The sequence below is a fragment of the Martes martes genome, assembly GCF_963455335.1.
Source record: "Martes martes genome assembly, chromosome: 12".
NCBI lineage: Eukaryota > Metazoa > Chordata > Mammalia > Carnivora > Mustelidae > Martes > Martes martes.
In genome coordinates, this window is record NC_137900.1 from 63,448,033 (window position 1) to 63,517,966 (window position 69,934).

At 41.8% G+C, this 69,934-nt stretch overlaps 2 protein-coding genes and 1 pseudogene across 6 annotated transcripts; 1 reads left to right on the forward strand and 2 right to left on the reverse strand.

Annotated features, from left to right (window-relative positions):
- Window positions 1–2,019: 2,019 nt before the first annotated feature.
- Window positions 2,020–18,209, reverse strand: TRMO (tRNA methyltransferase O). Of its 4 annotated transcripts, none has more exons than XM_080820662.1 (5): window positions 18,077–18,209; window positions 12,462–12,636; window positions 9,487–9,644; window positions 5,307–5,972; window positions 2,020–2,876 (listed from the first exon to the last, which is right to left on the reverse strand). In XM_080820662.1, exons 1-5 carry the CDS (start codon window positions 18,150–18,152, stop codon window positions 2,617–2,619), a joined length of 1,335 nt encoding a protein of 444 aa, XP_080676788.1. In that variant the 5' UTR covers window positions 18,153–18,209; the 3' UTR covers window positions 2,020–2,616. The 4 variants fall into 4 exon arrangements, with proteins under 4 accessions (XP_080676788.1, XP_080676789.1, XP_080676791.1 ...); XM_080820663.1 differs by having other exon boundaries at window positions 5,316–5,972; window positions 18,077–18,206; XM_080820665.1 differs by lacking the exon at window positions 18,077–18,209 and adding an exon at window positions 17,623–17,688.
- Window positions 18,210–23,732: 5,523 nt separating this feature from the next.
- Window positions 23,733–44,053, reverse strand: HEMGN (hemogen; the record flags this gene model as incomplete). The annotated part of the gene is made up of 5 exons (XM_080820688.1): window positions 43,920–44,053; window positions 34,939–35,064; window positions 33,121–33,214; window positions 27,033–28,258; window positions 23,733–23,839 (listed from the first exon to the last, which is right to left on the reverse strand). The coding sequence occupies exons 2-5, from the start codon at window positions 35,015–35,017 to the stop codon at window positions 23,733–23,735; spliced, it is 1,506 nt and encodes a 501-aa protein (XP_080676814.1). The 5' UTR covers window positions 35,018–35,064; window positions 43,920–44,053.
- LOC308353122 (heterogeneous nuclear ribonucleoprotein A1-like) lies at window positions 40,661–41,655 on the forward strand (annotated as a pseudogene). Its single transcript has one exon. The product of its transcript is annotated as a heterogeneous nuclear ribonucleoprotein A1-like (transcript).
- Window positions 44,054–69,934: the final 25,881 nt, after the last annotated feature.

Below are 69,934 nucleotides of genomic sequence, written 5' to 3' on the forward strand. Positions count from 1 at the left end.
ATAACATTTATGCAGGGTACAGAGTATTGTGTCTCTTTCTTCTTCTGGACAAGTTCCCACAACAAAAAGGAATATAAGACTTACTTCAAACTATTTCTCTTTCTGAAGGATGGAAGTTCATGACTTAAAGATCCAAATTTCCTCATAACTAAAAATACATGCATAGAGAGAAAAGCTCACACAGGGGATTCAAAAACTGGGGATGGGAGAGACTTAACATCATGCTGAATGGGAAAGAGCTGAAGGAAATAGGGGTGGCTCAGTGGAGAGACAGGACCGAAGGGTACGGAGCAGGAATGATATCTGACAGGCTAGCATGGAAGCATGATCAGCCTTGCTATGCAGCCCCACTAGAGGGCGGAGTCATCAGAGAACAGATTTTACCTTATAGAAAGGAAGAACAATTAATAATGAGCACTATCATACATAAGGAACTACAAAGGGCAGGCGTGAAGGATCATCACTGACTGGTGAGTGGGCAGAGAACTAAACTGGATTATACTTAGGATTTTAGTCTAAAATCCTAAGAATGTATGTTAAAATTCCAAACAACTGAACAGTCCTGTTAAGGCTGGTTGGTGTCATCCTCAGACTTTTTTTCAATATTAAGTTGAAATTGAAATTTTTCAATATTAAATTGAAACATACTGTGCTTCAAGCCCTGATTTAGTCTCAAAATAATTTTAAGAGAAAAGACGTCAAAATCAAAATAAAGGGTAGATCATGCCAATGTCAACTTCCTAGTTTTAACGTTATACTAGTTTATTTAAGTTACCACAGGAAGAAGCTAGGTGAAGTGTACCCATGGCCTTTACATTATTTTTGCAACTTCCTGTGAATCTATAATTACCTCAAAATAAAGAGCTTCTAAAAATCAAATTAAAGATATTTCCCTACGGAGCACCTGGGTGGCTCAGTTGGTTAAGTGTCTGCCTTCGGCTCAGGTCATGGTCCTGGGGTTCTGGGATCCAGCCCCACATTGGGCTCCCTGCTCAGTGGGGAGCCTACTTCTCCCTCTTCCTCTGCCTCTGCCACTCCCGCTGTGTGTGCTTTCTCGCTCTCTCTGTCAAATAAATAAATGAATCTTAAAAAAAAAAAAGATATTTCCCCAAGAGGTTCTTAGTAACCTCAAAGACAATCCAGTTCGGTTCAAGAGTGCAGTGTCATCAGCCACAAATGACTCTGTGCAAGTATTTACAGGCAGCAGGGCTCATTTCAAAACCATGATCAATCAGCTATTAAGATTTACAGTTGTGATTAGGAAAGCCTGTCATGCTGACAGGTGTCTAATTTGGTTACGCTGATCATAAATCTTCAGTTATCTCAGATCACATCATCAAAATCACCTATAGGCAATACATTCTTACAACTGCTGCCTACATTGTACTACAAAGGAACCACATACAGACTTAATTACTATATTTATCTAACTGTAACACAGTAACATGCTCATATCTTCCTCCTCCCCTAACTATGACTTACAACAAGAACTACAAACTGTTTTTATCTGACTTTCCCCAAAACCTAACCCATTAATAGTTTTTTAGTAAATATTCATAAAACAAGTAAGAAATAAACCAGTAATTAAGTTATTTTCTTCGACTTCTGGGACTTTCATTTTTTTTAAATATTTTATTTATTTATTTATTTGACAGGCAGAGATCACAAGTAGGCAGAGAGAGAGGGAAGCAGGCTCCCCGCTGAGCAGAGAACCCGATGCGGGACTCGATCCCAGGACCCTGAGATCATGACCTGAGCCGAAGGCAGCGGCTTAACCCACTAAGCCACCCAGGCGCCCTTTCTTTGACTTTCTTTTCTGATACAAAGACATCCAAAGAAACATCAGAGTCCCTACTTTGGAATCAGGATTAAGTATATGTATACATAAACATACAAATGTGTTTATGACAAAGTCTACAAAACACAGGTGTTTAATTTCTAAAGATCTTTATAACCACTTGTTTTTGATCTGCTAGTTTCCTAAGACATTGTTAACTCACCTTGATTTTTTTTTTTTTTAAGATTTTATTTATTTGACAGAGAGAGAGAGAGAGCCCAAGCAGGGGGACTGGCAGGCGGAGGAAGAGAGAGAGCAGGTTCCCTGCTGAGCAGGGAGCCCGAAATGGGGCTCAATCCCAGAACCCTGGGATCATAACCTGAGCTGAAAGCAGATATTTAACCTTCTGAGCCACCCAGGTGCCCCAGTTCAGTATGATTTATAATGAAAGAGAGAGGTCAAGCTTTTCCAGATAGGAAAACCAATATGAACTGTTGAACAGATCCCCTGAGCTTTTAAGTTTCTGCTAGAATGATCTCTGCCCAGTTTTACCAAGTGCCAAAAACATTCAGCTTCTTTCAGAAATTACTGCGATATCATCACCTTTGGATTCTCCAATATTAACCAAATGAAAAGCATATGGAAATTTCTCTAACTTTTATCCGTTTATTAAAAATGTTTTTCAAATAAATACTTTGAACAACCATTAACAATCAAAGCAGTGAGATCACTAAGTGTTGCTTCTTTCTGCAAAGAAGGCACACCATTAGCTTGTATAGTTAATGCAACAGCCACATCCAAAGTCAATTAGGCTGTTTTAAACACATGACGGAGGCTACTTACGATCCCAGAGATACCAAGGACTCCTTGGGGTCAGTCATCTGAAGAGGCTCTGAAGCTGGCTTGATCCTTAGAACCTCTGCAAAGCCATCACCAAACCAGCAAGTGATATGTGCTATGTCTACAGTAAAGTAGAAAAGGCGGTCCTGGCAGAGCTTCCGTCGATACACAGACCGAGGGTCGGCTGACAGCACAGCCTCAATGGCATGCCTTGCTTCCTCTGCTGATTGAAAATACTTAAATGAAGGCTGACTGCCATCTGCAATGAGAAGAATACAACTTAATGCTGGTCAAATTTCAGTACAGGGAACTTCAATGTGGAGTATCACACTGAATATACTATCACTTGAAATGAACTGGGTTTGGCAATCTACTCAGTTGTTACAGAGAATGTTGCTTTCAAGTGATTACATTAGATTAAACTTACATGTGCCCCAAATTTTCATTCACTGAACAAAACCTTCTATGTTCAATGTCGACTTTGATTTGATTCCTTGTCATTCCATTTATTCTCAGAATGGAGGCATGGTCAGGGAAATGCATGACAGTCCCAGCATTCTCAGAAAGCCACAAGAAAGAAGACTAAACCCACCTATACCCAGAGCACCAGCCATAAGCAAGGGATGGTGCCTCAGAGAGCTGGTGTCACAGCCCTTGTTAAAGTAACACCACATTCCCTAAGGAACGAGGACATGGGAGTGTCCTGAAAAAAGTAGTATAGATACTCTGAGAAAGCTGAATACCATCACTAGGGAACAAGCCACCCCAAACCACCAAGGTGAGGAGGTACAGGTAAACAGATGTACACCCTATTAAGTGGCAAAACTTCCTACATCTGTGTCATCATGGATGTATCTTAATTTTTAAAAATACAGTATGAACAAAACTTAAATAAAAAATTAACTTGACTTTATTTTTAATAGCTACAATATAACATAAATCCAAATAAAGGCCAGGCCCTTCCAGGAAGGCATGCGCTTTAAACAATGTTGTTCCTGTTCAAAATACCATCTGGAGTGGTGGTGGATCTTTATTCGTCTGAAAGTAAATTCAGTTTTTAGAAAACAGCCAAAATCACTTGGGTAGTAAGTTCATAAATAAAGTCATGAAGTTCAATCTTTGGTCAAAAACCAAGGACCAATTCAGCTGTTGATCATGAGGAATCCTTTAAAAAAAAAAAAAAAAAATCCCACCAAGAACCAATTATGCAGTGCTAAGATTCCTTTACTGCATGGCTCACGAAATGACTCCAAGGCCACTCAAAAAAGAGGAATTCCAGAAATATCACACTCTTCAGTAACAGTGTACCTGGTAAGAGCTCCAGGACTTTGCACAGTTGTTCATCTGGCACAGGTGCCGTTCCATCACTTCTCTGCCTACTTATTCTTCCAGGCTCAGCTCAAATACTTTTTACTCCAGGAAGTACTCCCAAATTTTCTCCCTGCTCCCCAAGTCATAATCCTTCTCCCCGTCATGTGCCCATAAGCACTCCATTCCAGCGCCAATCCCCCTACTCCTACCACCAACACATGGCCACCATTTCAGTATCTTTTATCTTTTCTAGACTCTAAAGCTTCTGACAGGGTCATTTCTTATTTCTGTATTAACTCCAAATTCTGCTGGTCCAAATCAGTCCCTGTTTCATAGTTATATTTCATAATTTCTCTTTTCAGCGCTTTTTCAAATCAACAAGGCACATTATAACCTCTCAGACACCCAGCACTATAGTTTGAAAAAGATAAAACTTTCCAAAGTAAGAAGCAATCACGGATAACTGCAGGAGAAAGAGTAAGTAGAAATATAAAGTATCTTCTGGGCAACACTGCTTTCTTTGTTCTTTCCCAAAATCCCTTTAAAACTGACCTTCATCAACTGTATACAATGAGGAAACAACTTTCATAAACAAAACTTTTTAAATAAAGAGCTCAATTTAAAAATCAGACGCTTTGTTTAAACATAAAGCCTTTGGAAAGAATAAGAAACACACCGTGGAATGGCACATGAAATCAGACATGTCCTTGGCAACTAACTGGCTGTTCTTACAGGGCTCGCTGCAGCCACCTTCCTTCATTCTAGACTGCTGCCTCACATCTGCTACGGGCTGGGGAACCAGGGGACGGCATCTGTTACAAACTGTGTGTTAAAGTAAACGAGTCCAAGTAAAAGCCCTGTGGCTTCTCTTCTACAGTGAAGGGCTCTTCTACAGTGAAGGGCACGTCTCCAGTGCTGGGACTTTTTATAGGGACAATTACTGTGCTAAGAGACTTCCCTTCTACCCCTAGGCTCCGTGCCACAGGGAGAGCTATCAGCCGCCTGACAGAATAAGGTGGGATACTTCTCTAGTCAGATAGTAAAACATGAAAAAACTTTATCCAAGTATTGAACAAGCACAATTTAGCTTCTGAACGCTGTTTGAAAACTCCAGGAACTACTGTAACAGACTGACAAGAGGCCCTAAATCATGCGCCACCTCGTGAGGCAGGAGCCATTCTCAGCAAACACTTCACTGAGTGTCTGGGACTCACTGTGCTGAACAAGGCTCGTCATCAGATGGTGCTGTTGCCCAAACAGAATTTTGCACTCCTAAAATTTGTATAACCAGTCATACTGACAAATCCTTTACATAACTGCCCTCAGAAATACCAAATTTGGCTAAAGCTCTCATTCCAAACTAAGAGACAGGGGGTACCTGGTTCACCTTCTGAACTGAGGCACTCGAGATCCATCTCTGCGTGAGGAGTGAAGCGGACTTCCAAGGGGGCCACAGGGGCCTCTCTAACCCAGTCAGGGACCACGCTGTGGTGGGCTGCACCAGCCATCCTGGAAGGACAGTGAGGGGCCACCGGCTGCAACTCCGCACCATTTCCTTGTGCGACCACTGCTTCCTTCCCTCTCTTTAGCCTCTTTTCTGTACCTTCCTCTGAAAAGCTCTTCCCCAGGCAATTTGAGCCAATTTGTTCTTCTGCCACACTCAGACTCTGATCACTTCTTGATTCTATACCCAAATCTGCTGCTATCTCCCTGTGCTGAGGGGAGTTTTGCTGGACTTTTGTTGAGTTATCACGTTTCATGTAGTTTGCTCCTGAAGTTCCATCTTCATGACATTTAGGTTTCTCCTTAGTGTGACTACAGGCTTGTGGTTTATCACACCTTGAGAGCTGTCGCTGGTCACAGTGGTCAGTCTTGCCATTAGACTGGGATGTGTTTTGGGATTTATATTGGTTATTCTGTAAATTAAAGTCCTGTAGAGGCTCAATCAAATTTTGTGGCGAGTCATACTCAGCTATGTAGGGCTTTATGTCTAGGACAGGTGTGCCATGAATCATGTCAATTCCAGAAAGGTATATAGCTCCACCTATAATGTGAAAAACACATCCTCTTAGAAATCGTAACAATGAAGAACAGTGCAAACAATTAAGAACCAACACCATCTGCTTATGCCTCACCAAGCTTACTCACAATTCTCTAACATACCAGGTTCTCTTATACCTGGTGCCAACACACCCTTTTCATTCTGCCTGGAAACCCATCCTCTTCTTCACCTGTCAAACTCCTACATGCTCTTTAGGGCTCCTCTATGAAACCTCACCTACAGAGCCTTTCTGACTCTTCCACACATAAGCACTCTTTCCTCTGTGTTCCACAGAGAAATCCATGTAGAAACCTCTACTACACCCTTTTTCATATGATCTGGCAATGACCTAGTCAGTCTCTCTCCCTAGACAGTATGGGTAGGCCCTTGAGCACTGACTCATTCTTGCATCACTGGGGCTTCTAACTCTGTTCAGTATATCAGTATATCTTCAGTATATCTCTGTGGGCTCAATGAGGATTTCCACTGTGGCAAACAGACACGAAAGTGGCCCCCAGAATGCCCACCTCCTGGTGTTCGCACCCTTGGATAATCCCCATCTTTTGAGTGTGACTTGATATCACTCCAATGACTATGTTACATTATCTAAGACTCCTGCGCCTGCAGGCAGATTCACTCGAGATATTCTCCTGGTGGGCTTGATGAAGTAAGCAACCACCCTGAGAAAGCCCATGTGGCAAGGCACTGCAGAAGCTTTTAGGAGCTGAGGGCAAACACCAGCCAACAACCAGCAAGCAACTGTGGCTCTCAGTCCCACAACTACAAGTGAATTCTGCCAACAACGTGAGTGAGCCTGGAAGCAAATTCTTCCCCAGTTGAGCCTCCACATAAGAACTCACCTAGATCACACCTTATTTGCAGCCTGGTAAGATCCTAAGCAGAGGACTGGCTTAGCTGTTCCCATATTTCTAAACTAATTATTATGAAATATAGTAATATTTCAAAGAGATAATAAATGTGTGTTGTTTAAACTAAGTAGGGGTGTCTGGGTGGCTCAGTCAGGTAAGTGTCTGCCTTTGGGCTCAGGTCATGATCCCAAGGTCCTGGGATCAAGCCCAGTATCAGGCTCCCTGCTCAGTGGGGAGTCTGCTTCTCCCACTCCTTTTGCCCCTCCCCTCCACTCGTGCTCTCTTTTTCTCTCTCTCTCAAATAAATAAAATCTCTAAAGAAATAAAAAAATAAAAATAAACCAATTAAGCGTATGGTAATTTGTTACATAGCAATGGAAATCAACACATCCATCAAGATTCAAACACTTAAACAGAACATAGGTCACCACTGCCAAATAATAACAGGTCTTTGTCTCACTTAGACAGCTGCATGTCCAGTGCCTGCTACTGGTGCAGATTCTACTAACTTGATTCTTGGGAAATTGGCCAAATGAGAATCAAAAAATTGCATGTGATCACATTCCATTCTGTCTCCATTTAAGAAAAACAAGACTAACAGAGGACTAATTTCTAAAACATGCTCAATACGAATGAGCCTGGAACTTTGGAATAATGACTTTGGACTTCCTAACTAACGGATATGCCCAACAATGTCTGCAGAAGGAAGAAAGCATTGTAGTATACATAAAAGTTCATGGGATTTAGACTTACGCAACCACCTGGCTGGATGCTATTAGGCATATTATCAAACATCAAAGAGCCTCAGCTTCCTCATCCATAGAAGATTGCTACCCTATCAAACCCAAACAGCCACAGAGAGATAACGCACACAAACACGCTTTATAAACTGTAAAGTACCACGCAAACACTAGTAGTCACCATAACACTTACTTGTAAGAATGTCTACAGTGTTACTGCATTTGCCTTTTACATTTCTAATTTGATCTTCCCCGTTAGAATTTTAAGTTCTTCTTCAATGCAGGGATTTCGTGTGTTTGTGTATGTGTAAATTTTTATTTTTATCTATTTTTTTGGTGACACACAGTATTTTAATGAGAACTTCAAGTGATGACATCATAACAGGATATATTAAAACCTGAAAAAATACAGAGTGCTTCATGAATTTGTGTGTCATCCTTGTGCAGGGGCCATGCTAATCGTCTCTGTATGGTTCCAATTTTAGCATATGCGCTGCTGAAGCGAGCACAATGCATGGATTTTTGTCTAATTTGTTTACCACCATACCCTCAGCCTGGCATATATACAGTGCTCAGAAAATATGTGTGAGATGCACAAATGATAATAAAATCTTTAGTACTATTACTCAAGCTGGTTGGCTATCACAAATTGACAAAGCTCAAGTTGGACTGGCTTCAGAATTTTCTTGGAAAACCTATCCAAGGCTGGGCTGAATACAACCCAGGGGACGGAGTTCAAGTTCTGGCAAAAAACAAGCAAAATAAAAAAAAATATATATATACTATGTAGTCCCAGAGAGGGCAGGTCCTACTCCTTCGCCCACTTTACAAACCAGGAAGCTAAAGCCTAGAATGGTCTCCTGACCTTCAGTCTTCTATCTCTACAACAAATGTGCTTATTGTTAGTCAGAGTGATTCAAGAACAGGATGCTTTACTAACAAACAAAACAAACAAACCAAAACTCAAAGATACAGAGAACAGATCAGTGGCGGCCAGGGGGAACAGAGTAGGGAGATAAATGAAATGGGTCAAAGGGATCAAGAGGTACAAACTCCCAACGATACAATAAGTAAGTCTTGGGGATGTCATGTACAGCACAGTCAATAATATTGTATTGTATTGTATATTTGAAAGTTGTTGAGAGTAGATCTTCAAAGTTCACACCGTAAGAAAAAATATTTTTAACTATATGGTGACAAATAATATCTAGACTTACTGCAGTGATGATTTCACAATGTATATAAATATTGAAACATATTGTACACTTGAAACTAATATGTCAATTATACTTCAAAAAAAAACACAGGATGCTTCCAAAAAATGTATGGCCCAGTAACTAGGCTATATCTGAATACACAGTTAAAACGAACCTGGTATTCTACACAGGTACTTCCACAATCTGACAGGTGTTTAAATGTTATTATACTGCAATTCATAGCAGACCTTCTGCCACACGTCAGAGTTAACAGGTGTACTACAACCACAGCGCATGTTCATCTCCTCAAAGTGCAAGGAAGAAATAATACACCACCACCTTACAGGTTTACCGTATCTACACATACAAGCAGTTACTCTCTGTTAATTCTGAAAGTGTCCAATTATTGTTGAATAATTTTGTATTTACTGTATTCCAAGTCAGAGAAAATTTGGTTACTAATTTAATTATTTTTTAATAATGTAATAGTTTCTAATATATGGGATCATATAATTAAACTCTGAGCATCCTATGAGAGCTGATTTCAAAGGGTGACATTCTTTTTTAGTCATTTCTTCTTCCATGCCTGGTAATCCTCAGGGGTTAACACCACTGGTACTCCTCCGAACAACAGCCAGTTAATAGTATGTTTGTTTTATAAGACTTCTTTTAGATAAGGAAAAAAGATAAAAGTAGAAATGAAATTTGTTACCTTCTACCTTTTCCAGCTTGGCCAGGGTCAGTCCTATTGCATTGGGACGATGTGGGCTCCTTGTGGAGAAAACTCCAGTCTTTATGCCATTCAGCCTAGGAGGCTGCACTTTTGCCTTACAGCTCAAATGACCATTCTTGTGAAAAACAAACAAAATCCTATTGAAAATAAACCAAACCACCAAATAAGAAAAGGATACATCTTAATTTATCATAATAATTTGATGGGGGAAAAAAACCTTTAATCTTTAATCCCACAGGTTAAAGCTGAAAGAATGCTTTTTAACGGTACTAAAATGTAATCAGTGGGGAAAAAAGTAATGCCATTCTCATTCCTTGAAGGAAGGGCGCGTCTTATCTCTTTATCCTAACACAATTACTGGCATGTTGCAGGAACTTTTACAAATATTTGTCAAGAGCCTGAATAAGCAATATTTACGAAGTAAGAGCCTGCTATCTGCCAGGCAGTCTGCTACACATTTTTATACTTAGTTAACTCTCTCAACGAGCCCAGGACTTGTAATTTACCCTCCATTTTAAGAATGAGGCAATCCGGGCTCAGAAATATTAAATAACTTCACTGGGTCTTCCTAAATAAGAAAAGCAGAAAGCCATAAAGAGAAACAATAACAGATTCGAACTCATTAAATCATTAAATTTTTGACTATAAAATGTAATCCCAGGAGAAAATGTTTGCTACATGTACAATAGATAATGGGTTAATATCTATGGTATATAAACTGTTCCTACAAATCACAAAGGGGAACTCGTTATAAGAAATTAAGCAAAGACCGGGCACCTGGGTGGCTCAGTTGTTGGGCGTCTACCTTCGGTTCAGGTTATGATCCCAGAGTTCTGGGATTGAGCCCCACACTGGGCTCCCTGCTCAATGGAGAGCCTACTTCTCCTTTTCCCATTCCCCCTGCTTGTTGTGTTCCTTCTCTCGCTATGTCACTCTCTGTCAAATAAATAAATAAATTCTTAAAAAAAAAAAAAAAGAAAGAAAGAAAGAGGGGTGCCTGGGTGGCTCAGTGGGTTAAGCCTCTGTCTTTGGCTCAGGTCATGATCTCAGGGTGCTGGGATCGAGCCCCACATCGGGCTCTCTGCTCAGCAGGGAGCCTGCTTCCCCCCACCTCTCTCTGCCTACTTGTGATCTCTGTCTGTCAAATAAATAAATAAAATATTTAAAAAAGAAAAAAAAAGAAATTAAGCAAAGAACTTAATTGACAAAAGAGTAAGAAATAACAGCAGTCAAATGGAAAGATGTTGAACCTCACTAATAATTAAGAAATTTAACTGAAAAATAAAATATTGTTTTTCTCAGGTCACCTGGATGGCTCAGTCGGTTGAACATCTGACTCTTGATTTCAGCTCAGGTCATGATCTCAGGGTGGTGAGATCAATTCCCGCTTAGGATTCTCTCCCTCTGCCCCTCTACCCATGCATGTGCATGCTCACTCTCTCTCTCAAATAATAAACAAAATCTTTAAAAAACATCTTGTTTTTCCCTGTCTGACAAAACGCAGGAAAAACTGGAACATACAGTGTTAGCAGGAATGTAAGGAAAAGGTCATTTTCATACACTTACGATACACAAACTAAGCTTTTTAGAGCAGTTTGGCAGTAGCCCTCAAAATTATAAATATGCACACCCTCTAGCTCAATATAACCATTTCTGATACTTATGTGTGAAAATGTACATGTGCCAAGAACTGTCTAAGAAGGTTTGCTACAGTATTACTATAATAGCAAAATAACTATCCATTAACAAAAGCGTGGTCAAATCACGTCATATCTATATTTTACAATAAGAGACAGCCATTAAAGCAAAAAGAAGAAATCTGTATGCATTGTCATGATATACACTGTTAAATGAAGAAAACATATTCCATTGTTTAAAACAAACACCTACCCCGGTGTGTATGTTTATTCTTCTATATATATTAAAAAAGAAAAAGAAAAAGAAAAGGCCTGGTAGCATGTAACCAAGATATTAACAATAAAAATCTCTGAAGAGTGCTGGAGGCTAAGGATGAGAGAGAAGACAAATAGGAGGGATACAAAAAATCTCTTTATATAGATCTGGACCCATTTTTTTTAATATCAGCAATGTTCTTAATTTAATTAATTTAACCGAGATCATACAAACTAGGTCAGACACATGTTGCTTTTACTCTACCCACATCTCCAAATTCACAAAAACATAAGCTATCTCAGAATAAATACTTCATTTTAGGTCTTCACCAGTAAAATTAGACCAAGTCATACTGGTGATGCTGGAGTAGGTAAGAATGGATAGAGACAGAATTCCAAGTGACAGTTACACTAGTATAACACAGGTGCTAATATAAGTAACACTTCATTTAGAGTATCCAGACTTCTGAAGTCTCTTTTGTCTCTTAGGAAGAACAAACTTAATTGTTAATGGTCTAGAGCAAAGTCTGCAAACTTTTTCTGTAAAGGGTCATACGCTAAGTATTTGAGTTTGCATGCCAACAAGTCTCTGTTGTAACCATTCAACTCTGCCACTGTACCACAAAAGCAGCCACACACAATACATAAACAAATGGGAGTGGCTGTGTTCCTATAAACTTATTTACAAAGATGGGGAAAAAACAAAGATGGGGGGGTAGATGGATTTGGTCCACGGCCTTTAGCTTGCTGACCCCTGGTCCAGAGGATAGAATAATGACTCACAGGCAGAATCACGAAGGTCTATAGAGTACAAGTCAACAGAAGGCATTCATCACAATCAGGACCAACTGCAAATGGAATGAGTCCCCTCAGTGGATCCCAAGCTTCCGTGAGAGTGCCCAAGTTATGCCTACAGTCACGTGTGTGAATATGCAACAGGAATTCCATGCAACAGCTAAGTGTGGTCTGGAGGGCAGTCTCCAAGGTTGCCTTCGACAGGAGTACTTTACTCAAGAGCAGGTTCTGACCCAAAGACCCACTTCTAACCATAAAACAACTTACCAAACATGAGAAAACTGTTCTAAGCCCATCAAGGAATGTTCAGGATTATTAAAGATGCTCTTTCTAATTCTCAAACAAGCCCGTGAATGGCTACAAATAGACGGCTGCCTTGGAGTACCATTCTTGGCTGAGAAACAGGATTCCAAGTAGCCAATTGGCTCAGTTAAAAGATTCCCTACAGAAGAAAAGTAGGTAAGAAATCTTTAGTCAAAATGTCAAATAAAGATGTAGGAAAACATGTTTTCTTTAATGCACTGATTTCATAATTTTAACATCTACCAAGTCTTATGCAACTATTAAAAATGATTCATATGTCATGAATACATATAAATAAATATATCATTACCACACATATATTATTATATCCCTTTTGATAGCCAGGAAGAGCAGAGGTCTAAGAAAGACAGGGGGCCCGAGGCACCTGGGTGGCTCAGTGGACTAAGCCTCTGCCTTCGGCTCAGGTCATGATCTCAGGGTCTTGGGATGGAGCCCCACATCAGGCTCTCTGCTCAGCGGGGAGCCTGCTTCCCTCTCTCTCTCTCTCTGCCTGCCTCTCTTCCTACTTGTCATCTCTGTCAAGTAAATAAATAAAATCTTAAAAAAAAAAAAAAAAAGACAGACAGACATGAGGCATTCTCAGAAGTTCTACTATGACCATAATTCAAATTCAATGTTACCATTACTATGGTATGTGACTTTGGTCAGAACTAAAAGAGTATTTAGGGGCGCCTGGGTGGCTCAGTGGGTTGGCCTCTGCCTTCAGCTCAGGTCATGGTCTCAGGGTCCCGGGATCGAGTCCCGCATTGGGCTCTATGCTCGGCGGGCAGCCTGCTTCCCCCTCTCTCTCTGCCTCCTCTCTGCCCACTTGTGACCTCTCTCTGTGTGTCAAATAAATAAATAAAAATAAAAAGAGCATTTAAAATAGAGGGAATTGGGGCACCTGGGTGACTCAGTCAGTTAAGCGTCTCAACTCTTGCTTTCTGCTCAGGTCATGATCTCAGGGTTGTGAGATCGAGCGGCAAGTTGGGCTCTGTGCCAAGCATGGAGTCGTCTCCAGATTCTCTCCCTCCCCCCTCCCCCGCCCCTTCCTCTGTACACGCTTGTGTGCACACTCTCTCTCTCTAAAGAATAAATGAATTCTTATTTTGTTTTTAAAGGTTTTATTTATTTGACAGAGAGAAACACAGCAAGAAAGGGATCACAAGCAGGGGGAGTTGGAGAGGGAGAAGCAGGCTTCCCGCTGAGCAAAGAGCCCGATGTGGGGCTTGATCCCAGCACCCTGGGATCACAACCTGAGCCGAAGGCAGACCCTTAACGACTGAGCCACTCACGCACCCCAAGAATAAATGAATTCTTTAAAAAAAAAATTTTTTAATAAAATAGAGGGAATAACATGCACAAAGTTAAATGACAAGTGTTACAGCACATGCAGAGAACAAGTTATTTTGATTAGCTGGAGTGTGAAAGATAAGGCAAAGAATAACGAAAGATAAGGAGACAGAGATTGTATACAGACATCCTTGTGCTTTTCACCCAAGCTTGCATGTAAGCCACTGTGTGTTTGTGAAAGACCTACCTCAGTACCTGTTTTTGCTAATCAAAAGAAATCCAAAGAGAATGTTTGATTTTACCAAAAAAAAAAAAAAAAAAAAAAGACTAAAGTGGAAAGTGCTCAGCATTTGTTTTGCAGCAAACTGTTATAGATGCAGGATGCACCCCAAGCAGTGAGATGGCCCCACCCAGGTCCTTCCCCAGGAACTACACTCAGCATCTGAGCATCAAGCCACCAGAGCTTTGAACTGTGTGAGCATCTGTGCTTTATCTTGATTTATTTTGTGCATCAACTAACAATATGTGTCCTGAAGTAACAGAAAAGCCTGAGAGAGGTAATTTTTTGGGCCTGGGAACATTCAACAATTTTTCCACATAAATTAATGGTAATTGCTTCTTCGCATTACGCCATTTCAGGTTACGAAAAATTTTATAGGAATGATCTACTTTCAGAGAGTGGGGGAAACATGTCCAAATAAGCATACATTCAACTAAAAAGAACAGAACAGGGGTGCCTGGGTGGTTCAGTCAGTTAAGCATTTGCCTTCAGCTCAGGTCAGGATCCCTGGGATCAAGCCCCGCTTCGGGCCTCCTGCTTAACGGGAAGCTTGCTTCTTTTCCCTCTGCCTGCTGCTCCCCCTGCTTATACTCTCTCTCTGTCAAGTAAATAAATAAAAATCTTAAAAAAAAAAAAAAAAGAACAGAATATATGAAACAAAGTAGTTTAAGCAATAAAGAGAGTGCATGGGATCATAATCATACTACTAAAATATCTAGAGACAGAACAGATTTCAGGTTAGGCTTGGTCTAGTAGCTCTCTGCCCCTAGAATGTAGGCTCCATGTGGGCAGGAGTTTTTCCACCTTGTTCAATGCTACGTTCACGGCCTAGTACATTGCATGCAAGGGGGTAGGTACTCCAAAAATTCATGTTATGTGGGAAAAAAAGGATTGTTTAAGTCTAAACTGGTTAAAATGGAAAGTGAGGAGCACCTGGGTGGCTCAGTGGGTTGGGCCTTTGCCTTCAGCTCAGGTCATGATCTCGGGGTCCTGGGATCGAGCCCCACGTCGGGCTCTCTGCTCGGCGGGAAGCCTGCTTCCCCCCCCCCTCTGCCTCTCTGCCTACTTATGAACTCTTTGTCAAATAAATAAATAAAATCTTAAAAAAAAAAAAAAGTGGGCGCCTAGGTGGCTCAGTTGGTTAAGTGGCTGCCTTCAGCTCAGGTCATGATCCTGGAGTCCAGGGATCGAGTCCCACAGGCATCGAGTCCCACACTGGGCTCCCTGCTCAGCAGGGAGTCTGCTTCTCCCTCTGACCCTCTCCCCTCTCATGCTCTCCTTCTCAAGTAAAAAATAAAATCTTTAAGAAAAAAAAAAAAAGGAAAGTGAAAAATTGAAAGACTATAATCTCATTTAAGAACGTTTGTTTATACATTTACCTATTTAAATACATACTTGTATATGTTTAGAAAACTATCTGAAAAGATATTTCACCAAAATGTTAACATTTTGGTAAAATGGATATGGTAATATGGTAAAAATGGATAGTGAGATTTCTGGATTATTTTCATACTTTGTAATTTGTATAATATTCAAAATTTTTTAAATCATCAAAAATCCTCTTCTTTTCTCTTCCTAAGTAGTAACTCCTTTCAAAAGACAAAAACTTGGCAAAGCAGCACCAATATAGGTTTAAAGTCCAAGGTATCCACAACTAGCATTTTGAATTTACAAATAACTTTTTTTCCACATTTCATGAAAAATTTACTAACTTCTTTTAAGAGATGACATACAGACACTCTAGACCATCATTTTATTTTCAGCTTCCATTAATTAAATCTATCTACCAGCACAACTGGTAAGATTATAGGCCTGGTGTTGTCCCTCACAGTACCTTTCATTACTTTTCACTTATAAAAACTGTATTATTGGCTACATATAAAATATTACATGTAATAAATGTGTAACAGAGCATAATACTATGAAATCCTGTGTACCCACCACCCATTCCAAGAACTAGAGCTTTACCAACAAAATGTATCTTTTTATGTTGCTTCTCTCCTATGGCAACCCATCCTTTCTCCCTGAAATAAACAGGTGCCTGAATGGGATCTTTATCACTCACTACCTTTAATATAATTTTATCACATGCATATACATGCTTAGATAATATTTATTTTGTTTTGAATTCCATAAAAACTGGGATTGAACTGCATGTTATCTTCTCAGACTTGCTTTTTCTCTCTCAGTATTACAATTCTAGACCCTTCCATATTGTGTATGCTTTTGATGACTTTAAAATATTTTTCCAATATGTTTACAGGCATTCTTTTGTTTATCTTCATCCATGTTTCTGTGGAATAAAGACAGTAAACAACTTAAGAGATGAAGAAACTGAGGCCAAACAATTCTCTGGTCTTCATTAAAATGCCATAAAGAAAAATGGCCAAAAAAAGACCCCTCACCTAGTAAGATGGGATCCCTGTGTCTTGTTTTCATTTGTTTAGCAAACATTCCAATATTCTACAATTGCCAGACATTGAGCTAAGCTTCGGTAAAAGAAACAAGAATTCTTATCACAGCAGAATTAACAGTTGGTTGGGGAGAATCTCACAATGTTTCAACATCATGGGAAAAATATGGAAAGCACCTAGTGCCATGCAAAGTGCTCAGCAAAACGTGGTTTTCCAAGCTCTTACTTAGGCATTTCTCTCATTTTAACAATACTGCAATTGTACTAACTGTATAATACGAGAAAAACCAACAAGTTATTAATGCAGAGTTTTTGTATACAAAGTTTATCTGTATGTCTTAGTGCTGACAGAAAGTTCAGGTCCTTATGACCCTCCTGCCCAGACTGTAAAATTACCGTTGTTATAATTCATGTCCCCAGCACAGGTCCCTCCCCTTCTTAAAATACACTACACCAGTACTCCAGACTCTGAGTTCCTTAATTTTATGCTACCTCTAACTAAATTTTCCACTTTTCTGTTAACAGACATTGTATTTCTTAACCTGGTATTCAAGGTTCTCTACAATCTGAATCCAATCAACCTCCTTGCTCCATCCAGTATTTCAAATTTATAGCTCCCCAGTCTGGTGTTATGTAGACCTCTAAGCCCTGCTCCTTCCTGCCTATGAAAATATTAGGCCTGTAATCTGGCACTGTGCAACAATTTTTTTTAAATGAGCACAACCTTCTACAAGTAACAGTCCTTTTAGTAAATTCAATCTAAGTTAAACTTTTATAACATGCACAAACATTTCAGTCTTAAGAATTTTCTTCACAATGAAAACTGGCAGTAACCTAAAAACCCAACATTAAGGAATTGGTTAATTAGAACACATCTCTAAAGCAAAGTACTGTGCAATCCCTTAAAACTATTAATGGTTCCATTTATATGAAATTTAAGTTTTAGAAAGAAGTTATTAGACAGTGGGGTCACATAATTCATTTTCTAGTGTGCATGCGCAGAAACAAGTATGTAAGGTAGACACCAGGATATTAACAGCGGTTTTCTCTGGGTGATGGCAGACTTTTTCTTCCATTTGCGTCTTCTAATTTCTAATGTTAACATTCGGCTCTATATAATGAGGTGAAAATAAACTCACGCCCAACTTTCCGGGCCCAGTTTAAAAAGATTTCCTGTCTCTCCTCTCCGCCCCAAAACTTTTCCACATCTCCCGTCTTACTTCCTACAGCACAGGATGCCTCTCTCGGGGGTATTTATTAATTCCTAACCCGCGTAACACGAGCGTTCACATCCTATCTCTCCTACGTGAGCAAAAAATCTGTGAGAAAGGCTGTTACACTGCACGTGTCTGTTCCAGCCACGATGCCAAGCCCAACCCAACCGCAGCTACCAGGAACGGAACAGATGACATCATGCCGCTCGCCTCAGCAAAATCACGTGGTCGCTAGTGCACGTGATCCGTGGCTTCGCAAGAACTACAACGACCCACTTGGGTTCAAGTTGTCGCATTTTACATCCTGTTCCGAAGTCAGGACAGGGGCCTGCGCCCAGGCCTCTTTTGGGTGCGGAACCGCTGGTCTCTCAAAAGTTACCTGTTTCCAGAGTCGGCTTCACGCACCCACACCCGGTCGCTGTGGGCTGAGGCCCCAGCTCTTCCAACACGCGCATGGCGACTGCTCACTGAGGTGTCGACTCGCCGCGACAGGCCTTCCGCTTCCGGTCTCCGAGCTGGGTGCCTGCGCAGTAGCCGCCCTGGCGGGGTGCGTGCCCAGCGCCTGGCGCATGCGTGGGTAGTGGGACGCGCTCAAGGCGGGCGCTCCCTGCAGCACTGGTGGCGTGTCGATTTCCATTTCCCGGCTTCGGTTTCTCTGCCGGACCTGATTCTGATCCTTGGCGCTGACTTGCTGCGATTCCCTGCCAGTCAGCGACTCCGAATTCCCGCTCTTGTGAAGGGGGACACTGCGATGAAGATTTACGCACTAAGATGTCTCTCTCAAACATTGATATAAACAATCTACGTGACCAATGAATGACACCGATTTTTAAAGACAAAGGATGTGTAGATGCAATTAACCACTTAGCATAACGATGGGATGTTAGGAAATTAGAAATTCTTTTTTTTTTTTTTTAAAGAAGATCCTTGTAGCTCATGGGTGCCCATAAGGCATTTTTTAAAAAGATTTTATTTATTTATTTGTTTGACAGAGAGAGAGAGAGAGAGAGAGAGATCACAAGTAGGCAGAGAGGCAGGCAGAGGGCAGCCCCACTGAGCAGAGAGCACGACCGCGGGGCTCAATCCCGGGACCCTGGGATCATGACCTGAGCCAAAGGCAGAGGCTTAACCCACTGAGCCACGCAGGCGCCCCAGAAAATTAGAAATTCTTGAGTGGTGGGAATACACATGATTATACTTCTGTATACTCCCAACTTTTCCGCAATGAAAAGGATGTTTTGTCACCAAGGAGCCCTAACTAAACCTTATTTCACGTCTAATGGATGGGGAGCGTCACACTGGAGTAGGAGTTAAGGAGCCCGGACTTTTCTGTGCTCCATACCCTATGGGAACTGAAGCAAAAATGAAATTCAGAGTCAATATGCTGTGTACATGGGAGAGATTGTGATCGTTTCTGGGCAGCTGTGAAAGGTTGAGAGCCAACAAGAATTCTGATTTCAGGGGTGCCTGCCTGGCTCAGTGGGTTAAAGCCTCTGTTTTCGTCTCGGCTCATGATCCCAGGGTCCTGGAATCGAGCCCCACATCGGGCTCTCTGCTCAGCAGGGAGCCTGCTTCCCTTCCTCTCTCTCTACCTGCCTCTCTGCCTACTTGTGATCTCTGTCTGTCAAATAAATAAATAAAATCTTTTAAAAAAAATTCTGATTTCATCCCATGAGATAACCAGTTATCCTTGCAGCGATACTATCCTTTCACCTACTTATTTGTAAAGTCATCTCTCCCCTATATCAAGTTTCTCTGTACATAAAATTCTGTTTCTGGGTTTTTTTTATCCTGTTTGGGGTCGGGGAACATAGGGCTTGCAATATAAAATATCCAGAAGCGTGCAAGTCCACAGATTTTAAAAGCTCAACCATGAAAATCTGTTGCTAAACCTTCTCATTTCTCATGGAGTTATATAAGATCACTAGTAGAAAATAACCGGCAACACCCAAAGATTTAAGGAGAAGGTTGTGGTGTAAAACACACACTTTGGGGGCACCTAGGTGTCTCAGTCAGCTAAGCATCTGCCTTCGGCTCAGGTCATGATCCCAGGGTTTTGGGATCTAGTCCAGTGTAAGGGTTCTGCACTCAGCAGGAAGCCTGCTTCTCCCTCTCCTCCCTGCTCCTGCTCTATCTCTGTCCCTCTCTCCAATAAATAAAATCTTAATAACAAAAATAAAACACACACTTTAAAATTGATCAAATTCATATATGAGTCCTATGTCCATGGAAATTTGGAAAAGAATACTGTTAATCTGTTTCCAGGAGGAATGCCATTAATCTGTGCACTTGCAGAAACAAGTTTGAGAACGATTGAGCTATACACACTTAATAAAACTGGGGCTGGGGCGCCTGGATGGCTCAGTGGGTTGAGCCTCTGCCTTCGGCTCAGGTCATGATCTCAGGATCCTGGGATCGAGTCCCGAATCGGGCTCTCTGCTCGGCGGGGAGCCTGCTTCCTCCTCTCTCTCTCTCTGCCTAGTTGTGATCTCTCTCTGTCAAATAAACAAATAAATTCTTAAAAAAAGAAAACCTCCCCCTTTAAAATAAAAAAAAGAAAAAAAGAAAAAAAAAAAACTGGGGCTGTAATCGCTGTGTTTGCCACTAGATGGTGGTATTAAAAGTGATGTCTCGCTTAGTTTGTTGACAGAGGAGTGTGGGAAAAGAGAGGTATTTGCCCTCTTGACACTAGATATCATTATCTAAAGATAATCACAAAAAATAATGCATTACCGAGTGTGACAAGTACTGCACTGCAAAGCAGATTTGGAGACACCGGTGAAGCAGCTTGCTACATCCAAATTTCAAAGGTAAATTATATTTTTATGGAAAACAGGAACTTAAATATATAGCAAATTTATTATGCGATCTGAGGCTTTTTATTACCCTTTCTAGAGTTATACCTGATTATTTTTAGTTTATAAGGCAACTGTTTCTTTGGAGGTGAGACCGAGGAATCTGCCTTTAAAAAAGCCTAAATGATTCTAATACAGGTGATCATCGGCCTACACTTGGAGAGACACCCCTTCTTATAATGGTTCTTAACCTTCCATTTGGATGAAGGATCCCTTTGAAAAGCAATTAAAGCTTTGGGACTTCTCATGCATCATTTTAGATTTAAAAGCATAGGATTCATGGATTTTTAAGAACCACTATTGTACCTACCATGAGAGGAAAGTAGCACAAAGTAGGGGTAGATGTTTACAAAACCTTTGATTCTGTGACCTCAAGGTTCAAAGCCAAGGAAGAAAACTGGAAAATGTTTAGATGCACACTGGTGTTTGAATAAGAATAGTGAGAAAGCAGAGTTTGTGTGTATACAGGGAGCAAGGTAAGAGGACGAGCAGAAAGGATCCTAAGAGGTAAAAAGAGAAGATCCCTCTCCTTCTAATGTACTGCAGTCCTTATTCCATCTACTTCCCCATCTCTTTCACCGTTATGCCCCTGTGAATTGTACCTATGGAAGTATCTTATGGTTCATTTTAATGCAACTCTCTTAGAACATGAAACTTCCATTTAGTCTTTTTCCTTTAATGTTGACCCACTCTGGCAAGTGGATTGAGACAAAATTTCTTAAGATTAGACCTAGCATGAAAAGCACTGAAGAAGTTAGATGTGACTTTAGGTGAGTACCCAGCCTCTCTGAGGCTATTCCCTCATCTATAAAACTGGAACTATAATCATTGCCCCGCCCATTTCACACTCTTATGCAAATAAAAAAGTGTTTATGAAAACATAAATTCTGAAATGTCATCCAGATGTAAATGACTATTATACGGTGTTGCTGCCCTCAATATGTCACTGGAGTAATATGATGGGGTGTGAGTAAATCCCTATACGATGAACATATCTCGAGAGGAAAAAAATGTAATGTTTGTAGGGGAGTGTGTGCAAACAGAAGGGAAACAGCATTGTGACTGCCCACTATACCAGTGGCCATTAACTGTAGCTGCACTTTAGGATCACCAGGGGAGCTTTTCAAATACCCTAAATGCAATGTTGTATCCCATTTTGGATCCTGAAGCAGAAAAAGGCATTAGTAGAAAAACTAATGAAATCCAGATAATGGTAACATCACTGTCTTAATTTCTTAAGGTTTGATGAATGGACCATGGTTACAGAGCATGTTAACATTAGGATAAACTGGTGAGAGGTATACAGGAACTTCTGTACTATCATGTTTTCTATAATTTTTCTTTTAAAGATTTTATTCATTTATTTGACAGAGATCACAAGTAGGCAGAGAGGCAGGCAGAGAGGGCGGGCAGGGGAAACAGGCTCCCTGCTGAGCAGAGAACCCGATGCAGGACTAGATCCCAGGACCCTGAAATCATGACCTGAGCCAGAGGCAGAGGCTTAACACACTGAGCAACACAGGCACCCCGAGTTTTCTGTAATTTCTAAAATTATTTCTCTAACAATATTTAAAACAAAAAAAGCTATTTAAAAATTAATGTATCTATGCCTGGACGCCATCCTAGACAGGTAAATCAGAATCCCTGGGGAGGTGTCTGGACAGCTGTAATTTTGAAATCTTCCCCAGTGGTTCTAATGGACCCTGAGGGTTGAGAAGCTCTTTCTACACCGTGATGCTTATGAGACTGGGATTCTGTCTTGTTCTTAGCTGTCTAGCCTAGTACTTAGCACAGTGCCTCTGTACCTATATGGGGAGCTTATATAATCGCGTCCTTGCTGAACTAAATTTAAACCCTTACCTGCAAAAATCCCCTTCCTTTGAGTCTTCTGTAATAACAGATGGAAACTGCAAACTGCAAACTGCGCCCCCACCAAAATACTTGGGGGGAGGATTTTCAGATATCTTCCCACACAAAATAATTCCTACTCATGCCCCCAGTCTTTTTTAATTTTCAGCTAACCCCAACCATTATAAGATAGAAAGTCTTAAAATACTAAAACTACATTGTTCAAAAGTCTTACTTCGTTCCACATTACCTAACACATACTACTTAGGTATGCAAAATTCTGTCTTCTCTGATATGAGACTTTCAGCCTATTAGCCGCTGTTCCACACGGACCGTGCATTAACTATAGTTTGTATGCAGTTCCCTTGAATATGTGCTGAATTCATCCTTCTCTGTGTCACATACAGTGAGGCCACAATCCTCACCTACAGTACAAATTTTTTCCGTCTTTCAAGACTCCTCGAAGATGTGATTTTTTTCAGGTCGCTCCAGCAAAAAAAAAAAAAAAAAGTGTTTCCTCTATTGTGTCTACTCTTCAAAGGACACTAGCATTACTATTATTTGTGTTCTGTTTTATTCCCCCCATGAGACGAGATTAAACCCTTGGAGGGTAAGGACTATGTGTTATAGGTGTTGTAATCCTCGAGGTGCTTACCAGGATGCTGTCCAAATGGTGAAACATGTAATAAAGATTTAATGTACATTTTGCACAAATACAATATTTAAAAAGGAAAAAGAAAATCAAAATTCAAACACTCCAGGAAACTGCGTTGATCACTCATCCCCTCAAAATATCTTGAGAGGAGTCCCAGAATAATTGTTAAAATTAACTTAAAAAAGACTACCAAAGTCTAAATAAAATGTTGATGCTATAGTTACATGGATAAGTGAACAAAGTTTACAAGAAAACTATTACTCCCCCAGATTTTAAGTGTTCAAACAATACTTTCTCTACTTTTAAGAATTAACCAAGGAAAAAATAAATAAAATATAGAAGAATTAAAGGTTCTTGATGGGTGATCAATTATTCAGCCATTCCTTTCCCATTTCTGTCTCTCCCCCACCACTATCCTCACCCCAACATGCATATATGTGTATATACACACATGCACACGCACACGCACATGCACACGCACACACTAGCAGGATATCATCTATGTAACAGAGCCTGAAAAAAACACCTTCATTCTCTTAGAGTCTATACATGAAAAAAAGAAAACAACGTTAAAATATCAATGAGCATTGTAGAGATCTACAGTGTTTTGAGAAAATCACACACGTAATATATTAAGATGTGTATTTTGTTGGACAACTATTGATGGTTGAGCATTGTTAAAACAAAACATAACTAAAGACGTCATTTTCTGGATGAATTTCTTGAGGAACATTTGCAATTGCTGGTATCTCTGGTTCTTCTGCTTTGGGTTTTTCTCTCATTTCTGTAAAATAAAAGATGAAAATAGATTCAATAAGTGGTATTGAAACAATTGAGTATCTTGAGGAAAAAAACTCTGCCTCACACCTTGCACAAAAGCAAATTTCAAAGGAATAAAAGTTTTAAATATTAAAATACCATGTTTTGTAGAAACAATAAAATGTTTTTTATACTCAGTGTTAGAAAGGCCTTTCTAAGCAGAATAGAGACCAGAAAACATAAAGGAAAAGAATGACTGGTTTGAAAAACTAAATATTAAAATCATGACAGTTTTAAATAACTAAAAATTAAAAATTAAAATCTTATCATGTAGATGACAAAAACCACTATAAATAAAGTTAAAGCAAAAACAACAGGGAAGGGTGCCTGGGTGGCTCAGTGGGTTAAGCCTCTGCCTTCGGCTCAGGTCATGGTCTCAGGGTCCTGGGATCAAGCCCCACATCAGGCTCTCTGCTCAGTGGGGAGTCTGCTTCCTCTTCTCTCTCTGCCTGCCTCTCTGTCTACTTGTGATCTCTGTCTGTCAAATAAATAAATAAAATCTTTAAAAAAAACAACAACAACAGGGAAAATAGTTATAACTTATATGTAGGTGAAAGCTTAATAACTATGACATAAGGATCTTTAAAATCAATCCAAAAGATCAAATTTAATAGAACAGGAATTCAAACAGGCAAGTCTCAAAAGAAAAAAATTCAAATTTATAATAGTCAAGAAATTCAAATTCATGATAATATTAATGCCGAGTAGCAGTAGTCATCATTAAAAAAGTAGAAATTAAAACAATTAGGTTTTTTAGTTTTATTTTCTTAAGCCTAACACATAGGAAAAGGTTCTTTTTTTAAAAAAAAAGATTTATTTATTTATTTTAGAGAAGTGGGGGCAAAAGCAGGGGAAGTGACAGAGGGAAAGGGAGAGAGAATCCTCAAGCAGGCTCCCTGCTGAGTGCAGAAACTGACACGGGGCTCAATCCAGGGACCCTGACATCATGACCTGAGCCAAAATCAAAAGTCAGACATTCAACAAACCAAGGCACGCAGGTGCCCAGAAAAGTTTTTTAAAGGTAATAATATGCAGTGTGGGCAAGGGCCTAGTGGAAAGGCATTTACATAAACTCTTGGTTTGTGTGGATTGCTACAATATTTTGGGATGCTGGTCTGACAGAATGTATCCAAACATTAAATGTGGGTACCTTTTGGCCCAGCATTCCAATTTCTAGAGATGTATCCAAAGAATATAATTGGACAGACAAGCTTCCTGTGCCTCAGTTTCCTAATCTATGAAATGGGCATAATATTGTTTTTCTGTTAGGGCTTTAACATTGAATAAAATAATTTGCCCAAAAGGTGTAATAGTTTCTGGCACATAGAAAGTGCCCCATAAATGTTACTTCCAATGATGTCCATTGAACGCTGTTTTAATAGTAAAACTTGGCAGTAATGTAAGTGTTCGTCGTTTCAGAGATTGGCTGAATAAATTATTGCACATGGAATACCATATAACTGCTACAAAAGATTCCATCAAGATGGCCATGATATATATTGTATGTGAAAAAACGCAGGTTACAGAATGTATTCTACTATCTCATTTGTGTTTTTTTTTAAGATTTTATTTATTTATTTATTTGATAGAGCGAGATCACAAGTAGGCAGAGAGGCAGGCGGGTGGTGGTGGGGAGCAGGCTCCCTGCTGAGCAGAAAGCCCGATGCAGGGCTCCGTCCCAGGACCCTAGGGATCATGACCTGAGCCAAAGGCAGAGGCCTTAACCCACTGAGCCACCCAGGCCCCCCTACCATCTCATTTGTTAAAATGAAGGAAAACCACCTTCAGGATGAGGATCAAAGATGGGAGATGGTGTCAGAGTGGGCTTACTCTACATTCACTTACATATTGCTCTCCTTTATCATGATGAACATTCATAATTCATTATTATGAACATTTTCTACTCAGTAAAAAAGGTAGATACTTCCACTCGTTTGGCCAGACAAAACCCCCCAAAAAGAAATTGCGAATTAATTGCCCACATTAACCTTGGCAAGAATGAGCCTTCTAGAACGGAGCCCTGTGTGGATGAGAGCAGGGGCTCCTGTCAGCACAGGCCCATGCTTCACCCATCTGCTTTTTACTCTAATTTTTTCTTTTCTTTACTCCAATTTTTTCAAGGTATTTCTTTAAAACCTATGGGAACCCAACTAACCCCATGCTTCTGTTGCACTCATCTTTTAGGAAAGAGAATAAATAAGCTACCAGAGGGATTTCTTTAGGAAACAATTGCCTGGGGAGAACTCTACTCTGGTAGACTCAGCCCATTGCTAACACTGTCTACGGTATTGCACGAAGAGTAAGTCAAACAGAAGAAAGGTCACATTATTTTAAAAGTGTTATGTTTAGGAGAAAGCTTTTCAGGAATAGGCATTGAAATAGAAAGGGATTTTTGGCAAACTTGATAAATCCTACAAAAATGAGCCCCCCCCCAAAAAAATGAGCTCCCCGGTAACAGGATCCTATTTTGTATCTTTATAATTCCCTCATACCTTGTACCCTGAGAATTTACTTGCTTTTAGTTTGCTGGGAAATTTTTATTCTCAAGAAAAACTGTATTCCTGAAGTTTTCCTATTAGTTTAAACTTGATTGTTCTTTAAAATATTTTGTACGTAATTCATCTTATATTGGGTTCATTTCACTTTACTGGCTAAAGCTTCCCAGGTATATCAAACACCTACTATACACTATTATATTTTCTTTTTTTATTATTAAAAGATTTTATTTATTTATTTGAGAGAGAGAGTGAGAAATCATGAGAGGGGAGAAGGTCAGAGGGAGAAGCAGATTCCCCACGGAGCTGGGAGCCCCATGTGGGACTTGATCCGGGGACTCCAGGATCATGACCTGAGCCAAAGGCAGTTGCTTAACTAACTGAGCCATCCAGGCGCCCCACACTTATATTTTCAATGATTTTCCTTTAATTCTTTGTAAATGTGCCAAACAGACATTGGTTGGATGAAAAACATTTTTTACTCAAAACTAGCTAATGACATTAATGGCATCCCTTGCAATAACGGGAGATACCCTACGATTGTTAAGGCAGGCTATAAAATCACCACTCCGAGGGAGATGTACCTATGTTGGTACTCTAATTATAAATGGGGAACCCCATTAAGTGGCAGTGTCACTGACTTATCCCAATAAAACACCCTACCTCGAGGAAAAGTATAAACATCCTTAGCGTCCTCCTGGTGTGCTTTAGGATCCTGGCCTTGGGGCCCACCTGTTTCTTGATATGGTTCTGGAAAGCATTCTTTGGGCAGATCCTTATTTTTATATGCCTTAGTAGAAAGATCTTCAGGCCCAGGTGTTTCTTGGTATATTTCAGGTGAGCCTTCCTCAGGCCCAGGTGTTTCTTGGTATATTTCAGGTGAGCCTTCCTCAGGCCCAGGTGTTTCTTGGTATATTTCAGGTGAGCCTTCCTCAGGCACAGGTGTTTCTTGGTATATTTCAGGTGAGCCTTCCTCAGCCCCAGGTGTTTCTTGGTGTACTTCAGGTGAATATTCCTCAAGAGCAGGCACTTCTTGGGTTGTGTTATGAGAGAATGCTTTAGGCACAGCAATTTCTTTACATGTTCCATGAGAGAAGTGTTCAGGTTCAACAGTTTCTTGGTGTGTCTTTGTAGAAAGGTCTTTAGGCACAGCTATTTCTTGTGTCTTAGGAAAGAAGCTTTCAATCTCAGCCATTCCTTGTTCTGGTTCAGAATTGTATTCCTCAGGTTCAGCTCTCTTTTGGTATGTCTCAAGAGCATACCCTTTAGGCATATCTGGTTTGGGGAATGCTTCAAGAGAGCATGCTTTCAGGTCAGCTATGTCTTCAGATGTTTTAGAAGGAAGGACTTTGACTACAGCTGTTTCTTGACACATTGTAGAGGAGAGGGCTTTAGGTTCAGCCGTATCAGGGCACATTCTGGAAGGATGGTTTCGAAGTACGGCTGTTTCCTGGCACATTGTAGAAGTGAAATCTTCAGGTTCAGCTGTATCAGGGCACATTATGGAAGAATGGCCTTGAATCACGGCCATTTCTTGGTACATTGTAGGAGAGAGGGCTTCAGGTTCAGCCACATCTTGGCATGTTTCAGAAGGGTGGTTTTGTACAACTGTTTCTTGTAACTCAGAAGAATGGTCCTGATGTATGTTTTCTTGATCCACTGCAGAAAATTGTGTCTCAGGCATAACTTTTTTGGGAGAGGCTAGCAGAGACAGCACTTCAGTTATACTCGTAGGTGGTTCAGTTTCTTTCTCCAAAGGTGCCAGTGCTTTCTCCATTGTGTCTTTTTTAAATTGTGACTGAGGTTCCTCCTTCCGTTCCGTACTTTGTCGTCTCTTTCTGCCTCTTTTGTTTCCTTTTCCTGTCCTTGGCCGCTTGCATTTTTTCTCTCTGTAGAAGATCAGAATTAGTGTCAGCAATGGGATTACAGGATTGGAAGAAATCCTTAGTGATAACAGTCCCAGGCCTCCCGCGGCCTACTGTGTTGCATGACCATGAACAAATACTTAAATCTCTCTAGACCTCAACCTTCTTGTTTGTAAACTGAAGGAGAAGTGCTAGATGTTCTCAGTTGGCAAGAGAAGAAATGTCCCTCGGGGAATTTTTGTCTCTGACACCTGGCTCACACAGAATCTTCCTGGTGAGTGTAGAGTGCGTGTGTGTGTTTGAAACCATATACTTAAAGATTGGTCATGGAAAGTGTATTACTCATGTTGTACAGGAATAGACTGGCATGCTGGTTTACACAGTAGCCTCTTTGGGTCGAGTCTATATGAGTTAGTCCCACTATGCCCTGCACAAACGGATACAACTATGTTTCTAGATCTGCAATCTAGGCACAGCTCCTTGCCTGTGCAGCCCGCAGACAGAAGATATATGTATAATTGCTTATCTAATTCAGCGTCTTGTGTACAGAATGTTAATCGCTGTGATACATGTCAAATGAGATGTACTGTAAGCTGAAAAACATTTCTGGAAATAAAGAAGACTAGTAGAAAGGCATGAGTGGCCATATTATACCTACTCCAAATTAATAGCTAGAGGAGGGATCTAAAAGATAAAAGGATATGCATGGAAATTGCAGTTAATGACAAATTGTTAGTTATTGCCACTACAAGCAAATACAGATGGCTAATGCAGATGGGCTGGGGGGTTGGGGGAGGAAAAGGTGCTATAAATAAACATTTCATCATTTTTCTAAACCTATTGAAATTCTGTTCTATGCTACCTGCTCTGCGGAGCCTTCTCTTAGAGATCACAGGCTGAAATGTTCTCCTTGCTCAGGATTTATGATGAGGGTCATGCTTTTAGGGGAGGGACATGGGTTGCCTCATACGCTCATTATTTCTGGGGAGATATTCTTAGAGTAAATATTCTTATTTCTTTTAGCAAACAAGGTAAAACCAGTGCTTTTATATCTCTGCAGTGTTCATAATTCCTTGTATACTTAAATGGGTACCCTATTCTACCTTTATTTATGTTTGGTGATTTCCATAGTTAAAAATTTTTTAAAGGTGGCCTCACAAATACTAGTTTGAAATCAATGTTTTAAAAGTTATATATGTGGGGCACCTGGGTGGCTCAGTGGGTTAAGCCTCTGCCTTCGGCTCAGGTCATGATCTCAGGGTCTTGGGATCGAGCCCCACATCGGGTTCTCTGCTCAGCAGGGAGCCTGCTTCCCCTCTCTCTCTCTGCCTGCCTCTCTGCCTACTTGTGATTTATTCAATAATATATTTGATTTATTTAATAATATAGTATTATTTATTTGACAGAGAGAGATCACAAGTAGGCAGAGAGGCAGGCAGAGAGAGAGAGAGAGAGAGAGAGAGAGGCAGGCTCCCTGCTGAGCAGAAAGCCCCATGCGGGGCTCTATCTCAGGACCCCGGGATCATGACCTGAGCTGAAGGCAGAGGCTTTAACCCACTGAGCCAGCCAGGCGCCCATAAATAAATAAAATCTTTTTTTAAAAAAAGTAGTATAGAAGAAAATGTTGTGCAAAAACGATGGGATGAGACCTCAGCATTATAGAGTTTAATTCTAAGTAACAGAGGACACAAGATAATTTATAAAGTCCTCATTGTCAGATTTTAAAAAGATGGCGTATGTGACTTTTTCAGGAAACACATTTCATCCTAGATATTAAATCCTAAATAACTTGTTAGGTAGAACTCTGAGGGAAACTGAGTTATGTTCCATATTCTTCCTGGTAGTTTTTCAAGAGAGACAAATACATCTATGTGGCCTAAAACTTAATCCAGACTCTGTCACTAGTCAGCTATGTGATCATGGACAAGTCACTTAAGCTTTCTATGCCTTGGTTTCTTCATAGGTAAAATGGAGTAAATAGTATCTGTCCAACTTCATGTGGTAGTTCTAAGAATTGCATATAATAGGGGTGCCTCGGTAGCTCAGTTGGCTAAGCATCCAATGCTTGGTTTTTGGCTCAGGTCATGATCTCAGGGTCCTGAGAGTGAGCCCCATGTTGAGTTCCCTGCTCAGCAGGGAATCTGCTTCCCCTCACCCCCTCCCCCCCCCCCGCTCACGCACACCCTCTCTCTCTAAAAATAAATAAATAAATCTTTTAAAAAAAGAACGGCATATAATAACTTGGATGAGTGAATTATTCAGATATAAATTAGTACTCATATTAATACAGGAAGCTCAGTCCTTCTTATGTGCCAGGCACTGTTTTGAGTAATTTACTTATTCTATTATCTCATATAATCTTCACATCATCCACTTATGAGACAGATACTGTTATTACCTCCATTTTGCAGATGACAAAACCGAGGCACTTTCTCGTCCACGGTCAAATGGCTAGAAGTGGGGGAGCCACACTTCAGATCTAGCCATTCTGGCTTTAACAGCCAGGGCTCTTAACCATGACCCTCCGCTGCTTCTTTCTGGAACCACCAAGGTTTCACTGTGTGGTGTGTTACGGTAAGAACAGCCCTCAGCAGTAAAGAGATGTGTCACAAGAGCATGGCCAGCCAGCTGTCAAGAGACTTACCAAGGTGTCATCTACTTCAGTGGCTTTTTCAGCCTTGCCCCACCCCCACCCCAACCCAGCAAGTCCAGAAACCCAATTCTATCAGCACACGGAGAAGAGCTCCCTTTATCTGGGATAGAACTCATCAACCAGCTCAGAGAGACTGATAGATAAGCCTAAAGACCAGTTTTTAAGGAAACAGTGAAAAAGGCAAAGTCACCTACCAGAGGATGCTTGGACCAACAGACGAATGTATTCTTTCTCTGTACCAAGTATGTGAGAAGCCAAGTAACGATCAGAAGTTTGCTTGGCAAGTATGGAATTAGGGGGGCTAATAGGATATTCTTCAACTGAGTCACCTGCCACAGGACTCGAGTACAAAAGTTTCTGCTGTAATTCCTGGAAAACCGTAACTCCTGGAAAACCTTTCTGCAAATCATACACTAAAAGTGCAGTGCTTGGGGGGAAAAATAAAGTTAAGGCAGATAACTCAAATCTTGTGCAACTTTTTGTTTGTTTGTTTTTATTAAGTAGGTCCAACATGGGACTTGAACACTCAACCCTGAGATCAAGACCTGAGCCAGATCAAGAGTCGGGGGGCTTAACTGACTGAGCCACAGAGGCGCCCCTTGTGCAACACCAACGAAAATAATGGGTACCCAGGAGATGACTTGAGTAGTCCAGACAGGCCGCTTACCCTGGCTGGAGGCTGCTTGAGACAGAGTGAAAATACTCAAAAGCAGCAGTGTAAATGCAGGCTTTCAGCTGCTGAGATCATGCAAATGGTGGGGGTACTCTGATCCAGCAGGCTGGGCACCAGAGGTAGTGCAAGCTACATGTGGGGAGCAGTGCAGGGCTAATCCTGTTCTCTGGGGAAGGACGCCTGGATGCATCCTGAAAGGCCCCTGCTTTTGCAGCAGCCAGCTGAAGGTTTTTCCCTTTCCGACTGAAGGTTTTAATTGTATTCCCTTTTGACCAGGCAAAATCTCAAACTAATACAACTTCTACATTATACTGACATCATTCTCCTATTTACCAATCACATGTGAGCTGACTGGTGCTGTAGAAACTCGTCTTGTAGCAAACTAGCTGGTAACTCAGTCCACGGGGGGATAGGTGCTTTTTCTCCAGAAAAGTGCTAAAACATCTATATTGTACTTTTTAAAAAATGATGCCTACAAATATGTAACCTATTTTATCTTTGCCATTAAAAGAAACATTTTTGCAGCAATGAAGAAATGCAAATCTAACTGCTAATCTAATAATAATAAGAAGAATGATGATAATAAGTATTTAGATCAGTGGTTTTCAACTGGGGGCAATTTTGCCCCTTTGTTCCCCCCCACACACACCCCACCCCCTGTCCCATGTCAGCAGACATTTGACAATGTCTGGAAACACTTTTGGTTGTCACAACATGGGTGAGGGAGTGCCACTACTTTCTAGATGCCAGAGAAGCTATGAACCATCTACAATGCACAGAACAGCCTCCCACACAAAGACTTACCCTACCCACAGCCTCAATAGTGCCCAGATTGAGATACTCTGGCTTAGATGGGCTAAGCTCATACTCTTGGGCTCCCTGTTTCTATCTCTAAGCACGTCCAAGTACCTCTGTTTTCAGAGTCCTATTTTAAATGGGTGCAGTTAGAAGCTGCCTCGTTTATAATCGTGGTCTTAGACTCCCTCCCTAAAGGAGGCAGGTGACTTTGCTTGGAGATTTAAGAACTCTTGCACTCTTCCATCACTTGTTTCCATGGTTTACTCCATGGAGAGTTAGCACACTCATTCAATTAGGATTTTACTAATTGAAAGCTTGGGAAAACTAGCTTGACCTTCTCCCCCAAGATATCTACTACTCCCAACAAGATGCTTCTATGTTTGTATTACCAGAGTAGTGGAACACCAGGCCCCTCTACAATATGATTCAACTGCCTGGGGCTTTAATTTAAGAAGAACAGGAATAAAATTCTTTTCCCAACCCTTCACTAGCTATGTGATTTTAGTCAAGAGATTTAACCTTTGAAGACTTGGGGTTTTTTGTCTTTTGGGGTTTTTTTGTTTTTTGGGGGATTTTTTTGTTTTTTTGTTTTTTTGTTTTTTGTTTTTTGTTTTTTTTTTTGTAAAATAGGGATAACCTCCCGCCCCCTCCAATTTCTGGGGTTGTTGGAAAGATATAGTGTGTAAAAGCACGTCAGCACTACTTGACCCAAAGCATATACTGGACAAATATAAGTTCTTTTCCCTCGCAATGATACTATACCCAAAATGCCACTGCAAATTTTGCTTCTCTTGCGCTTCAGCTTTCCTTTTTCTGAGTTGCTCTCTGTTTCGCAAATTCCAAGTTCCAGTGACTTCTGTAGGATCAAAATGGAAGTTAGAGGATGTAGTGATAAATTGTGGCATTTATCAGCAAGAGTCCTAGGGCAAAGTGGTAGAACCTCTACACGAGGTGTGTGTTTTGCTCCCAGCTTTTGGGGGACAAAGTCCGTATCTTATTTTATCCTTGGACTGACCTCCAAAGAATGCCTAGGAGCAAACATTCAGTAAACACTTTTTAAACGAAAGAGTCAGTACATAAGTGTGCTATTAACCCATTAATTTCTTCAAAATAATTTTACATATTGTAGAAACATTAAAAAAATCAACCATGATCTGCCATCCTTAATGTTATAACCTGTTTTCATTTTATTTCTCATACCCATCTAGTCCTTATATTACATAAATCTGTAATGATTGCATATTATAATTTAATCATTATTAACCTAACATTATGTCAGATATATTTTCTATGAGATAGTCCTCATAATTGTAACTTTAATCAAGTTGATGTATTCCTGTTTGCCCAGTCATTCCACTAGCATTGGTTGTTGCCAATTTTATGGGAATTTTATAGCAAATTTTTTTTGCCATTGTAGATCAAATTATAATCAGAACATTCATGCATACAGCTTATTTCCTTTTGAATTTTTTCCTTAGGATGATGTTCTCCAAGTTCTTTGGAAAGTTATCAAAAAAGGGTTCTGTTGCCATCTAAGTTTGTGAAAAGTTAGTGGATCTTCTTAGAACTGTAAAGTGATTACAAACTTCCACTGAGATTCCAAAGAGACAGAGCATGCCCCTTGGACCACAGCTTCTTTTGTTCTTAGGATAGAAGTTCTGGGTGAACTTCAATGGGGGAATAATATACCTTTATTTTTACCAATGTTTAAGTAAATTTCCTTCAATTATGAATGTAGGTGACAAACCACAGCAATTTTTATACAGTAACTGACTTTGTCACCAAAAGAAATCAGTTTTTTTCACATCACAATACAGTTGTTGCAGATACCTTAAAATACAATTTATTTGAGATGATATATTCAATCTGATACAATGGTTTTAGACTCACCTTAATATGATCTTGTTATTTAATGCATTTACAAATAAGCATATATATTACTATATCACAATTTTTCATTTTGATAATTGTATCTTATAATTGTTCCCTCTGGAATCCTATCAATTTTATGTATTTAAAATATTTATTTTATAAAGGGGTCTATAGGTTTATCAGAATGCCCAAGAGATCCATGGCACAAAAAGAAATTTCAAAAACTATCTCAAGGCCTAGGGTTCTGCAAAATGTTTTGAGACATGTCACTTTAGAACAGACTCAAGACTAAGATTAGTGAGTCAAAAGAATTAGCTCTATTACAGGTCGGGCAATAGGTAGACCAGATCTCTTTCCAAAAGTCATAACAAATTTACACTACCATAGAAGTAAAAGCAGGTACTTTTCTTACCACAGCCATCCAATACTGGGTATTTTCATTATCTTTCACTTGAATATATTATTAATAACTTACTTGTTATCTCCTTGTGTTTCTCTGGTTTATTAGAATCAATGCACTATAAGTCACCTCAGAAGGTATATAATCCCAATACTTCCCATCTAAGGTTATATGAACATACTCAATCATGTCCTTTTTGGGGGCCAGATCCATAAAATTTAGGAAAATAATCACAGCCCCAGTTCTTCCCAACAGTTACCAAGTCATCTGAGTGGCCACTAGAGACCTCTGAAGATCTCTTTCATTACCTGGAACATGGTTCTCTTCTTGACGAGGTTTAGGTGTCTGACGGCGTTTCAAGAGAGATTGGTCCTTTCCCAAATCCATCTTGCTGTAATACCTTCCTGCTATTTGGTCTAACTTCCACAAGCAACCTTTTTAAAAATATCAAAAGCACCTAACAGTTAGACACACACAGGCACACAAGTTTACTTGTCACTTAACTTCCCGCCTAAAAGTTTTATCTGGTTGGACCACAGCTGTTGGGCACTTCTACTTTCTTTATCACACTGCACAGGTATGAGTGAGTAGGGGGCATGGTTGGTCCTACTATCCTCATCCTGTAGCATAGTTACTGGTTAGAGAGGGAATCCCATGGCCACAGCCTGGCATGGCGTAACCTCTGGTACAGCAGTCATTTATTTCTGTTGGCTGAAAAGTGCCTGAGTGTGATGGTCCTTTTTGGAAGGACCTTTCTACACTATGGAAGTAACATAGTGTAGAAAGAACCCTAGGTCTAGGACCTAACCAGTCCATGTCCTAGAATAAGTCACCTCCCCTTTCTGTGACTCTATGCAAGGTGGGTAAATAATTCCTGACTTGCCCACCCCACACAGTTCTTGTGAAAAAGTGAAAATAATAAAAGTGAAAATAATGAATGGGAACATTATGAAGGGGTGAAATTAGACTTACATGCTTTGAATGCAAATGGCATTATTTTTACCTTAATCCTTTGCAAAATAATGTAAAGTCTTGCTATAGATGCTGTGAAATTTAGATGATAGCACCAAAGAATGAAATTAGGAAACTGAAGCAAATCTGAACTCTTTTCTGTTCACTTGATCATTCTCCAGTGACTCAAGGTAACTAGTGAAATCCACTGTTACTTGTCCAGGAAATGTCAAAAAGAATTTCTTAATGAAAATATGACCGTGTTATGCCACAGAAATTAAGTTGGAACCAAAGGAATTACTCCATCCCCGGTCGGTTACCCAATTTGAGAAGGCAAGGAGGCTTTTCAAGTAGGGAAGGACGACTGAACACACCCAGATGTGAGCAGCCCATCTGAGAAATGCGGGATTAACAGTATTCTAGAGTCACAGATTGCATTGAAGCGAGTTTGAACTCCAGTGTTGCTCAGGCCAGTTAAATAGCCTGCGGGCCAAATGACCTAGCTAGACACGGGGCCAATATCGGTATCTATCTCATGGTGTTATTGGAAGGTTAAATCAAATTCTCTGTATAAAACATTTTCTATATGCCCAGCATATTGAACTTGCTAACAAGTATTAGCTGCTTTTATTAATATTAAAAATATACTAACCAGATTTTGGTAAACCAAGTCATTGTTGTTGTTTTTCAAAAACTTTATTTTTTATTTATTTATTTGAGAGAGAGAGAGAGTACAAGTGGAGTGAGAGTCAGAGGGAGAAGCAGACTCCCTGCTGAGCAGGGAGCCAGATACAGGACTCAATCCCAGGGCCACGAGATCATGACCTGAGCCGAAGTCAGACACTGAACTGACTGAGCCATCCAGGTACCTCCCAAGACATAGTTTTAAATGCACTAAAGAAATGCAGGAAATCTGGAAAGAATCCTTTATAAAGAGAAAACTTATAAAATGTGAATAGGTGCCCCCTGCTTTTCTAAACTCTTAAGTCATTGGAAGTAGAAGGGCCCCCAAAACCTCTAGTTCCCTCCCCCATTTTATATACAGATAAACTAAGAGCCAAGGAGGGAATGATTTACCTGCCTCAAATGTTCTTACTTATTGCCAACAGCACCTCTTACTGATTATAAGACAGCTTATCTTTTTCAGGCTTGATCTTGTCTGGGTATGAAAATGTATGAACAGATGAGAGAAGCAAGTTTTTCAAACACACTGGAAAATATTGAGAATCACATAACAAACACCCATATATACCCAGCACCCAGAATTAATGTGGTTTTCAGTCACCAGATCCTAATGCTTTAGCTTTACATTCCTAAATTTTCCAGTCTTTCTCATGAGAAAATATCTAAAAACTCATAACCTCGGAGACTGTCTCTACAAAGGAGTCCCGGAAGGAATGGAAGGTGTAATTTGCAATTTGCTTCTTGATCGTTTTTGGATTTTCAGATATAGGGCTTAAAGAAATCAAATACAAATTGAAGTAACTTTAAAATTTTTAAAGTAGTATGTTGGTTAACTGAACATAATAAAAAAATAAAAAATTTTAAAGTAGTATAAAGTAAATGATAAAGTTTATCATTTAAAACTGGCATCTTAAATATTGGTCCCTTTATTTGAGATGCTTTAATTCTTATTAGTTGTTTCTTATGATAGCTCAGTAAAATAACCTTATCAGATATCTCTGGGGTACCTTACAGAAGATGCAGAAGTACTTCTTAATGAGAATGATCTTGATTCAGGGCTTATTACGTTCAGTTCAATGATTTGGTAAACCTTAGGGAATGCCACGTACTGTGCCAAATGTTGACCAAGACTGTCAGGATGTAAAGACCGATGGATGTAGTCCCTGAATTCTGGGCACTGTATGCTCAAGAAAGTCATACACATCCTTATTGTAAGGAAATAATAGATTCTTCGGTCTGCTGCAGGCTTCCTAAGTTAATTCCACTCCTGTCTCAAGTTCCCGGTATCTAGAAGCAGACAGTGGAGGGACTATGAGAGGGCGGGGTCTCAAATTAACAGTAGTAGGGCCAATACTGGGCGGAGGGGGCCAGCGGAGGGACCTTGGAGTAAACTAGATTGGAAGTCAGGCAAGGTGTCTTTGATGTGATAAGCAGGCCAGAGCAGGAACTTGTCTGGGACAGAAGTAGCCACACAGGAAGTTCCGAAGCCATAGTTCATTGTCCCTTCTCTCTGTAGAAAACTCTGGGGTCATTACCAGAATGTGAGATGTTAGCCATTAAAGGCTGGCTATTTTTTAAACAAATGCTGCCTGGTTCTAGAGTTATTTGCATATAAACACACATGAAACCTCTCTCCAAGCGTCAGACTCTTGGCGAGGGGGGGGGGGCGGGGAGGGGGATAGTTACCTCTCCTGACTCCCCTTTCCATCCCCACGGTATGGTCTAGTGAGAGGCAGTTGCAGGAGCACCCCCATAAATGCCCATGCTCCTGTATGCAGGGCTTGCAGCCTGTGAAGATACTTTATACACTCAGAGGACCTGTGGTGGCTGTGACTTAATAATAGTAATCCGATCGTCTGTTCCAGAACTCTGCCTGGTGTCACTCACTGGCACCGTCCTATGTTCTGGAGATATGGCAGCTAAAAGACAAAAACCCCTGTCTGGATAGAGCCTACAGTCTAATGGGGAGAGAGAAATACTAAGCAAATTTTTAAAAAATGTAAAATATCGGATGGTGATGAGTGTTTTGGAGAAAACTGAGCATGGAACTATAGGCTAAAGAATGAGGGCAGAGGTCGATGCCAGTTGCTATGTAAATAGGATGGTCAGGGAAGGCTTAACGGATAGTGACAGTTTTTTTTTGTTTGGTTTGGTTTGGTTTTTAAGATTTTATTTATTTATTTGACACAGAGAGAGAGAGAGATCACAAGTAGGCAGAGAGACAGACAGAGAAAGAAGGGGAAGCAGACTTCCCACTGAGCAGAGAACCCGAGGTGGGGCTCGATCCCAGGATCCTGGGATCATGACCTGAGCTGAAGGCAGAGGATTAACCCACTGAGCCACCCAGGCGCCCCTGTTTTTTTTTTTTTTTAACCTTTTTAAAAAAATTTATTTATTTGATAGAGACAGTGAGAAAGGAAACACAAGCAGAGGGAGAGGGAGAAGCAGTCTTCCCGGCCAAGCAGGGAGCCCGATGTGGGGCTTGATCTCAGGATGACCTGAGCCGAAGGCAGATGCTTAACGACTAAGCCACCCAGACGCCCCGATAGTGTGACAGTTGAGCAGAACTGAAAAGGTGAGGGGCCAGCCAGGCTGATAGCTGGGAGGGTATTCCAGGCAAAGGGACACCAGCAAAAGGCCTGCAGTGGCAGGAAGTAGGTTCAGAGGAGTAAGTCTGTTGCTCCTTATAGGGATTTCTACTCTGATTGAGATGGAGAGTCATTGGATGGTTTTGAAGAGAAGACTGATATGATCTGACATATATTTAAAGGATTCTTCTGACTACTGTGTGGAGAACAGACTCTTATCAACAGGAGAAGAGGCAGAAGCAGGGAGACCAGTTAGAAGGGTCTTGTAATAATCCAAGTGAGCTATGATTAAGCCTTGATCTGTGATGGAAGTGGTGAAGAGGTCAGATTCTGGAGCAGCTTCCAAATTGGATATGGAGTGAGAGAGAGTCAAAGACAAAGACAAGGGTTTTGGTCTGAGCACCTGGAATAATGGAGTTACTGTTAATACACGAGGAAGGCTGGGAGGAGCAGGATTTCCAGAGATGATGAGGAGTTTAGTTTGGTAACGTGAGAACAGATTAGGGAGAAAACAGCAAAGGAACAGCCAGCGAAACAGAGGAAAACCAGAAAAGTATAGTGTCCCAGAAGTCACTTGGAAAAGATGTTTCAAGGAGGAGGAAGTAGGGGTGCCTGGGTGGCTCAGTGGGTTAAGCTGTTGCCTTTGGCTCTGGTCATGTTCTCAGGGTCCTAGGATGTTCTCAGGGTCCTAGGATCAAGCCCCGCATCAGGCTCTCTGCTCAGTGGGGAGCCTGCTTCCCCCTCTCTCTGCCTGCCTCTCTGCCTACTTGTGTTCTCTCTCTCTCTCTGTCAAATAAATTTTTTAAAAAATCTTAAAAAAAATTTTTTTTAAAGAGAGGAGGGAGTGATCAATTATGTCAAATTTAGCTAATAGGTAGAGTAGAAGAAGGATTGAGGGTTGTCTATTTCCTAACAATTTAATTCATTATAGACTGGAGCCCAGAGGGGCTGTATAGGCAGGACGAAGTTACATGGTTTGCATTTCCCAGTGCACAACGAAGAGGCATTGCTCCTCCCACAAAAATTAAGAATTTCCAGTCGAGGGGCTCCAGGGTGGCTCAGTCAGTCAAGTATCTGACTTCTGCTCAGGTCATGATCTGAGGGCCCTGGGATCAAGCCCAATGTCAGGCTCCAGCCTCAGCAGGGAATCTGCTTGTCCCTTTGCCCCTCCCCCTGCTCATGCGCGCGCGCGCGCGCGCGCGCGCACACACACACACACACTCTCTCTCTCTTTTTCTCTCTCTCAAAAAATAAAAATAAAATCTTAAAAAAAAAGGAAAAAGAATTTCAAGCCAACCACAGCAGAAAATTAAACCCAGCACAGGGCCTTCCCTACTTTCACAAGTGTTTCACAGGATCCTTGCAGTAGACATAAAATAATTATGGTCATTTTTCAGATTTTTCAGACCAATGTATGGTCATTTTTACAATGGTGCTACGTATCAAGTGATTTCAGGTCACAGCTAGAGTAAATCTGGAACCTGGGCCTTCAGCCTCTGAGCCCGGTCTTCTTCCCACAAGACCAAACCAGTTTTTGAGGGCGAGAATGGCTTTTCCACCTCCTGACCCATCTGGAGCAAGTTTAAATATTGAGGCCCCGTTCATGTTTTTCAGAAGGCTGATTGAACCGCGCGGGTGGGGGGAGGAAGGAAACATGGCTAAGAACTTCTGCCCTAGGGCTCTTATGACGGGGGTGAGAAGGGAGAAGGGCACATGAGGTACTATCCCGTCAAAAACATGGTCTGAGCTTTTCTGCTCATGGATGCCGCCGAGTACACATCGTTAAAGTTCCACTCCCACCGCCATCATGTCTAAGTCAGAGTCTCCCAAGGAGCCTGAAGAGCTGTGGAAGCTCTTCATCGGAGGTCTGGGCTTTGAAACAACCAAGGAGAGTCTGAGGAGCCATTTTGAGCAATGGGGAGCACTTAACGACTGTGTGATAATGAGAGATCCAAACACCAAGTGCTCCAGAGGCTTTGGGTTTGTCACGTAGGCACCTGTGGAGGAGGAAGGGGCCGCCATGAACGCAAGGCCACACAAGGTGGATGGAAGAGCTGTGGAACCAAAGAGGACTGTCTCAAGAGAAGATTCTCAAAGACCTGGTGCTCACTTAACTGTGAAAAAGACTTCTGTTGGTGACATTAAAGAAGACACTGAAGCACATCATCTAAGAGATTATTTTGAAAGGTATGGAAAAATCAAAGGGATTGAGATCATGACTGACCGAGGCAGTGGCAAAAAGAGGGGTTTTGCTTTTGTAACGTTTGACGGCCATAACTGTAGATAAGACTGTCATTCAAAAATCCCATACAGTGAATGGCCACAACTGTGAAGTAAGGAAAGCCCTATCTCAGCAAGAAATGGCTAGTGCTTCATCCAGCCAAAGAGGTCGAAGTGGTTCTGGAAACTTTGGTGGTGGTCGTGGAGGTGGATTTGGTGGGAATGACAACTTTGGTTGTGGAGGGAACTTCAGTGGTCGAGGTGGCTCTGGTGGCAGTTGAGGTGGTGGTGGATATGGTGCCAGTGGGGATGGCTATAACGGATGCAACTTTGGAGGTGGCGGAAGCTATAATGATTTTGGCAATTAGAACAATCAATCCTCAAATTTTGGACCCATGAAAGGAGGAAATTTTGGAGGCAGACGCTCTGGCCCCTATGGTGGTGCAGGCCAATCCTTTGCCAAACCAGGAAACCAAGGTGGCTATGGTGGGTTCTGCAGGAGTAGTAGCTATGGCAGTGGCAGAAGCTTTTAATTACTGCCAGGAAACAAAGCTTAGCAGGACAGGAGAGCCAGAGAAGTGACAGGGAAGCTACAGGTTACAACAGATTTGTGAACTCAGCCAAGCACAGTGGTGGCAAGGCCTATCTGCTACAAAGAAGACATGTTTTAGACAATACCCATGTGTATGGGCAAAAAACTCTAGGACTGCATTCAAGACTATTTGTATAACATGTTATTTTAGTTTCTGTTCTGTGGAAAGTGTAAAGCATTCCAACAAAGAGTTTTAATGTAGATTTTTTTTTTTGCACCCATGCTGTTGATTGCTAAATGTAATAGTCTGATCCTGACACTGAATAAATGTGTCTTTAAAAAAAAAAAAAAACCGAAACGAAACATGATCTGGTACAAGTGCTCCAAAGCTAATGTGGTTTCAGGCTATACTGATAATTATAGAGCCCCCACACCAGTCCTGCTACACTGAGTCCTGCTACACTGTGGTTTATTATGCCATATCCAGAGCATCATACTGTGAGGACCATGAGAGTGATATTTGAGAATGTGCAGGAAAAAGAGCAAAGGGTATGTAGCAGTACCACTCCCCAGTGGTGTAATTTGGGGGGAAATTGCTGCGTTCTTGCTAATCCTCAGCTTCTTCCCTTGTAAAACAGGAAAAGTAAAACTTCACCTGGATTCTGTGGTGGACAAAACCAATCTTGAGAGCTTTTTATAGAATGAAAAGCACTGTGCAGATAGGAGTGTCCTAAACTTAGGCAGTGTTCATGGTGTTGTTGAAGTGGTCTAGTGATTCACCTAGGCATTTCCCTAGAGTGCATTTGCGCACACAAGTCAAGAAAGGGAAGATATCATGCACTTACTTTTCTTAGTGTTCCTTCCTTGCTAAGATACTTTTCCAAAGCTTTCGAATTCTTTTCAAAGAGCGGATCAAACTTTGTTCTCCTAAGTGGAGAGGGAGAGTTTCTGGTTTCCTTCTCTCATGGTCTGTGGATACGTGATAAATGAGTTCTGTCTCTGCTTAACCAGATGCTGCAGGACTCCTAGTGATAAAATGGTCTACGGTTCTAGAACGGCGGCAACCTGTCTTTCAATCTAGTTTGTGGCAAAGGTCCTCTTCTGGCCTCCTCCACTAATGTTTCTTTCTACTTCTTATTGTATAGACAAATAAGCTCCTCCCGATGAACCATGAGTGGTCATTTGTCTGGGGAAGAACAATTCTGCTCCCACCTTGAGCTGCCATCACATCTTTCTTTCCCCAACTTCTTGAACTCCTACCATACTCAGTTGACCTTCTTTTCCCCACACCCCTTCTTCCTTCCTTCACACCTGCAGTCTAGTTTTTCTTTCCACATTTCGTTCTCTCATCAGGGTTGCCTAGTGGCCAAGTCCCATGGCCCCTCCGCAGTTCTACCTCTGAGGGAGACTTGCTCATGACCCCTCCCAGCACTTCCACCCTCCTTGCAACCTGCTGTGGCTCTTGGCATCTGTGAGGATATATTTTTCACCTCTCTCCCTCTTCCTCATCCTTCCTCACAGGCTTCTTTTTCACTCCCCGCAATGTGGGAGGTATTTCCCAAGGATGACTCCCTGATCTTTTCTCTGTATACTTCCACCCTTCTTAGGTGGTTGATCCAACTGTAGACCTTCTGCTATTACCTCGGTGCATATATCTTCTAAATAAATATCAGTCTGAGTTCTTAGCTCAAGTTTTCAAGTGTCTCTTGTATGTCATACATTACAGAATATCCCACTGCAACTCCAACTTAGCATAACAAAAACCAAATCTATCTGCCTCCTCAGGCCACTTTCCTCTCTGGTTTCTTTCTGTCAGAACAATAGCGCCATGCTCCTGGTCATCTAGTTGTAAATCTTCACAACTGTCTTCCCCTCTGCCTCCTCACTCCTTCTCACAACCAGGGGGACACAGTTCCATGAGTTTCTTCTTCCCAGTGTCCCACATGTTCATTCCCACTTATCCTTCTCCATGCCACCATCCCAGAGAGGGACCTCACCTTCTCACTCAAGTACTGGAAAAGCTTCCTAGGTGGATTATCTGTTTCCATTTTCCCTCACTATCCCCAGACTGTCCTGCAGAAACAGCCAGAACATTCCCCTTATGGCTCACTCTGAACTGGTCACTACCTTGTGTACAATACTGTCAAGTCTCAGTAATACTTTCAGGATAAAGACTTAATTTCTCAGCCTGGCCCTTAAAGCCAACTTCCTGATCTTCCTTCCCATTCCTTTCCCAAAAATACCCAATATTCTAATTACACAGTGCCATTGGTACTCTCTGTTTGCCCTTGGCTCTTTCTAATACCCACAGTACCTTTATTCACACCTCCTGGCTGTTCAGTGTTCTTTCCTTGTGTCTGCCCATCCAGGTAGTGAGCGCCTCCATCACAAAGCCTTTGATGACGGTGATGATGATGGTGATGATGATGAGGAGGAGGAGGAGATGTTAGCCACTTTACAAACACATAATAGGTACCTAATATTTTATATACATTATCTCATTCAGTCTGTCCCGCTAATATTATCTCTGTTTCACTGATAAGGACATTACTGGTTTAAAGAGATTAGGTTATATCCCAAGATCATCTAAGCGCATTAGTGCTAGAGTTAGGGCTTAAAACCAGGGTAGTCTCTCTTTAAAGTTCAGATTGACCATTCTGCTCTACTACCTCTTTGTACCTAGAAGTGATCTCTCTTTCCAAACTATAATCACAGTTAAGGTGAGCTTCTTGTATGGTAAATACCACATAATAGTTTTAATTTTATTGTTCACATGTATGCATCTTTTCTACAATATTCATTTGGCAAACACGTGACGAACATTTACTGCCAGCCTCTTCATGGAGAATCGGTGACATGGAGAAGAATCAAACAAGAGTCCTTTTCCCCAAGAAACTCAGTCTGATTGAGGGTGAGAGATAACAAGCAAATCTGAATTAGAATATAACACTGTGTGGTCATTTTAATATCGATATTTCCAAATGCTCTGAGAGTAGATATGGAGTACTAATTCTATTGCCATAGAAGCAGAAAGATAAGGATATTACACTGTGCACCACGGCTGTAATTCTTATTTGTAACTGCCATGGAATGAGTCTGCATTGGTCAACAAGCAGATTTGGGAAAATGAAGAGGTTTTATATGTATGTAATAGTGTCATGGGTTTTTTTTCACTTTATACTAGTGGGTTTTTTCTGCTTTTAGTCATTTCACAAAAATAGTAATAATAATAATAACAACAACCACCAATGTTTATTGAGCACCTGCTTACCATATACCAGGTACTATTCTAAGCACTTTATATAGAATTCATTTGGTCTCTGCAACTTCCTTTAAGGTAATTAAATATTGATATCCTTGTTTTACAGAGGAAGAAACTGAAGAAGAGGCATGACCCTGTGCCATAAATCACCCACCTAGTAAGTGGCCCAGCTGGGTGGTTTGGATCTAGAGATTTATTTTTTTAAAGATTTTATTTATTTGTTTGTCAGAGAGAGAGTGAGCACACAAGCAGGGGGAGTGGCAGAGGGAGAGGGAGAAGCAGACTCCCCGCTGAGCAGGGAGCCTGATGTGGGACTCGATCCCAGGACCCTGATACCATGACCCAAGCTGAAAGCTGACGCTTAACCCACTGAGCCACCCAGGTGTCCCGGTTGGATCTAGAAGACCATACGTTTAATTACCTTGTTCTCTTACCTCTCAAGACAAATTTCATATTGTATAAAATAAGATAGCAATATATTTTCTTTTCCAATCCCCTCCCTCTCCTGGCTTCTCCTTTTCCCTCTCCCTTATACTTCCCCTCTTTCCAACATTTGTTGACTCTCTATTCTGCCCAAAACAATGCAGGGAGTTGGGGATACAAAGGCAAATTAACAAAACATAGCATACATAGAACAGTAAGAGAACATGGATGAGAGACACTAGCCAAAGTGGAAAGAGAAAGACTTCTTTGAATAGATGATCTTGACCTTAGTTTTGAAGGGTGAATAGGAACTAACTATTGCAACACAGCAAGGCTAAGAGCAAAAAACACAGGCTCTGGAGTCTGATCTAAGGTTATTCACATCAGGTTGTGTACAACCTAGGGAAAGTTACTTAAAACCTCCCACCCTTGATCCCCTTGTATATGGAATGGGTATCATAACACCTACCTCTCATGACTATTACGGAAATTTAAAATGAAAAATTATGGAAAACATTCAGCTCACAGATGACCTTAATATGCTGGCTGTTATTATGATTGCTCATAATCTAATAGAACCACTAAATAGTAAAGCTGAGCAAGGCGTTAGAGTTATTTTCAAGGTAAGAAAGTGGAGATCCAGAGGGATGCCAGTGTCACACAGGATTAGTGGCAGTTAGAACTGGAACCTGGATCCTTTAAGAGTTCTACCATTTTCCCTTTACTTGTCTGGTGTTCTGAACTCTCCTGTCTACAAGCCAATCTATTTCATTCCCTTGTTTAATGTGTATTTCCCAAACTTTCCAGTTGTTTACATTCCCTACTTGTGACTTTTGCCAGATTCTTGTAATAACATCTTCTATATTATTATTTGCTTAATATTTTTTCTTCAGATAAACTTATTTTTAATGAAAGCATTTCAAACATTTTTTTTTTTTAAGTAGGCTCCAGGCCCCATGTGGAGTCCAAGGCGGGGGCTTAAACTCACCACCCTGAGATCAAGACCTGAGTTGAGATCAAGAGTCGGATCTTTACTAAAAGTGTTTCAAACGGAAATTTTATATCACCATTGTAAACAGAAAACCAGTCACAGGTTTGTGCTGTAATAAATTCTATTTCATCCAAGGCACATTAAAGTAAATACCAAGCTATTAAAATAAAAAACATTTCATCTAATTATCTGCACTTCCCCAAGTGGAATGCATACCACATCTGGGAAATGCTGGCCTATGTAATTAATCAATGAATCTTCTCATTTTATAGAAGTTCTAGATCATGTCCAAATCCATCTGAAAACCAAACTGCCCTTTGCGGTGGCTGGTTTATAACTCAGAAGGAACAGAGCAAAAGACTCACCTCACTCCCTGGCCTGCTATTGACTCACTATTATTCATATCAGCAACTCTCATTAACATCTCTAGCTGAACACCAGCCTCTCCTATTTTGCTATTTCTTCATCCCCTGGAGTTTTAGCAATTCTGGCAACGAACATACTCTAGAAACTAACATAATGGGGCACATGGGTGGCTCAGTGGGTTAAGCCTCTGCCTTCGGTTCTGGTCATGATCTCAGGACCCTAGGATCAAGCCCCACATCTGGCTCTCTGCTCAGCGGGGAGCCTGCTTCCCTCTCTCTCTCTCTGCCTGCCTGTCTACTTGTGATCTCTCTCTCTGCCAAATAAATAAATAAAATCTTAAAAAAAAAAAAACTAACATGATGCTTTAGTTCTGTTTATTTGGAAGTTTCAAATCCCTGCTTCCAGCAGATTCTATCCCCCCTACTTGGAATTTATAGTTAAAGTAACCTAGATCAGTTCCTGCCCCAAAAGGGACCCCAGCTGACAAACTGCAGCCTTCTGAATGGTTCCGCACGGCACGCAGCTGCTGCCCACCCCCACTCAGAGGGCCCCGAGCAGGTGTGTTTTCAGTCAATAGTCATCACCTGAACCAATTGGGGTAGAGGGGCGCTGGCTAGAACTGCTGCCACTAGGTGGACATCTGTGGCAATTGCACCATTCTCATCTGCCAATGAAGTCAGAGCTTTGGCTCCAGCACTTTCTTTCGGAGGCAGCCAGCCTTCCTCCCTCATTTACTGACACTCTCTGTTCCTCCTCCCCGCAAGCCCTCCTATGGTGAGTTAGCACTGGGGTGTTTGCATACCAAACACTTAGCTAATTGATATTCCGTCACAATCTGCTCAACAAATGGTAGGCTTTTTTATTTTGTGTGTGCCCGTGTGTGTGTGTGTGTGTGTGTGTGTGTGTGTGTGTTTAGTGACATGTTGGTTGTATTTTTAGCCAGGTTGGGAAAGGAAGAGAAGGAGTTACTCTGGCAAGCAGAAAATGTCTTGCCAGGGTCTTTCTTGCCTGGCGTTCTTAAGTGGCTGTGAGCGCCTTTAACAGATGGAGTTCGGTTATATGCTCCGATCTGATTTTATCAGCACATATCCTGGGCAAGTTCAACTTGAGGATGAAGACTTCCTTTGTGCTTCTATGTATGTTGTTTTGTCACCCTTTCTTGTTAGTACTCTCTCCTCATTTTAAGGAAACCAGCCTTGGTCAGCCATGAAAGACGCCAGTGTGGGAGTCACATAACAATGTCTGACACTCCATGGGAATAGAAGACGGTGGCGGGCCTGGCCCAGCCTTTGTAGTGAACCCTCCAACCTCCCCGATCAACAAGAAGCACATTTTATTCTTAAAGTGAGTGGCAGAATGTTCTTGGTAATCAAGAGAGACAATAAAACAAACCCAGACAGAAGAGCCATCCTCTGAGACTGCCAGCAACACCCAGAATGGCCCATAATTCTTTTATCTGAAATAGGAGGTCATGTGTTACTATTGATATAGCCTTTATCATTAAAGTTGGACATTGCACTTCACTTCTCAGGAAACATTAACTCAAAGGAACGACTACCATCCTGAACAGCATGTGGTACAGCGGATAGAGCCTGGACTCTTGGATCAGAAGATAAAAAGGGTATCTATTTGCACAGAACTGCTATTAGCTGCTGTTTTTACCCAGTCCAGATGGGTGTATAATACTTCTTTCTCATACAGGGAGACTGGGGAGAACCTTGTGAGACAGAACATAAATAACTTCATTGGTCCATCCCATGAAGGCAGACTTTACTTTCTAGAAAACCACACACCTTCTCTGACTTATGGAAACCTCCATTCCCATATCCCACTACCAAATATGACATCAAAATGGATTTAGTCATCTCTCTGAGAGGAAAGAATAGAGTGCAACTGCACTAATCCAGTCAGTTTAATTCCCCTTTAATGGGAATTAAATTAAGATCTCAATAATACATGATGACAGTTCTGCTTTCTAGTCTTATATAGAAACTACGCCTCTAGCTCTAAATCCTAGTTATCTCTGACAGAGGAAGTGAAGCATTGATCAACTAATAGAGTTGTTATGTTGTAGGGAGTAGAAGGAGTGGAAAGAAGAGATTGATGGCCAGGGGGTGGAATAAATAAGTACCAGGGTGAGACTTCTGGGTAAGTAAAGGGATGCCAGGCTGGGAGGGTGAGCTATTTATTTTGGGATTTATGAGGGAGCTCAGAATTGTGCTTAATGAAGTTACATGAACCTGGGGCACGGTAAACACTAAATTTCACAGAATCTCATAGCTGGAAGAAATCTTTAATGTCATCTGGTCCCATTTCCCAAGAAATGCCTGGAAACCCTCTACAGACTCAGTTTACTAGAAAATGTTTCTGTTTTTAAGCACTTTGTTAAAGAAACCAGCAGATACTTTTTAAGTAACCCCCATTTGTTATAGTTCTGATGGTTACTTCATGACCCTGGGAAAGTCGTTTCCTATTTAGGGGCCTCTGCTCAAAAGTGTGACCTCTCTGGCTATTAATTTCCGTGTCTATAAATAACCACCCCAGCTCTCTCCTGTCTGCCCCTCCGCGTGGAGAACAGGTGAAAGAAGACGGAGAAGTGGGAGTGTCTTGGTAACCCTGAGGTATGGTGCACTTTTAAAAACATGACGAGTGTTCCTTTCCCTCCTGTATTCCTCACCAGTGACATCCCCCCATGCTGTGCAAGAGGGGCAGTGTTCCATCCCTCTCTGTTCTACCAAGAAGCTTCTCACCCTTGCTCTTCATTCTTTTCATAGAGTGACCCACAGACCCTGTAAGAGCATTCACCCAGGGATCCTGGGCTTTTGCATAAAAAACAAGGAACAGGCTTGTGCTGGTCACAGCGCTGGCCACCTGGGGTGGGGATGGGGGAGGGCTAGTGTGTAGGGAGGCTGGCAGTGGTCTTCTGGCTCCTCCCCACATCCTCGACTACCAGGGCCACCTGTCCACAGGCCTCTATGGACCCTTGAGGAACCCAGCAGTAGCAGCCCACACAGAGGAGCCTCCTAGTCCTGGGTTTTCAGTCACAGTGGAGCCTCCTAATGGCCCAGACTGTTGTTCCCTTTAAGAGGCATTTGGTAAGTGTTTGTGATGCGTCAGGCCCTGCTGCGCTTGCCACTGGGGATAAGAGATGAGTCAGATGCACTGCCTTCCCCAGAGACCTCACAGATTAGTGGGAGAAACAGACTCATGAGTGTCATACACAAGACGTGTTATGACCAAAGCCTGAACGGTGTTTGGGCTTAGCCGATGGATCACTTCAGTCTGTCTGAGGCTCTGATTCGACTTCTCAGAGGAGATGAGGTTCAAACAGAACTTTAACAGGGGTGTTGAAATTCCCCAGGGGAAAAGAAGAGGCATTGCAGACAGGGGAAGCTCCCAGTACAAAGGCACAGAGCTGTGGGAGGACACCTGGGTTCTGGGTAATGGGAAGGCCGGAGTGCGTGCTCCCGTCAGGGAGTGGAAAGACCTGAAATCAGAAGGCTTGTGAGGGCCCAAGGAGCAGGCCTTTATGATGTCATGGCAGCCACTGAAGGATTTTAGGAAGGACAATGTCATGGTCAGGTAAGGTTCTTAGAGCATTTAGGTGACAGTGTGGGGGCTGGGTGGGAAAGGAGAGAGAAGATAAATTAACTGAGGGTACTAAAGGAAGGGACAGATCCTAGAGAGATTGAGGAGGTAGGATTGATAGACCTTATTATGAAAAAGTCTAAGAGCTTCTGGCACAGGAAATTAAAAAAGAAAGAAGGCACACTGAAAATTTAGTGAGGGCCCAGAGGTAAGATGACAAGATAGCTTGCATCAACTTGACTTCAACTTCTTGACTGCCTGGCCAAGGTGGCCTAGGTAATGTTTGCGGACAGGAGGTCAAAAGCTTTTTTACAAATGGTTTTTCCTAGCTGCAGAGATGGATTTGGCAGATCTGGCTGACTGAGCCAGTATTCCCTTCCTTCTTCTCTGCTGCTCCACATATCTCAGTCCTGAAACTGATTGCTTTGTCAAGGAGGTTGCCTTCCCCAAATAGAAAAAGAGCCATATTTGAGTTAAGGATTGGCAAATAACAGTGTAGGATCTCCATGCTAAGTCCCATCTAGATCTATGCATTATCACCAAGAACCGCATAGCTCAAAATGCTCTACTGTCTCTAGCATACAGTTACAGACCAAGCAGGGAGAAAATTTCCAGAAGAATAGATATTTGGGCTGGGTCTTGAAGGAAAGTAAAGAAAAAACAAATGCACTAAAATCATATCTTTCTTGGTTTGGCACCTAGAGTGCTCTAGGGATGAACTGTCCAATATGGTAGCATGTGGCTATTGAACCCTTGAAATGTGACTAATGTGAATTTTTTATTTAATTTCTATTACTTTAAATGTAAACCATTCCCTGTAGCTAGTGGCTACCATCCTGGATAACACAGCTCTGGAGTGCATTTAACAGGCCCGGATTCTGTTTCAGATGTTCATTCTTTGCTTCATTCTCCTTGTGACCCTCCTCTGTCCCTGTTCTCTTCTTCCATTTTGATCACCAATTGGCTATCTTCCAGCTTCCAACACTTGTTCTGTTTCCTGGTTATTGATTTCCTCTCTCTCATCATAACAGAACCCTGGACTATCTTCCATTTGACTCGCGCCTTAATACCTCCCCGGTTTGTCCCACCACATGTGTGGGCCTAGCTAAAGTAGGATTCAGAGAATCCTCTCCTGCCACACTGGGCCCTTCAACGGGTCTCATTTCCTCCTTTTCCTTGGTTTCTTTTCCAGGTCCCTTGAACCAGCCAGTTAGTAATGTGGAATATTCTTTGATGTTCTCCCTCCCTGACAAGCTGAGTTAGAGGATGGGACAGTTGAAAGAAAAGGAAGGTGGGGAGGGAGGGTTATAATAGATTGAATGACTACTTTGATCTGAGGTCTCTGGTGATAGGTCAAGAGCTCCATCCGGAGGCCTTCTCTGTCGTTTTTAACTTTGATTTGGGTAAAGATAGCAATATTGATAGATTGTTTACCTTTGTGGATGAAAGGGATAGATTCAGGATAGATTTTTAAAAACGGCTTGGGGCACATGGGTGGCTCTGTTGGTTAAAGCCTGTACCTTTGGCTCAGGTCATGATCCCAGAGTCCTGGGATCAAGTCCCACATTGGGCTCATTGCTCGGTGGAGAGTCTGCTTCTCCCTCTCCCTCCGCCAGCTTCTCCCCCTGCTTGTGCTCTCTCTCTCTCTTGCTATCTCTCTCTCTGTCAAATAAATAAATAAAGTCTTTTAAATTTTTCAAAAAAAAGCTCTTGATAGGCCAAAACCATGGGCCAAATTTAACATGATGAAATGGAATGAGGACAAGTCTCAGATCCTGTATTTGGATCTAAATGGCTAATAGCCTATATGCCAATACATGGCTCAGAAGGCTTGGTGGGTTTTGCTGATTATGAATCAGTGGTGGATAATAAGAAAGGTGATATACTCCAGGAAAGCACTACAGAATCATATCTAAGAGAGATCTGTGCTTTTCCACAGCAATCAGACCACACCTGGATCATTGTTTCATGTTCTGAGAATCTCACTTTAAAAAAAAAAAAATGGTGGGGGGGGGCATTGATTAACCAGCCACAGGGGTAAAGGGACTGGTAACCCATCATATAAGAACTGGGCCACCTGAGGCTTGGAAGAACAGACCATGGGGACGGCGTCACCATCTTCAGTCTCTGCAGGATGTTCACAGGACTGAGAGCAGACACATTCTCAGGGGCTCCCGAGGGCAGAGCAAAAAACAGAGTGAAAATTCAAGCCGACTTCAGCTCAGTGTGATGAAAATGTTCCCAACTGAACTGTGATTTTTGGCATTGTAACCTGCAGAGGCAGAATTTGGTAGAGCCCCTGGAGGAACGATGTTAAACATGCCCCAGAGCTAGTCTGCTCAAATATTGATTGTCTCCCCAGTGATGGATGGCTCATTCAAATGTGTAAGCCCCATACTTGCTGACCCCGTTTAGTTGGCAGGTTCTATATTAAGCGTCAGACTCTTCTCATTCTAGCTCAGCATTCTAATTAAATAACTGTGGCTCCTTGCATGTGGCAAACAGGTTTCAGGCACAGAACCTCTAGCACCAAGCAGAATGGCAACATAATTTTAGCTCCGAAGCAAAATGGGTCTCACAATAGCATCAGTGCGGCGTGCGCATTAACATTTGAATATGCTGTATAATAAGCGTGTTAATTACTCTGAGTAGAATACTTGAAGAATAAAATAAGCTGTGATCATTGGAGGAGAAAGGGACTAGCCACTGATAGGATGCCTGCTGCTTGATATTCAAAAATACACGACAGCTCTCATCACAGGTAAAAGATAAAATTACTGGGATTATAAACTGTGATGAGAGCGGCAGGAAGTGATCGGAATTTTATTGGAAGGATGTATGTGGTATAGTTGTTGTTGTTGTCATTGTAGTTTACCATGCTCAGATTTATTACTAACAAAAATGTGTTTCTGTTTGGTTGTTTCGTTCCTTTGAGCAGTTTAGGTGTGAACCTGTTACTGTATTGCTCATCTCAACTGTGCAGAAAATGGCTGGCAGTTTACAAGGGAGATGAAGACCTGGGAGGGTCTCCGGCTGGACATGGGGCCATGATAACCACCTTGTGCTAGAAGAGAAGCTGTAGGGACACCCGGGCGCCTCAATCAGTTAAGCAGCTGCCTTCAGCTCATGTCATGATCCCAGGGTTCTGGGATCGAGTCCTGCATGGAGCTCCTTGCTCAGCAGGGAGCTGGTTCTCTCTCTGCCTGCCGCTCCCTCTGCCTGGGCTCGCACTCACTCACTCTCTCTCTGACAAATAAATAAATAAAATCTTAAAAAAAAAAATTCAATAGAAGCTGTAATGATGACCCAGTACCCCATGCTTTGGACAACCTAAAAGGGCAGTTCTGAAAGTCTGGTCTGCAGACCTCGCTGCGATCCTGATACTCTTTCAAGGGGTCCGTAAGACCAAATTATTTGTATAATAATAATAAGATATTATTTGTCTTTTCCACAGTATGGAACAACTATATACAATATGATTCAATTTCTATGAAATGTCCCAAACAGGAAAATCTGTGGAGACAGAACACAGATAAGCAATTGCCAGGGACAAGGAGAGGTCAAAAGGGAGAGCCTAATGGGTACAGGGTTTCCTTTTGGGGTGAGGAAAATGTTCTGGAACTAGGTAGCAGTAATGGCAGTGAATGTCCTAAATGTCACTGAAAATGGTTAAAATAGTGAACTTTATGTTATGTGAATTTTACCACAATTTTTTTAAAAGACCAAAAAGAGAGAGATAGAGAAAGAGAGAGTAAAGTTTGCATATTGTACCACATGAGAAATTCTTCCTCTCCAGAATTTTGAAAATTGAGGTGGTTTCTAGTCCTGAAAGTTTTCCTCTTTGCAAGGCCTCAATAGCTACAATTCTTTTTCTCTCTCTCTCTCTCTCTTTTTTTTTTTTTTAAGATTTACTTACATATTTATTCTCATGACCTGGGAGATCATGACCCATAAAATCATGACCTGGGCTGAAATCAAGAGTCAGATGTTTCATTGAGCCAACCAGGTGCCCCAATAGCTATAATTCTTAAAGTAAAGAAACATTTTTCTTATTCCCTGAACATGCTAGCCTCTTTTAAATCATCTCTTTGGACTTTACCCAATGCTTTATCCTTTTGCCTTATCCTTTCTGTTGACCTGGAAAGCTAGTACTTGTTCTTTAAAGTCCATCTAAAATGAGGGGCGCCTGGGTGGCTCAGTGGATTAAAGTCTCTGCCTTCGGCTCAGGTCATGATCTCGGGGTCCTGGGATCAAGCCCCGCGTCGGGCTCTCTGCTCAGTGGCGAGCCTGCTTCCCCCTCTCTCTCTCTGCCTGCCTCTCTGCCTACTTGTGATCTCTGTCTGTCAAATAAATAAAATCTTCAAAAAAAATTTTTTTAATTATTTAAAATGACATTCCCTTGGTGAAATCTTCCTGGACCTGCACCCCGACCCCAGAAAGAATTGGCCAGTCTGGGTTCTTATAGTACTTTGGTCATATTCCTTATGTCATATTCCAGATATAAAGAATTGTATCACAGTTACTCGCAATACATCACTTTTTGTTAATATGTCTGTCTCTCTTAAAAGGTGACTCTTAAGAGTGGGAGTATTTCTCATTACCCAAAAAGCCCAGTACATACACACACCCCTCACCCCACATCCCTGTAGCTCTCCAAATGCTATGCCGATTAATAACTTCATAGTAAGTACTTTTTAAAAGGCTTTACAAACATAGACTCATTTAATCCTTCTAGCCTTATATACATTTCATAGATGGTTCACCTGAGGTAACAAAAACTTTAGGGCATGAAGAGATGTTAAAATAGCAAAGTCATGGGCACCTGGTTCAGTCGGTTAAGCATCTGCCTTCGTCTCAGGTCATGATCCCAGGGTCCTGGGATCGAGCCCCATATCAGGCTCCCTGTTGACCTGGGAACCTGCTTTTCTCCTTCTCCCTCTCCCTCTGCCTGCCGCTCCCCTTGTTTGTGCTCTCTTTCTCTGTCAAATAAATAAATAAAATCTTAAACACACACACACACATCAAAGCCATGTGACAGTAAAACCACAGGACAGCATCTGTTCTCAAACTTGGCACATGGTTGGTGCTCAGTAAATGCCTGTTCTGACAAGAGAAGGAAAAAATAATAATATTGGGTAAATAAAAGGTTCCCATATCTCTTTTAGACTTCACAGTGTTAGAGCTGGGAGGGGACCTTGGCTATCTCCCCGTGCAAGTTAGAGATAGAACAGGGGAGCTGCCAGGCAGTCCTGTGGAAGAGACATGGCCCTGGAGCCGAAAGGGAGAGATCAGGAGCAGGGAAAGAGGTCTCCCAGAAGGGGAGAGAGTGAATAAGCTGAGAAAGAGAGAGAGAGAGAGGGGAGCTCAAGATGATTATTCAGCCAGCACTAAGGAAACCCCCATACCCAGGAGAAAGGCGGCAGAAGGCAGGAGAACTAAGACACGGGAGAGCCACGGAGCAATGCAAGATGGCCCAGAGCATGCATACCCCCCAGGGGATAAAGTCTCAAATCAAAGAGCAAGTCAAGGCTTCCTCCAAAAACCAGCTGTAGCTCTTGTCCCACACCACCCTGATAGATCTGCCCAGAGGCAGCTACTGCCAACTCTTCCAGCTTCCGAGGTGTACCCCGTATTTATAAACAGTTTCCCTTGCTATTTCTTGATCTCTCCACTTTAGCTGTTACATATTGACCTCCTACCATTCGAAGATGAGGATTTAGCTCTCCGCTACCTCCGCGAAAAACTGGGTGTGCATGAGCCAAATGGAAACCAAGTGACCCATCTGAGGGGGGACAGTTGCTACTTAGGAGGTTACTGCCAGGAACGCAGCTCCAGGTTGGCGGGATGTGTTTTTGTTTCTATAGTCCAGGAAAAAAAAGAGTATGTTTATTTGCAAGTCACCCAAACACAGCTGAAAAATGGGGACTTAACCATGAAGCTCATACTAAGGGTCCCGGGTCATTCAAGCTTCAAGGTTGGTTTGATTTAGCAGAACACCTGTGTCATCAATGCTGATTTCCCTGTGAGATGGCAGCCGACAGTCCCCGGGGTCCTCACCCACATCCAGACAGAGAAAGGTCATTTCTGGAAGCCTCTTTCTCAAAGACCTCAGCAAACCTCCGTTAGTCTAGATTGGGTCATGAGCCTATAGTGGGTACTGCGAAGCTCTGCTCGGTTTCCCTCGTCAGGCTGGACATAGCCATCTCTCAGATGCTGAGAATATTCTTGCAGTCAGTCTCAGATCTCAGGAAACCACTTCCCCCAAGGTTTTATACCTACCCCCCCACCCCAGGGTGCTGTCTGAGGCTAGCCACTGGCTGATGAGCCTGGGCCCTAAGCTTCAATTTGGAATGATTCTGAAGGGGCCTCCCCATTCTCAAGTCCCTGGTGGGATCATCTGAGGCCTTGGCTGTAACTACATTGCAGTTAGCTGATCAGCTCTGTCCACGTCTGCCCTGTTGTCTTCATGTCCTCACAGATGTATGTCCTAAGAACCCTCCTTAATAAACTTGTGCATGTTACTCTCCATCTCGGATTCCATTTCCAGGGAACCCAATCTAAGACAGTCCTCACTTCTGGATCAACAAAGGTAACAAGAGGTGTGACTATGCTGATGAATTAGGACTAATTTGCATGCCCTCTTATAGAACCAGGGTGGGATCAGCTTCTCCCAAAGCATATAGGCTGAGGCAGGGAAGATGGGGACTGGAACAAAACTTTGAATTGTTGATAAAAAAGGGAAGAATCATCCTGGGGAGGAAATGCTACAGATTTTTTGATCTTTCAAGAGAGCCAGAAGCAGTTTATGTAAAAAAAAAAAAAATCTCATGATGTTTTCACATTGGAAACTAATTGAGGTATTTTTAAATGCCATGAAGAGTTGACAAGACATGGTCCAATACTGGCCCACATTTCAACAGTTGGCAACCTTAGCCAGAAAAAAGCAGGTGTAGTTTGTAGCTCCAGAGAGCAAAGCTAGGACTGATAGCTACGTGAAATCAAGATTTCAGCTCAACCTAATGAATCGTTTCCTAATGATCAGAGTGATATAAAAATGGAATGAAGCATCTAAGGAGGAGGTGAGTTCCTTAGCACCAAGGTTCATGTTTGAGTCACCCTAGAACTTGAACTCTATGATCTTTGAGATCCTGTTCATTGATACCCATATAAAGTGTCCTACCTTTACAAAATATCAATGATACACCCTTATCCTGATCTTAACAGCAAACAGCATTGGGATTACACCAGTAGTACTACTGAAACACGACTCAGTTTCCTTCTCCTGGAATACACCCCACTTGACTCATCACTTCTGGATATCTACTTAAGTTTATCAAAGGGAAAAAGGTATCTTGTCTTAGATATAAAGATGTCCCTAGCAAACCCTTTATAAGTATCATATCATGATAACCTCTGTTGCTTAGAAATTAGCATTATATTCTAGCACGTCAGAGCTGGAAGCATCTCAAAGATCATGCAGTCCTGTTCCTTCATTCAATAGAAGACACAGAGAGGGGAAAGAACTTAACTTATACAGTAAAGACAGGACCGGGGTCCAGATCTCTTTACTCTTGGAGCAGAGTTCTTCCCACTGTGACCCAAGTGATCTTTTTTTTGGGGGGGGCATTAGGCTGAAATAGTTTCCTATCATCCAGTTATCCCAGAGTGACAAGATTAATGGGCTAATGGACTTCAGGGTTCTAGGAGCAAGCCAGTCTCGGCACCCATTCCCTTTCAGGAGCCTAGAGTACGAAACCATTCATAGAGATAGTTTCTTTGATTACATTTAGAGGTTACTTGTTTTAAAAGTATTATGTTCACATGGTTCCAAATTCGGTGTTCTTTTCTCAATCTCACTATGCCTTGAAAAAAACCGCCATGGTACGTAGTAAGAACTCAGTCACGAGAAGCAGGATGAAAGGTACGGTGGGTCTAGAGGGCAAAGAGCCACTGAACCAGGGCTCCTTAAATTCCCTAATAGGACGAGCCTGCAGAGGGACCAATCAGCCCAACCTGTAAAGAGAAGAGGGACTCCACGGGCAGATAGATGATCACCTTGAAATACGACTTGTTTCATCCTGCTCCTTCATCCCATACATCGAATCTGATACAAAGCCTGGTCGAATCTTCCTGTGAAATATGTAGCTTGCCTGTCCCTCCTTTTCTCCCCTCACAGCAAAAAACTTGACCTGGACTTGAGTTACCTCACATGGAGGTTATTGTCACAGGCTTTTAACTGACCTCCTCCAGGTACAGAAATAGCCTTAACCTAAATGAACATGTCTTTCACCTGGTTTCATTAATAGCATGTGTGTAAATTATGCTGGTCTTTTAAAAAAGCCTGGCTGTGTACCCTTCAACTCCACGTAGTGGAAAAAACACTGTTAGGTGCCATGCAAAGACGTGCTCCAGGTCAGGAACAAGGCTGGTCACCAGAGAGAAGAAACTTCTCGGAAAATGGGTAAACAAGTTTCATTATTATTTTTATACATTAGTATAGGACTCATTAATTAGAAGAAGTGAACGCCCAGCAACCCAGATAAATCTCAAAAATACCATGTTGAGTGAAAGAAATCAGACACAAGAGTACCCTGCGTTATGACTTCATTCATACGAAGTTCAAGAACAGGCAAAACCATCTCTTAGGAATGTAATTTGGGATGAGAGTTGCCTCTGATAGGGCACTGGAAGGGTTACAGGGGAATGGGATAGCCATACTTTCTAACTTCTTTGGGGGTATCAGTTTTACACATATATACCTTTGTCAAAACTCACCAACTGTATGCTTAACATCTGCCCATTTTACCCTATGGAACTATTCCTCAATGTAAGTGAGCAAGTGAGAGAAACCTACCTGCTCAGGGTGTTGTGGCAAGAAGAACCAGGATGTCCGGTGAAAAACAGTGGCTTCCTAGGAGGCCCCAGCCTTCTCTCAGCTTCTCAGTAAAGAACATCTGAAGAATTGGAGAAATTAGGAATCTCCCAACACCATGCAAAACCGGACAGAAAAGCAATGCTAGGGTCTCGGCATCATCTCTCTCTCTCTTTTTTTTAAAGATTTTATTTATTTATTTGACAGAGAGAGAGATCACAAGTAGGCAGAGGCAGGCAGAGAGAGAGAGGGGGAAGCAGGCTCCCTGCCTAGCAGAGAGCCCGATGCGGAACTCGATCCCAGGACCCTGAGATCATGACCTGAGCCGAAGGCAGAGCCTTAACCTACCGAGCCACCCAGGCACCCCATTTCTTTTCTTTTAAAGTCCATGTTGTAGGCTCCTGGGTGGCTCAGTTGTTAGGTGTCTGCCTTCGGCTTGGGTCATGATCCTGGTGTCTTGGGATCAAGCCCCACATTGGGTTCCCTGCTCAGCGGGGAGCCTGCTTCTCCCTCTCCCACCCCGTCTTCTGTTCTGTCTTGCTGTCTCTCTGTCAAATAAATAAAATAAAATAAAATAATAAAGTGTTGGGGCACCTGGGTGGCTCAGTGGGTTAAAGCCTCTGCCCTCAACTCAGGTCACGATCCCAGGGTCCTGGGATTGAGCCCCGCATCGGGCTCTCTGCTCAGCAGGGAGCCTGCTTCCTCCTCTCTCTCTCTCTCTGCCTACCTCTCCCCCTACTTGAGATCTCTATCAAATAAATAAATAAAATCTTTTTTAAAAAGTTAAAAAATAGGGGGTGCCTGGGTGGCTCAGTGGGTTAAAGCCTCTGCCTTCGGCTCAGGTCATGATCCCAGGGTCCTGGGATCAGGCCCCACATCGGGCTCTCTTCTCCATGGAGAGCCTGCTTTCTCCTCTCTCTCTGCCTGTCTCTCTGCCTACTTGTGATCTCTGTCTGTCAAATTAAAAAAAAAAAAAAGTTAAAAAATATAAAGTGCATGTTGCCGCTGGATTAAGAAAATCTGACCCAAATTGAGCTCATATCCTACCACTTTCATTCCCTGAGCAGACACTTGGGAAAAGGTATGAAGTCCCTTAGCCCCTCAGGGCCTCCCACACCGTCTGTCCTCTTCGCCACTCTGGGGACATCCAGCCCTTTGGGAACAGATCTGAGGCATCCAGAACACCTTTTCTCAGCATCCACAGCTACTGCCAGGAGCTATCTCTGCCAGCTTGCTTGCTGTTTAAATTTCATTTGTTTCAGAGTTAAAACATGGACAGAGATTTTTTTTTTTTTTAAAGATTTTATTTACTTATTTGACAGATGGAGATCACAGAGAGGCAGGCAGAGAGAGAGGAGGAAGCAGGCTCCCTGCTGAGCAGAGAACCCAATGCGGGGCTCAATCCCAGGACGCTGGGATCATGACCTGAGCCGTCCCAGGACGCTGGGATCATGACCTGAGCCGAAGGCAGAGGCTTTAACCCACTGAGCCACCCAGGCGCCCCTGGACAGAGATTTTTAACTCCAAATAGGACTACAGAGCTCTTACCCAAACAGGGGCTCCTGTCCCACACTTCCCACCTCACTTCCCATTCTTCCCAGAGTCATTCCAGTTCTTTTCAGCTCTTGCCTCTGGTGTTGGCCTCCTCTTACATAAATAATATGGTTATAGTACTCTTTAGTTTTTTTTTAAATTTGAGACATTAACTGTTACCATTAACTATTTTTTATTAAACTTTTTTTTTGTAAGGATCTTTATTTATTTGAGAGAGGGAGAGCAAGCAGGAGCAGGGGGGAGAGGCAGAGGGAGAGGCAGAGGGAGAAGTGGGTTCCCCCCTGAGCAGGGAGCCTGACTGGGAGGTAGGGGGTGGGGAGCTGGCTCCCAAGACCATGGGCTCATGACCTGAGCTGAAGACAGATCCTTAATCAGCTGACCCATCCAGGCGCCCCGACCATTAACTACTGACTTCCTACCATGAGAAAGAGGAATTTCCTTCTCTTCCACCGTCACTCTCGCCCGGTTTTGACTACCCCTCCTTTCAGTCCTGGTTATTTACATTAGCGTGGCTTCCGACGAGCCATGTACCGGTATTTGTCATACAACTTTTTCTTTTTCCTGGGGTTAAGAATGACCCCTTTTCATTGTTTCCATTTCTCAATGAAAGCTGTAAAATGACCTCTCAGTGTGGTTACATGGGAGGTAATCCTCACTTTTATTTTCCAGCATCCTTTCTGGAACCCTCTGACCTCTTGCTCCATCTATCCTGGGTTGCTCTCCAGACCTGCTGTCCAGCTACCCCGGTGGGGGGGATTCTCCAGCAGCTTCCTAAGAAAGGGTGCCTGAAGGGTTACTATTTTGAGACCTTGAATGTCTGAAAACATTGTAGTCTTCTCTCATCCTGAGGGATCGTTTGGCTGTGTGTTACCTTCTCAGCAGAGGATCCTTTTCCTCAGAAGGGATCAATTGCTCCGCTGTCTTCCGGTTTCCCATGTTCTCTTGAGAAGTCTCATGCCATTTGACTTTTGATCCTTTCATTATGACTTTTTTTTTTTCCTCCTAGGACACGTTTAGGATTTCTGGTTTTCTGAAATCTCGTTACAGTGTGACTTCACCGGCGATTTCAGTCTGGAAATCCAAAGGAACTGTGTTGTATTATTGCTCGATAAGTTCATCCTTTATAGCTGTAGATAATGAAAATACTGACATTTGAGGGTCTTGCAGTGGAAGTGCCAGCTTGCTTCCTGAGCACCGTGGCGTGATGCCCATTAGTCTTTAAGACCTACTGGTACACACAGTTTCCACTCACCTTTTTATTTATTTTATTTTATTTATTAGATTTTTATTTATTTATTTATTTTTTTATTTTTAGATTTTTATTTATTTATTTATTTGATACAGAGAGGGATAAAGAGAGAGAGAGCACAAGCAGGGGGAGAGGCAGACAGGCAGGCAGGCAGAGGGAGAGAGAGAAGCAGGCTCCCCACCGAGCAAGGAGCCCGATGTGGGACTCAATCCCAGAACCCTGGGATTACTACAGGAGCTGAAGTCAGCCGCCCAAACGACTGAGCCACGCAGGAGCCCCTCAACTTTTTAGTGCCTCTCTTGTAAATATAAATGAATAGACAAGAATGATCAGGTACTCAGGAAAGACTCTTAACACAGGAGCCAAAAATCTGAGTTAGTGAAAAGGAACTTGCAGAAAATGAACCCATTTCAGATATGAGAATGCAACTTTCTCTCTTCAAAGATAGAAAAGATGTTACAACAGAGCGACTGGCTGGCTCAGTGATGGAACATGCGACTCTTGATCTTGGGGTTGTGAGCTCCAGTCCTGTTGGGTGTAGAGATTATTTAAAAATAAAAATCTTCAGGGCACCTGGGTGTCTCGGTTGGTTGAGCATCAGACTCTTGATTTTGGCTCAGGTTATAGTCTCAGGGTTATGGGATTGAACCCCAGGAGAGCTCTGCACTCAGCCGGAGTCTGCCCGAGATTTTTCTCCCTCTCCCTCTGCTGCCCGCCCCCCCCCCCAGCACTCCCCACTCTCTCTCTCAAATGAAATAATCTTTAAATTAAAAAAAAAAAAACCTTAAAAGAAGGAAAAGATGTTACATCAATGAAATAAAAACAGGGTTCTATGAAAAATGAACAAGAAAAAGCCCTTGGAAATTAGAAATATAGCCAAGGAAAAATAAATCTGCTTGTTTTAGATATTTTCTCTTAAATCAGTCACTTCGCCTGAAAAGAATTCTCCAATCTCCTGTCTTTGGAGATTAGCTAGTAGTCTTCTAGAAGGGGAATTGGAACGGTATCTCACCATTTGGGATGTAGACTTCCACTAATTCCCTTCAGTTTAGTCTTCTCTCTTTCTTGAATTTTGATTAATTTAATATGGGACCACCTGGGTTGTCCTTTAATTTTAGTTTTCCTTCAGTATTTATCTTTTTGTTCTGCTTTCTGGGAAAATTTCCTCAACTTTATCTTTTTAAAGATTTTATTTATTTATTTCAGAGCGAGCAAGAGCACAAGTTGGGGGACAGGCAGACTCCCCACCAAGCAGGGAGCCCAACGTGTGGCTAGATCCCAGGACCCTGGGATCTTGACCTGGGATCTTGACCTAAGCCTAAGGCAGATGCTTAACTGGCTGAGCCACCCAGGTGCCCCTCCCCACCCTTGGAGTTTTAAATCCTTTTAAGGATTTGGGAGGGGATGGCAAGGAGCGTATGAATTAAATCCATCACCATTATCAAATTACAGAGCATTTCTGTTACTTCAAAAGAAACCTCATACTCATTAGCCCTCACTCCCCATTACTCCCAGCCCTTGGCAACCACTAATCTACTTTCGGCCTCTGTGGAGTTGTCTGTTTTGTATATTTCACATAAACAGAATCATACGTGGCCTTTGCATTTGGCTTTTTTCATTTAGCATAATTTTTTTAAGGTTCATCCATGTTGTAGCATCTAGCAGTACCACATTCCTTCCTATGGCTGAAAAAAAGTTCATTGTACGGCTATGCCATGTTTCGTTTACCCAGTCATCGGTTTATGGACATCTGCATTGTTTACAATTTATAGCTATTATGAATAACGCTACCATAAACATTCACGTGCACATTTTGTGTACACATATATTTTCATTATCCTGGGTATATGCTAGGAATGAAATTGTTGGCTTTGTTTAGCTTTTTGAGGAGCTGCCGAGCTGTTTTCCAGAGCCGCCCTACCATTTTACATTCCCACCAGCAATGCACAAGGTTCCAGTTCCCCTACATCCTCCTCAATGACACTTGTCCATCATTTTCATCATGGCCATCCTAGTGGGGTGAAGTGGTATCTCACTGCAGTTTTGCTTTGCATTTCCCAAAGCCTAATGATACTGAGCTCCTTTCATGTGCTTGTTGGCCATTTGTGTACCTTCTTTGGAGAAATGTCATTCAAATTTTTTGTTCATTTGTAATTAGTTATTTGTCTTTTTGTTGTTGAGTTCTAGTTCTGTATATATTCTGAACAAAGTCCCTTATTAGATATACAACTGCCAGATATTTCTTCCCCTCCCACGCATTGTCTTTGGACCTTCTGCACGGCGTCATTTGAAACACAAAGTTTTAAAGTTTTGATTAGCGAAATGTATCTTTCATTTTCCTTTGGTGTGTTGCATTTTTGGTGTCACGCCTAAGAAAGCTTTACCTAATCCAAGGTCATGCAGGTTAACTCCTTTCTTTTCTTCAGCGTCTTCCGGTTTTAGCTCTCATATTGAAGTCTGTGATCCACTCTGAGTTAATTTTTGCATATCCTTTGAGGTACAGGTTCAGCTTCATTCTTTTGCCTGTGGATGTGTAATATTCCTTGCACCATTTGTGTAAAACACTATTCTTTTCACATTGAATTGTCTTGACGCCCCTAGGTTTTCAACCTTGTCAGTACTTGAAAACTGACTGACTGAAGATTTTCTGAAAGATGGTACCTAATTTAGGAAAGGGTGAGGGGAAATCTTACGCGGTGCTAATGGGAATGTAAAAGAAGTCCAGCCTCTGAAGGGCAACTTGCCGTGCACATCCAAATTTGAAACGTATATACTTTGCTTCAGGAATTGTACTTCTGGGAATTTATTTTCAGGACCTAATTGTACAAAGCTGTTATACGTAGTGGGGAACAACTGGAAGTAAATGTCTATGAGTAGGAGACCAGGTGAATAAATTATACTATGTCCATACAACGAAGTATGATGCAGACTTGAAAAATGAAGGAGGCCAATAAACAGATAGATAGATAAAATAATGGAGACGTATATTTATTGACATGGAGCAATCTCTTGCTAAGGGAAAAAGGAAAGCATGTCACAAAGCACAATTGATAGTAGGATTGCATTTCTATAGTTTACATATGCAACTACATTCATAGAGATAACTCAGAAAATATTCACAAAAATGTTAACAGTGGTTAGCGCTAGGTGATGGGATTTTGGTTGGCTTTTATTTTCTTCTTTATACTTTTTTGCATTGCATGAATTTGCTACATGCATATGTATTGTCTTTATATTGAGAAGAAGAAAAGCTATTTTCGTTTTGCAGAAGAATGTCCTCAAGGAATATATATTGTAAACGACTATTCAATGACAGGGAAAGATGTTCATAATACATTGTTAACCCAAAAAAGCAGGTTACAGTATCATCCCACTTACAGAAAAAAAAATTTGAATGTAATATACACAGTATTTCCTAGGTACTACGATACTTTTTTTTTCACTACTTGCTATTTCTGAAATAAGGATGTCTCTTATAATTTATATGAATATTTAATGTAGTGGGCTCTCCCCTCCCTGTCCCCCTGAAAAGCTGTTATTAATGAGACGATGCTTCTGGCAACCTGAGACTGAGAAAGTGCCATATGTGGGTAGAGAAAAGACTGGAGGAACAGACACCAAAACATGAGCAGTGCTTTGCCCTGAATTGAAATTTTTATTTTCCTCTTTTTGTTGAGTACATTTTCCAAGTTTCCTATAGTGCATGCATGGATAAACATTAAAAACAAAACAAAATCACCCGGACCCTGCTTTTCAAGGAAGAAGTAGAATGTGAGAGTACCTGGGGCTTATGGCTTCTACCAAAATAAGAGCCTAACAAATTAGGGAGCATAACAATTCCCTGAGTAATGTCAGAGTGTAGAGTGAGGGAGGAGTACCTTGCATGCCCACTGAGGGGCCCATGGCCAGGCAGGAGCTGGCAAAGCAAGCGTGAGAACAGATGGAAAGTTCAGTCATCAGGAGCAGGACTCTGAAATCAGTCTTAGTCCTGTGTGGACAAGGAAATCCTTGTGATGTAGGAGAGGGTCCAGATGGTGGGATGCTGGCTAATTATGGAGGAGAGGGATGCTCAACACTGTGGGGCCACTCAGGGTTGCTCAGGAACACATTCCCAGTTCCACAAGAGACCAAGAACTGAATGAAACTGAAAAGGGGCCTGCCCCTTTTAAGAGTGAAAATGTATATTGGTTTGGGTGAGCCCTCCTCTCAGCCAGAGGGGCAGGGTCCCTACAAGAGGTGAAGGACACGGACTGGAGGTGAAGGACTGAAGGCCACAGCAGAACTTCAATGGCCTCTGCTTAGGGAAAGGGAGAGACTTGGGCTTTTGGTGACTGTGCCTGGGGCACAGAGGAGAAAGCCAGGTACTGTGCCAGGTAGGAGCTTCACCCACATGACCATGTCTAATCTTTGCAACAGTCCCTGGATGAGCAGCCTGAGCCTCAGAGAGGTTGTGGTTTGTCCAAAAGCACAGCCAGTAAGTAATGGAACAGAAATCCTAGCTCAAGAGTCCCTCTCTGAAAAGCAAAACACATTGAGCAGAATTAATACTCATGATAAATATTAATACTGGGTTTTTTTTGTTTTTTGTTTGGTTTTGTTTTGTTTTTTACAAATACACAAGTGGACAAAACCTGCAAGGATATACGCCTTAATGGTGGATAGGTCTCATCGGTAGGAATTTAATTTCTAAATTTTATTTTATTTTCTCAGTTTTGGTGTTTTGCTTTGGCTTTTTTTTTTTTTTTTAACTTTCCACCTCCTCCAAGATGAGCACGTAAATCTTCTTAAAGCAGAGAAAACAAAAAAATTTTTCAGAAGCAGTTGTGAGGACTAGTGGATCAAAGTAATGGGAATGAATTACAGTGAGACCTTAATGACAGAGAAATCCAGGTTCTTTACTGGTTATGTGAGTTCCACTTGGCTTCACTGAACCTGTTTCCTAAACAATAAAAGGGGATTATAATCTTGTCCCAGTGAGCTGTTGCCAGGATTAACTGAGATGCAGTGTACATGAAAGTCCCAAGCACAGTACTTGGCATAAGGATGATGTTTAATAAATATTAAACTTGACTAGTCATAGCCCCTCACGCTGCACCAGGAAGGCTGGGCACCTACAGCTGTTTCAGAGAGCAGAAAGGAATCTGGTTTCCTTGGCAGGGGCTCCTGACCAGACCTGTAGCTGCCTATACATAAGACACTCTCTCCTCCCCTGTTTTTACCATCTGGAAACTAATAGGATCTCATTCCTTACCCCATTTTCACCTATTTGCTCTTCTTTCTCCCTTTGTCTCAACAATCTCGCTGCTTAGATAGTATTTTTGAATACATGTGACATTATTTTCAACCTAACACACATTTGCAGAGTACCTGTGTCCTAAAGATGGCCCCAGGTTTCTACTCTCCATTCATATCCTCAGGAATATTTGTACGAGCTTACAGTCTAGTTGAGAATTTTAGATCCTTCACTCCCATTTGTTGTCTAACTGCTGTCACTGGTACACACGCCCAAAAGGCAGTGTGGAAACCCAAAAGGCAGATCTTACCAGTGTATGCACATAGGCTTGGAAGAGGAGGGGAAGAATGGAAGTATTTAGTATTTAAAGAACAATGATCAGGGCTCCTGGGTGGCTCAGTGGGTTAAAGTCTCTGCTTTTGGCTCAGGTCATGGTCTCAGGGTCCTGGGATCGAGCCCTACATCGGGCTCTCTGCTCAGTGGGGAGCCTGCTTCCCCCTCTCTCTCTGCCTGCATCTCTGCCTACTTGTGATCTCTGTCTGTCAAATAAATAAATAAAATCCTTAAAAAAAATAAAGAACAATGATCTTCTCACCCTAGATTATGCACCAGCTTCATATACTGCCTTTACTAGACAGAAAATGTACCCATTCTGCTAAACCGGTTTCAAAGTCAGTTAAACCAATACCTGAGTCGTGCTGTTTCCTCTCACCTTCAAATTTATTAAATTCTGTTCCCAGCCAGAGTTTGTGGAAGGCTCAGGTCACCTGATGCTGCTGCTGAGGCAGTGAAGTGGAGAGAAGGCCCAAGGAGTTATAAACTAGCTCAGAGTGTTCTCAGACATATTCTGCAGTAAGATACACACACACACACACACATATATGTGTATATATATATATACATACACACATACACAAACATTAACATTAATGGGAGTAAAAAGAGATTCACCCATAGTTCAGACTCCCTAAGAAACAAAGTCGTTTTCACTTTTCCTTAATCTCTTTCGGCCCTTGTTCAAATCCATAAATCTCTGGACATGAAAATAATTGTGGATTAGATACAATTATATATTCTACTTCTTTTTCGCACCCAGATGCGTACTCAGAATGATCTTAAGTACAGCAACATTCAAAACCAGGGCACTGTGACAACAGCCCCTTCAGGCCTGCGGACTGACAGTCCAGTGGAAGATGTTGGCAGGGCGCTGAGACACACCCTGTTCCGCCTGTGTTATTTATGCCTCTGGCAGTGAAGCCCCTGACAAAGAAGCATGTCACTGGAACACATGCTCTTTGTTCACAGAGGTGCATGCCAGCACCGGCTGTGTCAGAAGGGACAGTACCGGGTTTGTAGTCTCTCCTCCTCTGGCTCTTTTGCTTTCTTTTTATTTGCGTGCACATTGTGGCTATGTTTATTAATTACTTGGTAGCTTAATCTTATAAAACAGACATTTATCCTGTGAGCTATGTATCATGGGGAAAGAGTCCTTCATACCCTTGGGTTGGTTCTAAAAGGAGGACAGGATCCCAAGATTTGCCCCTTTTCTTCCTAAGGATCAATACCACCTTCCCCAACAGCCACCAGGCTACCACTCTCCTTAGCACAGAGCTACCCTGTTCCAGGCTCCTTCAGCATCTCTCCTTTACCTGCAAGATGGCTTTGCCCGCGCACTCTGTTTGGTACTGAAGGCCTTCTACAACTGCTCTCAATCTACTGTGCCAAAGCAGGCGTCATGCTATGACCTCACTCCTGTTAGAATGATGGTGTAGCTGAAAAGATGGCAGGCAGGCTGTGGAGTCAGACCCATTTGACTTAAAACTTTAGCTCCACCTCTTGTTGGCGCTGCAGCTTAGGGACCCCGCGCTTCAGTTCCTCATCTGTAAAATGAGTAAAATACAATCTACTTCACAGGTTGTCTGAAGATTAAGTGAGAAAACATATTCAAACCCTAAAAGAGGATGTTTCCTAATTGCTCCTTAGCTCATGTAACCGATTTGCTAGTTTCTCTAAAAGCCTTTATCTCATGGCCTTGTGGATCTTATAGTTACAGACCTCCTGGGACATCCTGAAGACCACTCTACTCATCATTTTCCCATCACAGAGATGTCTGCTAGAACTGACATTTTAAATACAAGACTCAAGAAACAACGTACTATAAAGTGTTTGTCTTTTCCCAAAATGCTTCTAAAACTTTCTTTTGCTTTGAATTTTTAATTGGATGTTTTAAAAATTGATATAGACGGTTTTGTTGGGCACTAAAGGAACTCAGGTAAAACGGGGAGTCTTTCTTCACTTCAAAAAAAAAAAAAACCTTAGGTTATTGCATAGAATTGTGCACTTTTCTCTATTCATAAGTTGTTCTCAATCTTTGGAGCCTCTATGTAGATGGCATCTGATCTGACACATGACATATTTACTTATTTCAAGCTTAATATACCCTTGCGTGACTCCCCGGAGGTCTGCAAAGCAAACTTAGGGCTCTAACCCTGGCTCTCAAGAGTGGTTGCTCCCTGAGCCAGACCATTACAAAGGCTACCTGCCAAGCTTCACCGACATAGAGCCCACCGAGTATTTACAGATCTCACTGGGGTGCCCCGAGGAATAAATGAGATAAAAGTCTGGGGGAAAACTCTGTAAAACTCCGAGACCCCATTGGAAATGCTAATTGCTGACTTGCTAGCCTATATTTAACTGTTAGGGGAAAAAACCCCCAAAAACCAAAAACCAAAACAAACCTAGGGAGATTCTCTTAAACTCGGGGACACTTGGCCCCTCTGTGGCTCCGGCG

Bases quoted from the DNA above. Each gene is read 5' to 3' on its own strand.
- TRMO (XM_080820662.1), bottom strand. From the start codon at position 18,152: ATGCGCGTGTTGGAAGAGCTGGGGCCTCAGCCCACAGCGACCGGGTGT. The intron at 12,637-18,076 runs GTAACTTTTGAG...TTTCTTCTGTAG, and splicing joins GAAGCCGACTCTGGAAACAG to GGAATCTTTTAACTGAGCCA. The intron at 5,973-9,486 runs GTAACAAATTTC...TTCACATTATAG, and splicing joins CAAGCTGGAAAAGGTAGAAG to GTGGAGCTATATACCTTTCT.